The 69,407-nt window shown below is 35.0% G+C and overlaps 12 protein-coding genes and 1 long non-coding RNA gene across 14 annotated transcripts in view; 7 read left to right on the top strand and 6 right to left on the bottom strand.

The window, feature by feature from the left end:
- The window catches only part of LOC133696539 (glucan endo-1,3-beta-glucosidase-like), a 4,288-nt gene extending 720 nt beyond the window's left edge, over positions 1-3,568 (top strand). Inside the window, exons 2-4 of the mRNA XM_062118752.1 lie at positions 244-828; positions 1,363-1,691; positions 3,472-3,568. Of these exons, the coding sequence (XP_061974736.1) occupies positions 244-828; positions 1,363-1,691; positions 3,472-3,568 (1,011 nt within the window). The remainder of the gene's footprint in view (positions 1-243; positions 829-1,362; positions 1,692-3,471) is intronic.
- A 2,757-nt stretch (positions 3,569-6,325) lies between these two features.
- LOC133696174 (uncharacterized) lies at positions 6,326-7,383 on the top strand. The gene has a single exon (XM_062118277.1). It carries the CDS (start codon positions 6,493-6,495, stop codon positions 7,165-7,167), a length of 675 nt encoding a protein of 224 aa, XP_061974261.1. The 5' UTR covers positions 6,326-6,492; the 3' UTR covers positions 7,168-7,383.
- Positions 7,384-10,855: 3,472 nt separating this feature from the next.
- On the top strand, positions 10,856-14,877 carry LOC133697370 (uncharacterized). The gene is made up of 10 exons (XM_062119853.1): positions 10,856-11,319; positions 11,420-11,468; positions 12,095-12,201; positions 12,701-12,746; positions 13,165-13,299; positions 13,433-13,522; positions 13,646-13,777; positions 13,887-13,970; positions 14,125-14,189; positions 14,470-14,877. Exons 1-10 carry the CDS (start codon positions 11,207-11,209, stop codon positions 14,654-14,656), a joined length of 1,008 nt encoding a protein of 335 aa, XP_061975837.1. The 5' UTR covers positions 10,856-11,206; the 3' UTR covers positions 14,657-14,877.
- A 1,456-nt stretch (positions 14,878-16,333) lies between these two features.
- Positions 16,334-17,109, top strand: LOC133696535 (uncharacterized). The gene is made up of 4 exons (XM_062118750.1): positions 16,334-16,474; positions 16,598-16,716; positions 16,901-16,975; positions 17,067-17,109. The coding sequence occupies exons 1-4, from the start codon at positions 16,334-16,336 to the stop codon at positions 17,107-17,109; spliced, it is 378 nt and encodes a 125-aa protein (XP_061974734.1).
- A 539-nt stretch (positions 17,110-17,648) lies between these two features.
- Positions 17,649-18,585, bottom strand: LOC133696953 (uncharacterized). The gene is made up of 2 exons (XR_009842780.1): positions 18,120-18,585; positions 17,649-18,013 (listed from the first exon to the last, which is right to left on the bottom strand). It is a non-coding gene; the product is annotated as an uncharacterized LOC133696953 (long non-coding RNA).
- Positions 18,586-19,702: 1,117 nt separating this feature from the next.
- On the bottom strand, positions 19,703-22,411 carry LOC133697556 (actin-97-like). Of its 2 annotated transcripts, none has more exons than XM_062120194.1 (5): positions 22,254-22,411; positions 21,666-21,735; positions 20,989-21,382; positions 20,066-20,679; positions 19,703-19,961 (listed from the first exon to the last, which is right to left on the bottom strand). In XM_062120194.1, the coding sequence occupies exons 2-5, from the start codon at positions 21,723-21,725 to the stop codon at positions 19,896-19,898; spliced, it is 1,134 nt and encodes a 377-aa protein (XP_061976178.1). In that variant the 5' UTR covers positions 21,726-21,735; positions 22,254-22,411; the 3' UTR covers positions 19,703-19,895. The 2 variants fall into 2 exon arrangements, with proteins under 2 accessions (XP_061976178.1, XP_061976179.1); XM_062120195.1 differs by lacking the exon at positions 22,254-22,411 and adding an exon at positions 22,135-22,233.
- A 1,582-nt stretch (positions 22,412-23,993) lies between these two features.
- On the bottom strand, positions 23,994-27,260 carry LOC133697839 (very-long-chain enoyl-CoA reductase-like). The gene is made up of 4 exons (XM_062120646.1): positions 26,848-27,260; positions 26,686-26,725; positions 25,037-25,791; positions 23,994-24,367 (listed from the first exon to the last, which is right to left on the bottom strand). Exons 1-4 carry the CDS (start codon positions 26,914-26,916, stop codon positions 24,299-24,301), a joined length of 933 nt encoding a protein of 310 aa, XP_061976630.1. The 5' UTR covers positions 26,917-27,260; the 3' UTR covers positions 23,994-24,298.
- A 4,971-nt stretch (positions 27,261-32,231) lies between these two features.
- On the bottom strand, positions 32,232-33,844 carry LOC133696109 (KIN17-like protein). The gene is made up of 2 exons (XM_062118158.1): positions 33,731-33,844; positions 32,232-33,648 (listed from the first exon to the last, which is right to left on the bottom strand). Exon 2 carries the CDS (start codon positions 33,593-33,595, stop codon positions 32,393-32,395), a length of 1,203 nt encoding a protein of 400 aa, XP_061974142.1. The 5' UTR covers positions 33,596-33,648; positions 33,731-33,844; the 3' UTR covers positions 32,232-32,392.
- Positions 33,845-36,666: 2,822 nt separating this feature from the next.
- LOC133695906 (uncharacterized) lies at positions 36,667-38,407 on the top strand. The gene is made up of 2 exons (XM_062117880.1): positions 36,667-36,813; positions 37,400-38,407. Exon 2 carries the CDS (start codon positions 37,402-37,404, stop codon positions 38,152-38,154), a length of 753 nt encoding a protein of 250 aa, XP_061973864.1. The 5' UTR covers positions 36,667-36,813; positions 37,400-37,401; the 3' UTR covers positions 38,155-38,407.
- A 2,183-nt stretch (positions 38,408-40,590) lies between these two features.
- On the top strand, positions 40,591-42,439 carry LOC133695707 (uncharacterized). Its single transcript, XM_062117634.1, has 2 exons — positions 40,591-40,832; positions 41,438-42,439. Exon 2 carries the CDS (start codon positions 41,440-41,442, stop codon positions 42,193-42,195), a length of 756 nt encoding a protein of 251 aa, XP_061973618.1. The 5' UTR covers positions 40,591-40,832; positions 41,438-41,439; the 3' UTR covers positions 42,196-42,439.
- A 3,543-nt stretch (positions 42,440-45,982) lies between these two features.
- On the top strand, positions 45,983-47,793 carry LOC133695673 (protein VACUOLELESS GAMETOPHYTES-like). The gene is made up of 2 exons (XM_062117596.1): positions 45,983-46,144; positions 46,783-47,793. The coding sequence occupies exon 2, from the start codon at positions 46,785-46,787 to the stop codon at positions 47,535-47,537; it is 753 nt and encodes a 250-aa protein (XP_061973580.1). The 5' UTR covers positions 45,983-46,144; positions 46,783-46,784; the 3' UTR covers positions 47,538-47,793.
- Positions 47,794-50,818: 3,025 nt separating this feature from the next.
- LOC133696740 (CASP-like protein 4D1) lies at positions 50,819-52,337 on the bottom strand. Its single transcript, XM_062119015.1, has 3 exons — positions 52,048-52,337; positions 51,825-51,963; positions 50,819-51,225 (listed from the first exon to the last, which is right to left on the bottom strand). The coding sequence occupies exons 1-3, from the start codon at positions 52,242-52,244 to the stop codon at positions 51,028-51,030; spliced, it is 534 nt and encodes a 177-aa protein (XP_061974999.1). The 5' UTR covers positions 52,245-52,337; the 3' UTR covers positions 50,819-51,027.
- Positions 52,338-62,769: 10,432 nt separating this feature from the next.
- Positions 62,770-64,727, bottom strand: LOC133696171 (dof zinc finger protein DOF3.6-like). The gene is made up of 2 exons (XM_062118270.1): positions 64,395-64,727; positions 62,770-64,203 (listed from the first exon to the last, which is right to left on the bottom strand). Exons 1-2 carry the CDS (start codon positions 64,443-64,445, stop codon positions 63,241-63,243), a joined length of 1,014 nt encoding a protein of 337 aa, XP_061974254.1. The 5' UTR covers positions 64,446-64,727; the 3' UTR covers positions 62,770-63,240.
- Between the last annotated feature and the right edge of the window lie 4,680 nt (positions 64,728-69,407).

Genomic DNA, 69,407 nt, shown 5'->3' with positions numbered 1-69,407 from the left:
TATATATACCTTCAACTACAATACAAATCAAATAAGGTTTAATTATCACCAAGAAAGCCAAAATGTTCATTTTCACAAAATTGCTCCTAAAAATATATACATTAAAATATATTCATATTGAATTTTAGTTATTTTCAATTTCGTGTTGAGTGTATCCTCATTTATCCTTAAATATATCAAGAAACATCTCGATCTTAAAATTCGTATTTAAGTATTAATTTTTTTTGTATTTTAATTATGCAGGTGTCAACTCCTTACACCCTTGGGATCTTGCAAAATTCTGTGCAACCAAGTGCTGCCCGGATTAAGCCTGCCTATGGCAAAGTCGTATTTGCACCCATGCTCGAATTTCTACGTCAAACCAAGTCACCCCTTTTGGTTAACCCATACCCTTATTTTAGCTACTCTCCGAGCATGGAAGACTACATCCTTTTCAAGCCTAACCCTGGTATCCATGACGACAACACCAACATTACCTACACTAACATGTTCGTTGCAATGATGGATGCAGTTTATTCGGCAATAAAAGCAATGGGTTACGATGACTTGGACATTGTTGTGGCCGAGTCCGGTTGGCCCTCACTCGGCGACCCGAACCAGCCCATGTGTACGGTGGAGAACGCAGTGTTATATAATAAGAACATGATTAAGGTTGTTACTTCGGGGGAGGGGACTCCTTTGATGCCCAAACGGCAGTTCGAGACGTATGTTTTTGCATTGTTTAATGAGAATCTTAAGCCTGGAACAGCCGCGGAGAGGAATTGGGGCTTGTTTAGGCCAGATTTTAGCCCGGTTTATGATGTTGGCATTTTGAGCAATATTGGAAAGGTATGAAGTATATACGCCACCTTTTTGCTTCTTTATAGAAATCTTCTTTGCACCTTTTGGGTAGTGACTTTAATTTAACTATTTATATCTATGGATAATAAAAAAAAACACCAGATTTATTATAATTCTTATTGAGACATTGCTTTGATCACTTGCAAGATTAACATGGGTAGGAGATCGATCATTTGTGTATGAACATAACAAAAAATTGTGTATATATGAAACATAGTATTGACATTATGATAGGTAATCTAAAAATGTCATGTCATATTCGATAAAACTGGATTTTTTTTTCTTTTGAAGAAGTCTAAATAATATTCATCACTTGCTTTTCCCTTTGATCGGTCGACTCTCTCTTTGTTTCGCTTCTTTGCAGCTATCAGTATTCTTAATTCCTTCACTCCTTGTAAAAAAAAAAACTTGATTATATTTATGGAATCACACGTTAAGTTTAAGCAGATCCTCGCTATTTGCAAGTTATGCCATTACATTTTATTGATTCATTTTCGTCTTTTATTTACTTGCATTATACAGCCCACTGGTTCAAGCCCATCGCCTACAAAAAGCCCATTCAGTGGTCCAAGCACATCGCCTACAAAACGCCCAGCCACTGGTTCAAGCTCATCGCCTACAAAAAGCCCATCCACTGGTTCAAGCCCGTCCACTGACTCGAGCCCATCACCCACAATAAGCCCATCGACTGGCTCAAACCCAGCACCCACAACAAGCAAGACATGGAGTGAGCCCAAAGCGGACGCCAGTGACAAAGCATTACAAGCGAACAAAGACTATGTGTGCAGCCAGGGGGCGCATTGCAAGCCTATTCAAACTGGCGGTGCCTGTTTCAATCCAAACAATATCAGGTCCCATGCGGCATTGTTAATCCCGCTCATTATGATTTGGTTTGTATATATATAGACAAACATCAACATACTTGAATCTACTTTTAAAAGAAAATCAATTTAAAAATGTAGATTGAAGTAGCTAGGATCAATCATTTGGTCTTAAAACATTTACTGTTTTTTTTTAATACTTGCAATTTGATTGTAATATCAACTATCACATCTTCCATGTCACAAGAAAATAGTCAAATGATACTTCAATAACATGAATTCACCTTGTTATTCTTTCTTCCTCTAGTTTTGATTTGTTTAACATAAGAACTCTTATTCTATGAGGATCGTGGAGAACTAGAGGCCCAGTTGGGAGGGCAGCCACAATAGCCCAGCCTTTTTTATGCAGTTGTGCAACAAAGGCTGGAGCCTGCTCTGGACCGACCTGGGCTCTTTTAGTATAACATGGCCCTCACGTAGAAGCCATCTCCCGTTAGAGACGCCGACATGTCGTTTGCTTATCCTGTGGAGCTGATTTTCAGGTGTGGAATATATAATATTTCCTCTTCTGATTTTCAGAAGAGGAGCAACGCAACTTCTTGATTTGAGCTTGCACCCAAGCGGCTGATAAAACACTGACCGGCAACCCCTTTTAAGGAATATAGTTTATTATTCAGGTTGTAGGTTTTTTTTTTAGAAATTATTAGTTTGAATTTTATAAATCTCAGAACCACTAAAAATTTATATGGTCATTAATTTTAAAATTCATGAAATTACTCGAGGTACACACAAGTTAACTTAAATACTCACATTAAAAAAAAAAAAAAACACACACTGACCGACGAAAAAGAAAGATAAAAATATCAAGAAACCTTTTTACATTTATTCTGCCAATTTTTAACGTTACAAGGCGGGCTCACCTGGAAAAAAATCATGAGCTCTCGAGGATCAATCAAATCTCCGAATAATTGGTCCACTAGCTGTTGGACTATCTACTTTGCATCCGTTGAAATAGAGGGAGAAAAAACAGAGGCATCATTAACCTGATCCATGGGTACTTAATATGTTTACAGTAAAAGGTACACAAATTCGGAAAAGCATAATTTAGAAATTAAGTTTTCGGGGGAGGGAACATTATACCAATCATGGAAAACCAAACGTTCCATGAGAGAAACACCCAACCTATCCTGTTTTTTGTTCTAATTAATTATGTTTTTTCTGTATATCATATATGATTCATTGATGTCGATACTTGATACAATGATACCAGTATCGATATAATAATTTTTTTGATTATGATATTGCTCTCCCTTGATTGCGACCACGTCCAAAATTATAATGAAAGACAACCTTAAAATCTTTTTAAAGAAGCTGCCTGAGCTGTTTTTTATTTCCCCTAATTTTTCACCTTCTAGGTGCATGCATGATGATGATGGACTGGCATTATTATCAATAATCGTAATTACAATGCTTATCACAGCTTAAAACACGAAATTGATTGATCCGAAAAGAAAAGGGAAATAATCAATTTACGTGTATTCACTTCAAGTTAAATTAACTCATCGAGACACTATTAATTGCACTGCTTCGTCGCTATAACCATCCAAGCAATCATGAGATAAGCCAACTTGGAACTATATTTTTTTTATAATGCTCTTAGGTTCTGTCCGAATAAACGGAGTTTTCTAACTTGTACCAATCTTGTTAATTTGTCTTTGCGATACTTAAAATAAAAGAGAAAGCTTGTCCTTACAGGAGTGCAGTGGTGACATGTTTTTATTTTTAATCTCTACTTTGTGTTTTCATGCAGAGGTGATGGTGATTGCAGAAGGAAGGAACATCAGCTTCAAAATAAGAGTATGCCTACTCTCTCTTTTTTCGGGAATCGTAGTCGTTGCTTGTTTTGAGAATGACTTGTAAACCATTCAACTCTACCTATCCGCGACCGACACCCATTTGTTCAATTATTGATAGGTTTTGTATCAGTTAAGCCGATGTAGGTGTGATTTCATGCTTAGAGATGAACTTTCATGAATCTGAGCTAACTTTCTTGGGATTTAGGATCCCACTCGCCACCTACTTATATCTCAATTATGGTACATGCAATTGACGCAACGAAAGCTTAAAACTTGGGGCCCAAACAATGTATAGGAGATGGTACTAATTAGTTGATCCCTACAACTCCTGTCAATTGAACCTAGGACTCACATGTAGTCATAATTATACTCGACAAATCACAAAATAAAATAAAATAGTGTCTTAGTATTTGCTCAGAAAGGAAAGTGTCGTTACTGCCACAGAATTATGACTTTCATTGAAGGGATGAGAAATGAAAGCAATTGATCAATGATGAAACCCTGGCAGGTTTTTTTGGTTTGGCCCATGGGGTGATGGCCCTCGTTGCGAGAGTTATTGCTCTTAGCTGGTCTTCTCTCTCAGCACCTCTGGACTGGAATTTCTTTCCCATTAAATGATTAAAGGCAATGGTGCCTTTGGAAGGAAACAACTTTAATGGGAAGACATTTAATGGGCTGTCAATAATGAGGTGAGCGTCATCTCTCTATCCCTCTCAGAACATACAGAATCAAAGGCAACCACCTCCTTTTCAAAAAAAAATAGTTCATTTATTAAGCTTTTTCTCTGAACAACTTCCACCAAACAATTGTTAATGGGTCCAGTTACAGCCCATGGCTGATCCAACCACTGTTCCAGTTGCGGACTGGGGTTCTGTTGAGTGTAATTGACTGCAATACCAGTGTCTGTAAGCGTGTCTTTTATTGTATTCAGATAGCCACATATTGCCTAATGTTAGTTCAACATCCCGTGTTTATTAAAATCTTGCCCAAGGAGATAAAATTATAGTTAAAAAGTCAATAGAAGGATTAAACAAATTAATGGGTGTGATTCTGATTCTAGGAAACATATTATCTTCTTGATTAAGGGCTTTTTCCAGTTTGGAGTTGCCAATAATGTGGTCCTGCCCCTCTGTTAGTGAGCTTATGAACCCAGTTTGGGAATAATTTCCCCATGTATCTCTCCTAGCGGCACATGTTGCACTCATGAATCAGTACAAATGTTGGGTCTGGCAAAAGGGTTTTTGTGATCGATGTATTAAAAGAGTGTTTAAAAATATGGTAGCGGTTGTTTTTTAAATAATTTTTTATGCTGAAATGCATGTCAATGATATTTTTTTATTTTTAAAAAATCATTTTTAACATCAACACATCAAAACGATCCAAAAAAAAATTAAAATTTTTTAGGAACGCGGTTTGCACCACATTCCCAAACATGTTCTAAGTCTAAAAAGCTGTGAAAATCTCTATAAACATATCACGATAGAAAAGTGTTATCAATATACTTACTTTGCTATGTATATTACACGTTAAAGCTAAAATATATGGTGTTTTTATTATTTATAAAAATACTGTTTATCCTTTTATATTGTACTGTGAATTAAATAGTATAATTTTAATTTTTTTTTAATTTGGTACCTAATTAATTTTTTTTTGTAGAGGAAAATTCAATTAAAAAAAAAAAGACTGGAGTGAAAAAAAGTAGGTAATATAAGTAATAAATTGAGAATATCTGTTAAAAATTCAGTAGAGTCCCCCATCTTTTTTATCTATTATGTTATTGATCCATGAGCTTTTACAGAATTTAATTTTGATACCAAACATCATTTTACTTATTTTTAGTTCTTTTTTAGTTGGAGAAAAAAGAGGAGGTTGATGGATTCCGTTTTAGAAAGAGAAAGTATCAGTTTGTGAGGAATCTTACCACAAAAACGATCGTTTTTTATGTTAATTTGTGTCAAATTGTTCCATATGATAAGAAGCGTTAAGATTACGTGATTTGTTTTTTACTTTGAAAACACCTAAAAAAAATTTAAGCTTAAAAATTTGTTTATTAAACTCAATAGAGTTCATAATATAATTTGTTTTGGGACTGAGATCTGATCTAATCAGTCATTGTTTGAGTGGTTTTTGTGGAAAAAAAATTTATTATCTTGAAATTTTGTTAAAAGTCAAGTTATATTTTTATTATTTATTAAGATTGTATTTTGATTATTGAAATCAATCAATTTAATTTAAATTAACTTTCATATAATTTAATTTGAAACTTCAATCAGATAAAAAAAAATTAGGTTGCAAGATTTTAAAATTCACCCATTGAATTACGTTTAATAATACAATAAAACAAAATTCTTCATACTTTTAACAAATTTTTATATATTTAAAAAGCTAGTTCAACCCGCGGCGGACCACGTACGAATAATCTATTAATTACAAAAGCAATTGGCATTAGTCTTTTCGGAATTACGCGTACATTACTTATCCATTCCATACATTTATATGGGCAACCACATAGCACTTTCATGAGAAGCATCGTGTGGATAAAAGGTGCGCAAACAGCAAAAAGTAGAGCGAAAGAAGTGGCAGCATCATGATCAGAATTGTGTGATCAAAATACGAGGGCAGTCAACAGCTTTTTTTCCAGTGGCTCCCTCAGGAATTAAAATATAATAACACGCAATATCAGGATAATCAAACTTGAGTGAATACATACATGGAAAGTAAACCTAATTTTTAATGAAGGGATGGCATACATAACAAACACTGACAATGATAGCATAATATAAAGATGATATAATTTGTGGAAAGTGGTTACCCTCCTTTTGACTCTTAATAACGTTCCAAATACAAAAGAAAATCCAGGCAAGAGAAATTTCAGACTACATTACATATCTTGAAAAGCTATAGATTGGTTGGCCATCACAGACACCAAAAAAAAAAAAAGCGAAACCGCCTCCACCAAGAAATTCACGAACCTCATGGAAGAGAAGGAGAAGAAGAAACACAATAAGAAGCAAAAACACCAACACCCAAACCAGCAAACCAGCAAGCCATCATCAGATTTTTCTTTCAAGCCTAGTTCAGAAGTGAAGGGTCTTCGTTTTGGAGGCCAGTTCATTGTAAAATCCTTCACAATCCGGCGAGCAAGGCCTCTTGAGCTGCTAAAAGTCCTTTCCTATCCAGCAACAAACAAGAACAGCAACACCAGTAAGGCCGCTTTCCCTTCAACAACAGCTTTTCTGCCTACAAACTTCACTATATTAGCACACCAAGCTTGGCATACCTTAACACTTGGTCTTGGTACCAAGAAATCCAAAGTACTACTATTTGTCTTTGAATCCGAGTCCATGAAGCTGGCTGTTGACAGAATATGGCCACCAGAGATACCACTTGGAGAAGTGAACAAGAAACTTATAAGAGGCCTGAATGGATGTGAAATGGCAAGGTTTAAGTTTAGAAAAGGATGCATTACTTTTTATGTCTATGCAGTTAGACGTGTAGGCAACCTGGGATTCTCTTGTGCAGATGATTTAAAGATGATATTACAGTCTGTGGTCGCCCTCAATGATTTCTTGGATCACACTGCTATGCTTGCCATGCCTCATCAGAGAAGCATCAACTATGCATCACCCCAGGTCGCTATGGCTCACTAGGCATGCTTATTTTTGCTCCTGCTTTTTTTTATATAAAAAAATTAGTTTTAGGCCTTTTCTTTTGATGATTTTAGTACTTTTTTTCCTTAACGATGGGGGGATTGGTTTATTTGTGGGGGATCGCGTATGGGATTTTCTATTTGTTCTAATTAACAAAAGGAGTTTATTTTTAGTCTAAATAAATACTGAATAAATTCGAGTTTATTTGGTGGTGAATTCAATGTCTCAATCTGCAAGTTGATGTTGCAGTTTGACATGCAGTGGCATAGCTACCTGGCATATCAAAGCTCTTTCAAATGGAAGGAGTGCATTATTATACTCTTGTGACGAGTCTTGCACAATATTCATGGACAACTTATTATTTATTCATTTCCTTCTACCATTTCTGCTGTCTTTTTTCAAATTGCTGGTAACAATATAGCCAAGAAAATTATTCTAGAAGAATATTCCTTTTCAGGCAATAATCTACAGTATTTTAATTTTTGCTCGAGTGCTCCTTGACTGGCCTGTGCAAGTGTCCGAAGAAAATATTAGTGTGCTAATTTTGCACATAACGTCATACAAGAAGAACCTTTTAGATTTTGAAGAAAATCTTGACGTTATGTAAAATGCCAAAATGTGAAAGTAGTTAAATAATACCACTGGAATAGTAAGTTTTAACTCCAACGCCATTTGTAGGAGCTGTGTAACTTCGACATTTGAGCTCACGGATTGGATCTAAGTTCTAATAAATTGATCTTGAACACAATTTACGAGAAAAGAGTACTGTTTGAGTCCTGGAGGGGGGAAATTTTGGATTGAATGAGCCTGTCACGCTGCAGAGATGCTGATGGCGATTACAGGGTTAACTAAGGATTGGCACGATTCATCTCTATCCATGGCTCAATGCAGGGAGCTATGCAGTTACTAAAAATATGAAAGGATTGAGAAGATAATAAAAAGCTGAACCTAGCTAACACTGATCATTCGACAAACTCAAACCCATTTGTCATGTCAGTCATAATCTGGGTGTGTCATTTTACGATAACGTCAAAAATTTCTTCAAGATCTAAAAGGTTCTTATATGAGCATTATATAGCAAGTACTAAGAAAGGGTTAATTTACACAGTGACTGGAGAATTTGTTGTTTTATGGGCGTGATGATAAGGATACATGGTGATGATGGATGATACATATCAACTATATGTTGGGTCAATAAAAGAAAAAACAACCTCTGGGGCATGATAGAAAGCAAAACAGGGCGCAGGTTAAGGGCCAACCCCTCCACCTCTACAAAAGCATTATGGTCTACAAAAGTGGGGTAAGAGCAGAAAATGCTTTTCTTTATCACACTCCTTCTTACGGCTTTAATCATGCCATGGGAAGGCCCATCTGCAAACCCCCTTTTTCACAAGAATCATGGACATCCCTTTCCTTCTGCTCCAGAAAAAATAAGAGTGCAGCTTCGCAAGTGTATTTACAGTTTAATTACTCGTAGACAAGTGTGAGAGGATCGAGTACTGCATCAGAAGATGTGTCATAGGTACTCTCTGCTGTTTCATCACAAGTATCGCTGGGCGTCACATGGTATCTACAGAAATAAAAATGTCCTTGCAGTTTTTTTCTTCTTAGCTTCTATGGAACCAAGAACCTAGAGAAGAGCAGAATCAAATTAAAACAGGGTGGTGGTATATATTCAAAGATTTTCGGTGTACTTATGCTGGGGATGAATGAGATGGGATGGAATTGCATGTTCATACATCGTTCTTTCATCATCCGTTAGTGAAGTAAAAGCAATTTACAAAAGCTGGAGATGCCTGAAAATACATTATCGCTGGTAATGGTAAAAGGAGAAATTAAGTAAATAGTCCGATGCTACTGGTTTTTGTCTATTTTATTTTTTTAAAAAAATCTATTTAGATGAAGATATTATTACCACTTCTATGATTCAGAAATTTTATTTTATTTTATATTTTTTTAATGAAATAAAAAATAACTAATAAAATACTACTATTTATTTTTTAAATATCACAAAGTTTTTCACGGGAGATGCAAAGTGCTTTGTATTTGTTTTTTTTTTTTTTAAAAACCACAATCTCAAATGTGTTTAGCAAGACTTGCATCGGGTGTTCTATTATGGTTGATTTTCCAAGGGAGTGGCTGGTAGTTTTTATTTTTTGCCCAGCCACGTGGAAAAAAATGTTTAATTAATTAAATATTTTCTGTTTTTTCACCTAGTCTGCAACATTTCAAACTTAATTTTTATAGAATATAAAATAATATATTTTTTATTTATTTTACATGTAATTTTTTTATCACAATAATTTTAATCAAACATATATATATATATATTAAATAAATGACATCTAGAAATATTTTTTTAAAATTTATTTTTTTAAAAAAAATTTAACCTGAAAAAGCTATATCAACGCCGAAGACTAATCTAGTGGTTGCATAATTAGACCATCGGTGTGACATCTCTTCAGCCGAAAAAACACTAATCTAGGGTATTTGTGCCTCGGATCAATTATAGGGCTTGACTTATTGCTAAATACGTTGAAAAAGTTGTCGAAGAAATGATACACTGCTATTAACTTTACAAAATTGCACGTAAACAACACGATTGATTCCAAACATTTTGACTCCCGCTTCACCCTCCTTGAACATCGTGTCCTCGTTTATTTCAATTTTATGTGCTTGCTCAAGAGTATTTTAAAAATATTTAAATTTTTTTTATTTTTTTTTAAATTAATATTTTTTTAGTGTTTTTAAATTATTTTGATAAATTAATATCAAAAATAATTTTAAAAAATAAAAAATATATTATTTTAATATATTTTTAAATAAAAAATATTTTAAAAAGTAATCATATTCATACTTTCAAACACAATAAATTAACAACTTCCACTTTTTCAGTGTTATCATCTCTGTTTTTTTGGATTTGAAAAATGGTTTTAAAAATGAATAAATCAAGTAAATGGTTAAGTTAGAGCACACTTATTGCAAAATTGCACGTAAACAACACGATTGATTCCAAACATTTTGACTCCCGCTTCGCTCTCCTTGAACATCGTGTCCTCGTTTATTTCAATTTTATGTGCTTGCTCAAGACTAAAAGTTTTTATTTTTATATTTTAAAAATATTTAAATTTTTTATATATTTTTAAAATTAATATTTTTTTAGTGTTTTTAAATCATTTTGATAAGTTAATATCAAAAGTAATTTTAAAAAATAAAAAATATATTATTTTAATATATTTTTAAATAAAAAATACTTTAAAAAATAATCATATTCGTACTTTCAAACACAATAGATTAACAACTTCCACTTTTCCAGTGTTATCATCTCTGTTTTTTTGGATTTGAAAAATGGTTTTAAAAATGAATAAATCAAGTAAATGGTTAAGTTAGAGCACACTTATTGCAATAACAATTGTTTTTTTAAATTTTTTTTGTTTTAAAATATATTAAAATTATATATTTTTTAAATTTATTTTTAATATCAACACAATAAAATAATTAAAAAATATAAAAAAATTAATTTAAAATAAAAAAGTTATTTTCTTTACAAAAGCAACTTGGCACTGCAAAAACGGAACTTAAACCTTAAAAACGTGAAAAACTTGGTCTCTCGTATAAAACCAATATGCATTTTTGTTTTTTTAAAGCCCACCATATAATTTGATCAACATAGCCATCCGGTGGCAAAAGATTATGGAGTTTTGGGCCCCGGTATTCCCATCTCTTTCCGTCCAAGCTTCTGAAGGTGGGCTTCACAACAATAAGCGACGCCGCTGGGTTTTGCGAGTGATACTCAAAATACGAGCGCCACCGTGGGCTTGAACTCAGACCACAAGGTTCTTGCGCCGTCTGAGCTAGACAGACTTTGTGAACAACTTGCGATAAATTTTCTTAATTAACAATTTTTCTTTTTGTAACTGAGGAATGCGGAGTAAGGACGTGATGAAAATATGTTTGTCAAAGTAGTAGTGGAGGACTCAGAGAGAGAGAGAGAGAGAGAGAGAGAGAGAGAGAGCGGAGAAACAGTAGCTAAAAGAGAATGGGGTTGCTATGGACGATTGCAGAGGTCTTGGTAGCCTTAATTTTGATCGTGGCCTCGTTCTTGCTTACTGCAATCGTATCGGAAGCTTATAGAAGAAGACACAATAACACGTATCTCCTCTTCTCTTCTTTCAATTCTCTAATGAATCAAATCTGTTGTTTTTATGATATCAGATATAATCCGTGTTCATTGACTAATTTTTTTCTTTAGGCATGTTGATGATCATGCTATCTTCGAGGATCCGAATTCCTTGAAACAGGTAAAATCAAGATGCTTCATTGGCTTTCAAAAAGTTTAATTGTCGCTGTTTGTTTTGTTTTGCCTAATTTGGGGATTTGGTTGGGTAATTGGCAGGAAATTTTGGGTATTTGTTAGCCTTTTAGGTTTTTTAGTAGAGGAAGTACAGAAATAGAGGAGCCCAATGTTATTAACGAAATGCCACTTTAATGGTGAAGAAACAACAACCTTCACGGCGTGAATATTTTATCCTTTTGTTTGTTTGTTTGGATGTGCATTATATAATATGAATTGCTAATCGAGACCCGATGCTGCAGCTGTTTATCGAGGTGTCTAGATTGATTTTAACTCTACAATTGATGAATTGGGAAGCTTTTCTGGTTAGGTTACTTAAGAAAGAACCAACATATAACCCTTTTTACTCAAATCGAGTTGTGTGTTTTGGGTTCACTCGGCTTTGATTGTTCGCACTAACACTTAAATGTGAAATGTATCCTTGCAGAAAATGAGTTATTTTGAAGTGGAAGTAGTGGGATTGTTATAATTAGATTATTATTATATGTTGCTAGCATACGTGGAGTGCCATCTAATGAAATATGAACGAGATTTTTAGTGAATCTGACTATTTTTGAAACCATTTTGTTACAGGTTCCATGTCCTTGTATTCATGATCCGGCCGAGAAATATTTATCTTTGGTTATTCCTGCATTTAATGAAGAGTATAGACTTCCAGGAGCTCTTGATGAAACCATCAAGTAGGTTGAAGCAGATTAATTGTAGTGTAGTATAGTGGTCTTGTTTTTTAATTTTGGAGCCTGTACTGAGCAAGAAGAAGAGGCTCTGAATATTATAGCATTTTAGGTGCATTGCATTTCCACTCAAAAGAGGAGATTGCTTATTCTTTCTCATTTCCTGATATGCAAAATTCAAGGAATAAAAATGATAGAGTCAGACAAAGACAATCATTAAATAGGAACTTGGTGATAAGGAAACTCAATTGTATACATGTACCTGCATGAGCAATATGCTCTTGTTGGTTGGCAACTTGGGCATGCAAAAGAGTGTTCATTTTTTTTCCTCAATCCATTGTGTGCGCATCTTGTTTTGCTGCATGGTATGATAGAAAATGAGGATTGGAGATGGGGAATATTGTTTCCTGGTAGAGATCTCATAAAGTAGTTTATTGGATTGATAACTATCTGCAATAGAATTAAACTATAAGATTATAATGTTATTTATGTTTTCACTCTGTAGTTATCTTCAACAGCGTGCAGCAAAGGACAAGTCATTTACTTATGAGGTACCTTTGATTCTTAACTCTGCTGGTTTATCTGACTTATTTCACAGCTAGTGATCAATGATAGTGTATAACATACAGTTGTGAGAATCATCAAACGAATGAGATTTTTCTGATAGTGGTTTCAGGATTTTTTGGTGAAAGTAGCAGTACTGTAATTGGAAACGAAAGAAAAGAGAATCTTACCAAGCATCCCATCAAGATGTTAACTTTTATCCCTTTCATCTAAATTTTTTAAAAAGTACTAATTAGGCTGAAAACCTTTTGTTGAGTGCTGTTCTACACCTACACCAAATTTGAGCACTATATAGTGATTGGTGTTCTGCCATGTGTTATTGCTGTTATGAACTACTGAGGATGTGTTATGTTCCTAGCATTTTCTTTAGCTCTACAGTGTCTGAATAGATAAGTTTCTGGACAGGTGGTGATTGTTGATGATGGAAGTGCTGATGCGACAAAACGAGTTGCTTTTGACTTTGTAAAGAAATACACAGTGGACAATGTAAGGGTTATCCTTCTTGGTAGAAATCATGGCAAAGGAGAGGCGATTAGAAAAGTGAGTATAATCTAAGCTGTTCTTTGATTCAGCTATGTAAGCTTTAATGCTGTTGGTTGGCCCATGTTTTCTCCCGTGTTCATAACAACAACTCATTGAAGCTTGTTACCTATGTGAAAGCATTGTACAACAGGGCATGCTTCATTCACGTGGTGAACTTCTTTTAATGCTGGATGCTGATGGGGCAACCAAGGTTACTGACTTAGAGAAACTAGAAAATCAGGTTCGTTTTAGCAGTTGCTTTTTCTAGTGGGTAAAACCTTGCAAATTTCTTTTTTTTAAGAAAAAGAAGTAGTTCAGCTATTGTGAAACTTCACTTCAGACTATCTAATGTTTTACCTATCAGATCCATGCAGTTGCTAGAAAGGAGTTCTGTTTAGGGGAGTCAGCAGCTAGTGATTCAAGTTTTAGAATATCTGATATTCCACTTGCTGCCTTTGGTTCCCGTGCTCACCTTGAGGAGAAGGCTTTGGCTACAGTTCAGTCTTATTGATGCTTCTTACTAATTCACATGTTTCTTGATTTTTCGCTTCAGAATCCTTATTTTATAATTGCCTTTAGTTGATCTGCTTGCCTTCATGTCTCAGAGGAAGTGGTACCGCAATTTTCTTATGAAAGGCTTTCATCTTGTGGTTCTCTTGACTGCTGGTTCTGGAATTCGTGACACACAGGTAATTTTCTGCAGTATTTACTCATGCCGGCATATGTGGTTGTTAGTTTGACACTAGCAGGCTTTTTGTTTTTTTTGTCAAAGCTTGAAGATCATATACAGTAATGCTGTAAATATGCCTTCTTTTTCTTGATGTGGTCTTTCATGCATTCCAGTGTGGTTTTAAGATGTTCACCAGGGCTGCTGCCAGAAAGCTTTTCACAAACATCCGGCTGAAGAGGCAAGTATAAACTCTTAAAAAGATATCGAGTAATTGTATCTTTTCTGCTCCTATCTTCTAAAAATCATTAGAAGAAAACAAAGGTATACTGATATTTATATTCCCACATGTTACTTGTTGCTCCTTGCTCTATCAAACTATCACCCTATGTGGGTACTATAAAATCTAATGAATTCTGATTTAACCTTTTTTCTTCTTTCTTTGCTACTCTGCTTGCTTTTTATACTTTGGCTCTGAATCTCTTAACAGGGACTGACACGTCAACATGTACTTTGTGCAGATGGTGCTTCGATGTTGAGTTGATTTTCCTATGCAAATGGTTTGGTATCCCGATGATTGAGATTTCTGTAAACTGGTCTGAAATTCCGGGATCCAAGGTGAATCTTTTAAGCATTCCCAACATGCTCTGGGAGCTAGCACTTATGTCCGTGGGATATAGAACTAGAATGTGGAAAATTAGCAGCTGAGACTTTTCTTTGGATTTTATTTTTGACAACTTTTGCGATCTTCGGGCGTACTTGGCTCTAGAGTGATTCTGGCACTTGATTAGTCAAGCTTAGGGTATTAAAACCATGGAATACGCTGTTGCAATGAACATGATTCTAACTCTGCGGTTTCAATCTGTAATGCTATTTGTGGAGCACATCTTTTCGTTCCATTTAAAGAACATGATATTATTGTTTCAGAACTTAGAATCATATGATCAAATTATGCAGTTCATTCAATCATATGAAACTGGGGGATGTTAGTAGGGCCCCTTTCATTTTTATATAAGTTGGCACACATTAAGCATTACGTTTTTGCAGATTGTAGACAATTCTGTAATGAATGACACGACGCTCCCTTATTCTTGTCGCTGCTCTTGTCTAGAGGATGAGATTTTAATTTTGTTCTTAGTGTTACGATCCAGAATCTTATTGCAAGCTTTGCTCTTATTCAAACGAATCACGATTGTGAAATCCCAGACGACTAATGGGACACTAGAACAACCTAGAGCCAGAGTAGCTCTGTTTTTTTCTTTTGTGCCCCATGCATTAGCATGAGGTTGGAGGTTTGAGTGGGGTGGCTGTAGCTTGATGCGGTGGTACGTGTAGTAGTTGCTAGAAAAAGAAGTGTGTTGAAGAGAGTGAGGATGATATTTTTAATCAAACCTCCACCATAAAATACTTTCATTTTTCTCAACGTCTTTTTGTTATTTCATTACCAGTGACAAAGTTAATCAACAAGAGCCATCTTTCATCGCTAGATTAATAAAAACACCATAACCAAACGATCCAAATCTCCTTCAACTGCCGCATTATCAGAACAAAAATTCAGTCATCAAAACCAAAATCAACACCGGCCAGAAATTGATATTGAATTCATCAGCAAACACTATCTTTCCTAACCTGAATGGGCCAAGAAAATAAAAGGCACACGGAAAAAAAATTTGATTCTGGCCTTTTAATTTCTGCTTGCATCATTCTTTTTTTCTAATGGTGGCAAATTATTATTCATCACCTGAAGATGTAAAACCTGAAACGGGTTACGATGTGGTGAAAGTCTGAAAAGCAAAGGCTAAGGTCATAGATTTTGTGTGCTCCAGTTCCTGATAATTAATCTTGACGATGACATGTTTGGGGGTTTGAGAAAGAGAATCAGGATCAAAGAAAAGCCAAACCTGCACGCTCCATGTTGACAAGGCTAATAACTGGGCTGAACCATGAAAAGAACAAATAAATATATACAGGCCTGGCTCGGTCTGATATCTAATTTCAAGTCTGATAGGAGGCCCATTCATTAGGGTGGTTTGGGCGTGAGTGGCCACAAATTGCAAAGCCCAAGTCTGTCCAAAATCCTCAGTCAGGCTTTCTACTTCCTCTATCTTTAAATATTCACTTACATTTCATGTCTTTTCCCTCTCATTGCATACGCAAACATGCACTTTTAAAGAGTAGTTGGTGTTTGTTGCTGTTGATGGAGCAGTCGCATGTATTACGTACACAACTGAGAATTCCTGGAGAAAATCCAAAGTGCAATATTCTATTCATGGATGTCAAAGAACATGGCTATGCTTCTAAACAAAAGCAGCAAGATGGGTACACAACTGAGAATTCCGGGAGAAAATCCAAAGTGAAATATTCCATTCATGGATGTCAAAGAACATGGCTATGCTTCTAAACAAAAGCAGCAAGATGGGTAGCCCTCTTCTCTATGAATTCAAGAGGCAAGCTTCCTTCTTCTTCAAAGAGAAAATCAAGACTGCTCGTTTGGCGCTAACTGATGTTACGCCAACAGAACTAACTGTACGTTAATATTCCATATCATTTGTGTTAATTTATACCATTTTGATGCCATACAATTATTTATTAACTCTTTTATTTGTTCAAATTGTCTTGAATCTGTTGCGTTTTTCGCCATAAAGTTAGACAGAAAAGATCACAAATGGAGATCTTTGGGCTCCGGATACATGCACCATGGGTGTTATTTCACGGGCTGCCTTCGAGGTTTATGATTACTGGAGAATTGTGGACATTCTACACAAGAGGTTTATATTTTGTCTATTGGGATTCGATTAATCTATTTGTCCTCCTATTGTCCTATGAAACTTATATTATGCTGAAGGATTTAAGTTCCTTCTTGGCTGCCAATTCAGGTTGATGAAATTGGGGAGTCTCTTGGAAGACTCAGATTCTATTGGAACACCTGCTAATAACACATGGACCTCTAAGAGTTGCTGAAGAGTTTCAGTGTGATAAAGATGCCATTAAGGAGATGGTTAGCTTCCAGTTTGTCCATGAGAAAGGGTCGGTGTAGTTTCTAATTAACAAATTAATCAATGTACAATTTTATGGGATGTAGCCTCCAATTTTTATACCTTTTTGGTTTCACTTGCAGGTTCAATTGGGGATCGAGAGTTATAAAGGGCAAGCGCTCGTAAGTTAACACGAGAGATTCAGGGGTTTGGTAGCTTCTCCCAACGATCCTCTTCAGCCGATGAAAGCCTTAAAGCATCAGACCTCAGAACATGGTTGAGGTGTAACTCAAACTATAGCCATCAACACAATCATGCAGAAGATGACGAGTTCATGGACTCAAACGATAACTTTTTTTCGAGGAAACAATCCAAATCCACGAGGATACCAGCCAGCTAGTACTGGAAAATCCAGTGAAGATTTGCAGGGAGGGATATACTGCAGAAGATCATCCATTCTGCGACAATCTTCATCATACCACAGTATCCCTTCTCTCTACCTCGGAGTGAACTTCCCAAACTGTTTTCTTTCTTTCCTTTTTCTAATGGTTTTGGAAGGATGTGAAAGGAGGAGATTGTGGAGATATGTGAATTAGGCAGAGTGTGTTTATCCTTGTAAATGCAGTGTAGCTTAGATGGCAAGGTGTTGTGTCATTTTCTGTGCGGGTTATACAAAAAATACAGCTCTTATCTTGATGCTTGATAAGAGTTAGCATTCACATATATTGAAAAGAAGCTAAAAACTTGATATCTCAAAAAACATAATAACATGGCACCCCCAATATATTCCCAAGTATTTTTACTAGGCCAATCATCATTGTAAAGAGGAGCAAATCAAACCTAAAAAAAACCCCACATTTCCTTGGACCGCCCAAGTGATCAGTGTTCTTAATTAAACAGACGGCATATTTAGCAAAACACAGAAAACGTAAAAGAATATAAATGTCTTGTAGAATTCAAAAGTTTGTTCACATCCCTACCGTGAAATTCAGACACCTGTATTGTGTGGAAAAAAGCGAAGAAATACTCACTTTTTTCCAGTCTCTTTCTCCTTGGCAGCAGCATTAACACTTTCGACTGGAGGCAGAGTCTACAAAAATAAAAATTAGAAGACTCGAGTTAGACATTTTATCGAACAGGTTGTGAGCAAAGAAAATGTAAGATGCAAAGAGAGAAATGAAGAAGAATATTGTTACAAGGTTGGGTTTGTAGATGCTGTGGACAACTGAAGCGCCAGCAAGAAGCGAAACGATGGCAACAACGGAGGACCACCCAAGTGAAGGAGTGCCCGTGGGCTGCTTTCCAGCTCCGAATTTTTTACTCATTCTTGATTTCAGAAACAACCAATGGATTCTTGGACAGCAGGTCCCAACTTCTTCTGTGAAGTTCTAAGAAGATGGATCATGGTTTGGGCTACTACTTGGACTTGAGGATGAATTGAATTCGGCCCAATCATAGGTCAGAGCTCCCTCTCTGTGTCCCCCGAGTTTTCCCGGCGTCATGTCCAAACTGAAAACTCGGATCCCAGAAATAAAGACTCGGCTAAAATGTCAAAGAATATTTGTTAAGATGCATAAATCATTCCTACAAAATTTATGAAGTAGATATATTGTGTTTTTGAGAGATTAAAACATGTACTAGTTACTTTTAAAATTTTGAAACTTCAAATATTAGTGAGCGAGTAAAATGATTAGTTTTTAAAAGAACATTGCTATATATATAAACAAATTAATTTCACTTTGACTTTATTTATTTATTTATTCTTGAGCAATCATTTAATCTTTACAAGACTCATGATTCACCATTTATCTTAACCACGTATGTTTAAGGAAAAAACTAGTGGTTACTCTTAGAACATTCGTTAAGGAGCAGTTCTATTTTTACTATTAATTAGTGAGATTTGAATTTCAATTTAATCACTATAAATTAACCATGTATACATTGCCAGCCGTTGGATTTTTATTTGATCAGATCAAATGTCTGAAATTCAATGTTATATAATTATCCCCGTATTTAACTAAAAAAATCAAGAAATAACTAATTTCTTAACAAGTATCCTTAAAACATTTATATTCATGAAAAGTTTAGCCCATATTTTTTGTAATATCAAAAATATATTAACTTTACTTTCTAGATTTACTTCATAGAAATCATCAATTTGAGTTTCATAAATTTTATATTATTAAAAATTTATATAACCATTAATTTTAAAATTTATAAAATTAATCAAGTTATAAATAAATAAAATTGCACAACTATATTTTATATATAAGTCAATACATTGGACAGTATTCCCTGACACTCACTGGCCAAATCCAAGCCCGGAAATAAATTGGTCCCTTTTTTTAAAATAGAGACAGTACACAATCTATTTTCTGCACGGCAGCAGTATATACTATATGGTAATGGTTTTTTCTTAGTGTTGATATGACATGCGGCGATACTGGTCACACTTGTAAAGCAAACGCCAGACGGATTTCATAGGTTTTTTTAACTGTTATAGTAATTGTTTTTTTATTTAAAAATTATTAAAAATTAAAAATTTTTATTTTTATTTTTCTAATTGCCAAATTTATCCTTACAATTTTGAAGGAAGGTGACTGTACTTGTAAGTTGGATCGCTATTGATGTCAGGCTATTAATGAGATTCGGTTCCATGTTGTTTCTACACGTGGGATATTGTTGTAATTGACTCCTCAAATAACTCATGCAAATTAGGCAAGGAAGCCCCCTAAACCCATTAACAAAATTAAGGGTTTTAGGGTGCAAAAGATCAACATTTTAACAGTCAAAACATCTAGGAATATTAATAATGAAAGAATTGGACCGTTCTGGCAATCAACTTCTCGCCTTTTCAAAATCATCACTGCAACATGAGAATAAACATAGATGGATAACAAAGCTAGAATGAAAAGGATGGCAAGCTGCAGTTTTTTTTTCTTTTTTCTTGGACAATCCCATGCTTTAAGCATTTAGAAGCATTTCCGATGCACAATTGATGGTCCAGACTCATCATACTCTGCCTTAGCAATCCACATCTGCAATCAAAGAATCAAGCAAGAAAACATTCCAGTCAGAAATCAATGTCAAATTAAGCTTATAGAAAGAACCATTCATGTATACATCATAGATTTCAACTAACCTGCTGGAAGGTGCTAAGGGATGCCAAGATAGAGCCACCGATCCAGACACTGTATTTCCTTTCTGGTGGTGCAACCACCTTGATTTTCATGCTGCTTGGGGCTAGTGCTGAGATTTCCTTGCTCATTCTGTCAGCAATTCCTGGGAACATAGTTGAACCACCACTGAGAACAATGTTACCATACAAGTCTTTCCTGATATCGACATCACATTTCATGATGGAGTTGTATGTGGTCTCGTGGATGCCCGCAGCTTCCATTCCGATCATTGAAGGTTGGAAGAGGACCTCTGGGCAACGGAATCGCTCAGCACCAATGGTGATAACCTGCCCATCAGGCAACTCATAGCTCTTCTCAACTGTTGAGCTAGTTTTGGAGGTCTCTAGCTCTTGCTCGTAGTCAAGAGCAATGTAAGCTAGCTTTTCCTTCATGTCCCTCACAATTTCCCGTTCAGCTGTGGTTGTGAAAGAATAACCACGCTCAGTGAGGATCTTCATCAAGGAATCAGTGAGGTCACGACCAGCCAGGTCAAGACGAAGGATGGCATGTGGAAGGGCATACCCCTCGTATATGGGGACTGTATGGCTGACACCATCACCAGAGTCCAACACAATACCTGCACGGCAAAACCACAATCATCAAATAAGGTATCATGGAACAAAAAACATGCCTTCAAAAGAAAACAGGGGACCAACAAGCTCAAGATTTCAAAAAGAAATTGACCATGCCAACAAAAACAAATGGAAAACATCCACCTGTCTAAACACAACTGAGGAAAAACAAAAGGAAAGGAGACGAAATAGCAAGGACAACAGATTCATTTTTAGCCCTCTTCAAAATAATCTGTAATGGAAAATTTGGCAAATAATCTACATTTTCAATTTGAGCCCTCTTTAAGTCTCAATCAAATCACTTAAAACCTTACCAGTTGTACGACCACTGGCATACAAGGACAAAACAGCCTGAATGGCGACATACATAGCAGGAGTGTTGAAGGTCTCAAACATGATCTGAGTCATCTTCTCACGATTAGCCTTGGGGTTTAAAGGAGCCTCCGTTAAGAGCACTGGGTGCTCTTCTGGGGCAACACGAAGCTCGTTGTAGAAGGTATGATGCCAGATCTTTTCCATGTCATCCCAGTTGCTCACAATACCATGCTCAATTGGGTACTTCAAAGTTAAGATACCTCTCTTGGACTGCGCCTCATCACCAACATATGCATCTTTTTGGCCCATGCCAACCATCACACCAGTGTGACGAGGACGGCCAACAATACTGGGAAACACAGCTCGTGGAGCATCATCTCCAGCAAAGCCAGCCTAAAAGCAAATATTGAAATCAGTTTCTCCCAGAAACAATGCACAAAAACAAAGAAAGAAACTAGTTTAGAAAATTAAATCTGTTTAAAGCAGATTTCTTCATAACAGAAAAAACTACCATAAGAAAACATCTTCCTACCGAAAGCAAGTAACACTAGAAAGAAGTCTAATAAAATTCCCAACAACTTGGAGCTTATTTTCTAGATCATGCTAAAAACAAAGTTTCAAATAATCTCTGCCAAACGTACACTTTCTACAAACACAATATAGTCGAATCACATACCTTGACCATTCCAGTTCCATTATCGCAAACGAGTGGCTGAATATCCTCGGCTTCTGCCATCTTCTAATGCCTGCAACACCAAACGGCAATCAATTGCATGCTAAATCAATTGATTAAACAGATAAATCGCATCCAAATCAAAATGCATCGAAGCATTTGTGAATATCTGCAAATAAATGATTAAAGAGAACAGGCAAATCTCGCGAAATTACGTTCTTCTTTAACGCAACATACCGATTGCATGCTAAATTAAAACACAGACATCCACTAAAAAACGCGAACGCAACAACTCCAATTCCAACATTATGATTCTAATGTGTTTTACGTTCTTCGTCGCTAATTTCCCAATTTTCTTTCAGATTTTAGACAAAAAAAAAAGTAAAATGATCACAAAATCAGATCCAAACAGACGATCAAAATCAAAGGAACAAAAAGAAATGATTTCTCAGCATGAGTCGCAGCACATTACAAGATCCCCAGCTTTATGAAGCAAAATGCAAAATAAAAAACAGCACAGATCGAGGCTGCTAAATAACAGATCGAGAAGAGAGAACAGCGATTGATCGAAAAGAGGAGGAAGAAATGGACCTTGTTAAAGGAGAGGAAGGATTTTGAGAGAGACAGAGAAAGCTAGACGACGCCCAGCACACAAACACAATAAAATGTTTTTGAGGTGGGTTGCCTAGCCTTCTTCTCTTTTTGAATGAGAAAGGAAGAAGCTCAAAATATATGCAAAGCGACATGCGTTGTGGGCCGCTGGATTCTTTTATTTTTATTTTGTGGGCACAACTTACAGAGGGGAACGCGTCATGCGCTCTTTTTTTTTTTTTTTTTTTTTTTTTAATCTTCCCTAATCTAATCCTATTCCTGTCTGTCTGGAGTTATTATTTCTTGCTCGATCCAGCTCCTTCCGGTTTTCAAGTCATTTTCTTTTTGTTGCTCCTCCGCCTGTTTTCTTTATTTTAGCCTCCTCTTTTTTCTTTTTCTTTTTTCTTTTTCTTACCGGGAGTACACTACCTTAATTTTATTTCTATATGGGGATTTTATTGTAAGATCGATAGTGACAGGCAAATTGACCTAAATTTTGTCGGGGTCTGAGCCACGTCAACTATAATCGAATTTTTTAGCACTGATATCGTGCTGCAAAGATATCTCTTTCAATATTACAAAGGAGATGATTGATTAGTGCTCATCCATTTACCCTTTTTTAAGTTTTTTTCAATCCTGTCAGTACAGTCCCCATTATTTGAGCATGTTAGAGTTGGACATGTGCATTTCTGCTACTACTTTTCCCTTCACGAGTAAAAAGGTTGGAAATTTCCCTTGATTATGAAATGGCAAGCCATGATTCATGGAAGAATCAAAGATTTGTGTTGGATAAATAATTTAGTCCAGCGTTTACTTTTTGCTAAAATGGTCATTCCAAGCTAGCTGGAGCTACCTTTTCCAGCACATAATAGTTGGAGTGCGCTTCAATGGCTCGGACGGACCCTTTCTCTTTTACATGGACAATGCTGCCAGTCGAAGCATATGAATCACAAGGGTGGGTGCGTTTTGGGACAAAAAAGCTGGAAATTCTGAATCTCTTGAGTATAAACACCTTATATTCCCTCCCAGCAAGGTGCATACTGTATAGGCATTAGAATGTCACCAGTAGCAATGATGATTTGGTTATAGATCTAGAAACCAAAAACCAATGGTCATCGTATGCTAAGTATCAATAATCATATCCACCAGAACTCTGAGCATTACATAAACATCAACTAACCCGAATGCAATACAAAGGGATCGAATGAATTTGCATATAAAAGATGTAGTTTTGGCACATCAATTCGCAGTTTTCTCATGAATATGCAGCGGCATTAGACATCTGCTAGATAAATTAGGCGATTAACACATTGCCTGTCGTATGCAGGCTTCTCTTGTGGATCATAAAATGGCTTCCTCTTGGCAAAATAAATCGCATCTCCTATACTGGCGTCTCCTCTAATATGATCTGGATAATAAATTCCCGCCCACCACTCAAAAACTGCCGTGGCCTTAATTGGCATAGAAAGCAGGAGAGGACATCAGCCCTCCATTGTCATGGCTTATACTCTGCATGCTTTGAAAATTTGTATTTAATGAACTGTAGTTCAATGTCTACATCAAGACCATGAAGTTGGGTTTCATAATGCGGCACCTAGCAATGGTCAGTGTGCAAAAATATCACTTATCAGCCAACCTAACCCATATTGCAAGTTGAAGACATGGGCCATGGGTTTATGCAAGATCCATGGAATAATACATCCCACTTTGAATGGACAAAAAAAGGAGCTAAAGAAGTACTAAACTCATAACCAAGCCACCATTTCAACAAGTGAACTAAACCAACACGATTAAGTAAATCTATTCCAGATAATTCAAGACAGGAACAGAAATAAAGGCTTGTAGAGAGAAGAATCCCCATGCCAAGTGTCTCCGTTAATTTATGTTGTCTACAATAAAAGACTTAAAGATCTTCGAGAATTCAATGAGAACGTGTGCTCCACTTTCTATTGGACAGGGGCACAGTCACCAGAAATATGAGATTCCTGACACGGAATCAGATGATGCACCAAAGCAGCTGGCTAGTGGCTGAGATACCAGCTATTCTACAGGAATGGGGGCAGTATAACCCATCGGCGTGGATATCTGGGTCTTCCGTCCTTTCCATCAAATAGCTGCAGAGGGCAGGATGGGGTGTAAGTAACAAAAAACGAATGCCAAAAACAGGAACGAAAGGAAACCGCTTTTATATTTAGTTGTTTTGAGATGAGTTGATCCATGACATAAAACCATGCCAAGACAAGACAAGGAAGCAGAAAAAAGGTCGAGTTGTTGTGCATGTGTTTCCTTCATGCCCAAAATCTCACTTCCAACTATCTAGTCTTGATAAAAGAAATTGTCTTTCTAGTAATATGAAGATTATAAATTTTCCAGGGAAAGACGAAACATTGTGATGCAGATCCGATTAAAAAAACTCAGCAACTAGTGAACACCTTATCTTGATGAAAGTGATAGGATCAGAAAATTTGAATCAGTTAAATCCATCTCAATTCTGATAGGCTTCAAATCCAAATCTGCACGCAGGCCCACCCACAATACATACCTAAAAAGATATGCATGTATTTACAGGTGCACATTATAAGTGTGATTATATGCGCATACAGAAACTAGTAATCTGATGTTGTCTATATCGAACCATCTTTTATAACCTATAAGATCTTACTGCCACAACAACCCAAGGTTGGCCTATGTGCAGGGAAAGAGTAATGATTTTTAACAATTTGTGTATAAAATGCAAGAATATATATGAAGCTACTCGTTCAACCAAAATTACAGAAAGTTACCTTCTTCAATCTCCGATGCTTTGCAAGGGCCCAGTTGGTCATGATGGAAGTGGCAACCACAAGAAAAAAGTAGCCTGAAACAGTCTGTGTTGCAACGTTGAAACCTAACCACTGATAAATCTCTGTTGTGTAATTTGCACATGTCACAATATTGAAGAGAAACCCACTTGGAATTTGATAGCCACCATTCCCACCTGGACGGCGAAGATTCCTCAGCAACATATGGCAATACAAGTTTGCGAGTTGACAAACCAAACCAAATCCAAATCCAATCTTCATTTGAAGATCACTAACTGGGGTGTAAAGGGGATGGTTCACATAGTATGCGATAAAGGAACCAAAGGTCCAATAATAAGCACAATTTCGAAACACATTGGAGAGTGGCGAGGTTGCATGGCTAAATCGGTGCACAAAAAATGTTTCCATGATGCGTTTGAAATAGTGGAAGCACCAGTAGTACAATGCATATGTCTGAACTGGGTGGATGATTCGCTTCCCCTTGTAGCCAAAAAACTCGTAGACTGGGAAGTAGTAAAAAACAGGATAGAGCACCAAAGGACCCAAGTATTCACAGAAAAAGAGAGTGCGGTAGGAAACTTGGGGACCCAGGTCCTTGAAAACAACAGTTAAGTTGCCCAAATTCCCATCACAGTATTCTTTGAGGTTCTTCTTGTAGCTAAGGACAACGGGCCTTTCCTTTGATCCCGGTGGAAGAGGTAGGGTCAGCCGCTGTCTTGAAGGATAGAATTTTTTGGCTGTTGATGTAAGACATGAAGAAAGGTTATTGAAATAAAACTGCATCTGATGCTCCAACTACACACACAAACTCTCTTCTTTACATATGGTTCCTTGGTAAGGAAAGTAGGGGCTCGAGTAAAAAAGAAAATAGACATAAATTTGAAATTTGGCAACAAAAAATTCAAAGTTCAGAGCCAATCTCATGCTTTGAAGATCTCTTATTCACGATTTTAAAGAACATATGCAATTGATATATTTGCAACTCTGATCTTGCGAGTTTCATCGTAATGATGTGTGAAACATAAAATCAAATAACTTTCAGAAGCTTTTTGCATGAAAGAAACTACTCAATATAAAACCCAACATGATTTGATGACTTGGATAATAAAAATGAGTGGTGAGCCTACTGTACAAAGAAAGTAAATAAATAATTAAGCAAACTCAAATCCAAAGACAGAATCTTCTTCAAATACATACCGCAAGTCTAGTTTTTCAGCTATTAAGTTAGTATATTTGATAAGTTGCTGTTAGAAAGAACATATATTCGCACCCTAAGCAAAATCTACAAACTCTTAACACAACCATAAAGCAGAAAAAAGCAGCATGCCAATTCCAAAAATCGAAATTGCAACAGAGGAGCAAAGATCTCAGGCAATGCATCACAATTCATGCTCTTCTACAGCCAAACCATACCCGGGACATGAAATCAGAGAGAGAGAGAGAGAGAGAGAGAGAAGACTTTGAATTCTGTTGGATTTCCTATCTAATCAAAATTTGTAAATTAAATTATAATAAGAGTTTCGCTTCTTCACCTCCAATTCAAACTCACACCGTACTAAGGTCCCGATAGTAATTTAACACCAAAGATTCGATCTTTTTGCAAAATGAGAGAAGCAAAATAAGGAACTTACTTCGCTTATGAATAGCCTCTTGCAGATCAGCCACTGTAGCCTACAAAGCAACCAAAAGAGACAAACTTGCAAATCAAAACCCACAGTTCTTTATCCTCGATTTTCCTATCAACCAAACATACTGGTAATAAATACAAGACATAAAATGTGCAATAAGCATACCGAATCACTGAGCTCAAGGCCCCCTTTAATGACCTCTCTACCACTGCGAGAAACTACAGTCACCTTCATTTTGAAGATCAAATGAGAGAGACCCAGTTCACCAAAAGAAAAAGAAAAAAAAAGCAAACCCTGTGAATTTGAAAGGATTCTCTTCAAGATTCAGACAGAACAAGAAGCTTAGAACTGAAGCTGCGTATGAGACTTGGTACTCCGATCTCTCCGTAAAACAAAATATAGAAATGGCAGTGTAAGCAAGTATTAAAGGAGTTTGGTTGGGGCAGGAGAGCTAACCATGTGGATTGATGAACTGCACACCCTCCCTAATTGATGATGCATGTAGATTCCTATCAGGAATTGGTTTGTTGTTGGGGGTTATTGATTGTGGGCCAGTTTTGAATGTTGATCGTCCCCGTTCTTGCCATCTCAGCTTTTAAGTAATCCGACGGTGGATTTTTATAATAACGTTGTTCACCAATTTTTAACGCCCTTTTCTTCGTAGTTGTCGGATCAAGGACTGACCTCCTGAAAAAAAAAAAAAAAAACAAATCGTGTAATTGGAGAGGTTATTCATTTTTAGTAAATTAGTTTAAATAAGTTATCAATTAAAAAAAAATAGATTGAGTTTCACCACGCCAATTGAATCATCACAAACCAAAGCTGATTTATCTAAGTTTTATGTCATCAATATTTTTTTATTTGATTTAATTTAACAAATCAAGCACGAATCACAAATTTTCTAAATCGTAAAAGCTAGTACTGTATCTTTTTTTATGCAGCTCAAAGATATCATTAAAAAAAAGTTAATTTAAATACTTAGCTTACAATTTTATATTTTATTTGAAAGCATGTTAGAAATTATTTTTTATTTTTGATATTAATATATTAAAAAATATTAATTTAATTATATTTTTGAGCTGTCTCTCTCCTTTTAATTCTTTCGTCGTTTTCATCATTTGTCGCTGTGCTGCCGTCTTTGCTGATGAAACAAGATTTCATTGTTGTATTTTTATTAAAACGCTGAATCAACAAAAATTTATGGTTATAAATTTTTTATAACACAAATATATTTTGGTAAAAATGTGTTGTTCTGACACTAGAGAGACCAACCATAATTAGATTTGGTAGTGTAATATATTACAGGCACGACAAATCTGATATTAGCAAGACTTAAGATATAATTTAATACCATTAATTTTATAAATTTTTATATAAAAATTTAATTAAACAAGTTTATATTACACTGGATCATTAAATATATTAAAGTCTTTTATGATCAGTCATGTAATCATCTTTTAACTATATAAAAATAAGTGGAATATAGCTCATAACACAGTTCATAATATCACAGATATAAAATTACACTTCAATCTCCCATCTCCACTAAAAACAATACTTATAAATTATAAATACATCATGAGACCTTTAGAACAAGGATTTACAATTTCATTCTCTATTATGCATATATTTTAAGAGCATTTATCTCTATAATATTATTATATTATTTTTTTCTAAAAAATTATTTTTTTAAGCATCATAAAACTTTTATTTTTATTAAAAAAAAATCTTTTACAAGTATTAATCATAAATCATATTAGTCTAACCAAATACTAAATATAAGCTATTGGTCACCTCACCTTGATTAGAGATAATAAATGACTTGATTAGAGATAATAAACGAGACTGCTAGAATTAAATAATTAAATCTTGTTTATAGAAAAGTTGAATTCTTAAAAATTCATCATTTCCAACAGATTTTTCAGCTAAAAAACAAACCAAGCTTATACTTCATCTTCTTTAGTACTTTAGATGATCAATAGGTGTATGGATTCTCACTTGATAGCAAAATCCAAGTCAGAAACACTTTGAGAATTGTAGAAAACATGACAATATTCATATCTTTGTTACCCTTTTCTTTTCATCTGGTTTTAATGACAAAATCTGAAGAGTATAAACAACATCTTTATACACCGAAAGAAAACTTATTAAAGAATAGAGATGGAGAGAGATCGATAAATTACGGCATAAGGGAAATATTATGAAGAAGACATCAGCTGAGAATTAGCACTTTTACAGTGTAAAGTGTAAACCCTTCAGGCACTACCGTTTTCATTCTCTTCGTTAATTAGCCATGGCAGAGGGAAGACCGCACATGTGTGTGTTTATATATATATATATATATATATATATATATATATATATATATATATAGTTATGTCCCGTTTATAATTTTAAAACCCAGATTATCTTGGCAATTTTAGTATGTCTTTAGAAATATCGGTCAATCTGTATTTTTAAAAAATTCAAAAATTTTTTCTTACTAAAAATTAATTTTTTTATATGTTTTGAATCGTTTTAATGCGCTAATCTCAAAAATAATTTTTTAAAAACAAAAAAATTATTATTTTGATATATTTTAATATAAAAAATATTTTAAAAAATAACTGTAATCACACTCCTAAATATGCTATTATAAGAACCATGGAGCGATTGAGGTTTTTTTTTTTAAAAAAGAAATTTACCAAACCTAACCTAATAGAAAACGAATTAACTTGTATCCTGGTGAAGAAACAATTGATTTTTTCTGGAATATTTTTTTCTTCAAAACACAGTCATTTTAATTTATATATTTTTTTTAAAAAATCAATTCAGATTAATTTTCTTAACCCATGACCTGCCACGTCTACCCGTGTCAGATTTTATAACGAATTACTTGGATATTTTCTTATTTGCTATTTTGCTCGAATATTTATTAATTACAGTTTAGCGGGCGTTCGCTGGTGTTGGCTGGAAAAGCATTTAAAGTAGTGGTCCCAATCGCTCAAAGCAATTGACTAGTAACTGACTTGATATGTTCAGCCGAATTGACATATTTCTTCACACATGTCTGTAGAAATGTTCTGCTAATAACAAACTACTAACCACTGCCAAACCTCAGTGTAAATATCTCCGACAGTCAAGTAAGAGTAGCAGCACAGATGCTCAGCCCACTCGGGAGAGACAAGAGCTCTTTCTTTTTCATGGAACAACTTTAAATCAAGTCAGATTGCAGACATTTTTTATAAAAACCTTTTCCTATTGTACGAAAGGGAGAGTCAAGAATGGCTAAAATGTTAGAGAGGCATTAATGGTGTAACAAGATGACAACGAATACAGAACATGAAACAGCAGCTATAATTCCTTTTCCAAGCACTTGATGGTGCAGCCAGGATTACAACAAATACACAACATGAAGCAGCAGCGGTATTTCCTTCACCCCTTCAAGAATTCAGCATTTTGCGCAGCAGGTGCAGCGTAGCTGGTGATTAAACGAAATGCACTTAATCACTGTTTTCGTTCACAGAGTGAGCATCGGTGGCGAGGGGCATTAATAGATGAGAAATCCGAACTGTTGCCTCTCATCAGTTGCAAAGGGAGTTCATAGATGAGAAATCTACAATAAGTCACCTGCTTAAGAAAGTGTGAATATTTCGAGTCATGGAAACTCGTAACGAGCTATATGGCCTGACTGCCTATATCGATTTTATGTTGGATTCCCAGTAAGATGAGAATTCAACATGTTGATAATTGATACATGACCTAACACGAGAATATTCAAATGAAATTATTATCTGTTACCATAGAAATTCCTGAGGTATTTCTTTACCTGGTAGCCAATTTCACATGCCCAGGACCTAAGTTGGAGAAGAAAAAATGAGTTGAACAGGGGTTTCATGGAAGATCTTCCACTGTAAAATCGCACGGGTAAACAGTCCACGTCTGAAAAACAACTTAGGACCAAAGATAAAATGGAATTCAAATGGCATTGCTTCAGCTTCTTAATGAATAGTTTCCACTAGTGAGTTTACAGTCAACGCAATTTACTTGGAAAACCTAGAGAAGACTATCCCGTTATTTTCTTCTTTGGGTTTTGCTTCTTTAGGATATCATTCTCAACTGTTGCTTGACGATCCATGTAAAATGGGAAAACCTTCAGATGATTCACCTCTTTCTTTATTTCTGCTTGTTTCTCTATTAAAAAATACTACTTAGGAACCTGACTAGTGGGAAATAGTAGAGCTGCGTGTTGTCAGCCAAGCATCATAATTCTTGAGGTCAAGGCGTTAGAAATCAATCGATAAGCATACACAATTTTTTTTTTCAAATTTGGGCCCCTGAACTCCAATGCAACCACGAAAGTAAAATATGCATAAAACTCACCAGGCAAGTCTGCATGTACCCTCATGCTCTGTTTTGAGCACTCTTCCATCACAAAACTCCGTTCTATATCTGCTACTAGGCACAAAACTTCTCTGCATTCACTCCTAGCAACCTCGCCTCGCACTGGACCCTCTCTCCAATCAGCAGAACCACAACTCAAGCTCTTTTTGATCAATAGCTTCACTCATGTACCTTTTCGGACATTTTCGTCACTACACATATCTGCTTGCAGTACCATTCTGCTGCTAATCTCATCACCTCAGCAACAATATCTTTAGGCAACTAACAGTCCTTCTGATTGCTCCACTCCTAAGTCTTCTCGTTCTACATCAACTTCTCCAACCACAATTACCCGCTCTTTGCACGATTTTAGAGGAGCTGAGGGATCAGTGCTCATCCACTAAATCTTTTAAATATTTAAATCTCTGAAGTTGCCCATATGCATCTGCATTGCAATTTTTCCCATCCCTAGTATAGTATTGGGACGTAGAGCCATATAGTGACCCAATAAACCAAACATTCTTTTAATGATGAATGGTAAACATACGAGAGAGCAAAGAAAAGGGCCGTACCACATTTCCAGCCATGATAGTTGTCGAGCACTAAACATTTCTTCTCACATATGTACAACGCTGTTAATCGAGAAACAAAAAATCATAAGGATGAGATTCAGAACAAAAGGGTAGGAGATTCTGAGTTTGAAGACCTAATACCCTCCGAATGAGTTGTGAGCATCAAATTGCAATGATTATGTTGTTAGGATCAAGAAATCTATGTCAAACATTCAGAAAAAAACGATGATCACGTCAATTGGGCCCCTGAAATTTCAAGGGAGTGAATAAGATCACAAAAAAAAATAAAAAAAATAGATGGATTAAACAATCAAAGCGCATGGCTGCCTGATGCTTGGAATCATCTGCAGCGCACTGTGAATAAAAGGGATAACTCCTTTGATGACCTCTTTACCACAGCTAGAAACTGCAATCACCTCCATTTTGGAGATCAAATGAAAGAGACCAAATTCATGTATAGAAAGCATAAACTTTAAATTTTAAACAATTCTCTGCAAAATTCAGGGACAGCAGAAAAACATAAACTTCATGGGGAATTTCTGGACCAAAATCTCAAACAGATATAGTAATGACAGTAGAAATCACATAGCCATAAAGAATGCGAGTAAGATTGGGTTTGGGGAGAATGTGAACTCTAAATAAAAGCTTGCAGATAAACAACTTTCCAAAGTCATTAATTAACCATGGAAAGATACATTACATGTTCCACGAGATCAATAAATCGAAAACTACAAGAGCAATTCCACAACTCAATTAAAAAATTTGAACAAAATTCACTACGCAAGTTTGCAAATATCCTCATATTCAACAGCCTTAAGCACTCTCCCATCATAAATTCCCTTCTCTATCTGCACCTTGGCACAAAACTTCTCTGTATCCACTCCCAACAACCTGGCATTGGAACCTCTATACGCCCCATTCACTATTTTCACTAAACCCCCAATCTGCGGGATCACAGTCTCGAGCTCTTCCTGATCGACCCTCAACTTATGCTTACTCTCAAGCATCTCAATTTCAGCAACATACTTATCAATCACTTTCCTCACTACCCCTTTCTGCTTATAATACCCTTTATCTGCCAAAGCCTTACTCATTACCTTAACAATAATCCCTTCGAACAACCAATAATCCTTCCTGTTACTCCTTTCCTTCGCCTTCTCTTCCTCTTTCATCAACTCCTCCAATGCTGATTTCCCACTTTTACCTCCATTGCTACTTTCCTTACTTCTCCCCATCTTCCTCTCCTTATCCTCAGCTTCCTCAAAAACCAGTCTAGAACTAGAACTCTCCCCTCTATCTTTCCCAACATTATTACTCTTCAAACCAAGCGCGAAACCAACCTTCACACCACTGTCCAATTTCAACTCCTTTGCCGGCCGCACTTCACCATTATCCACATCACCACTCTCCACACCGTCATTGTTAACAGACAACTCTCCAGCCTTCTCAATCTGCTTCTTAATCTCCCTCTCCTGCTTCTCCTCCTCGGCTAAATCCGCTCTAACTCTCTTATTCTTCATGTTCTCCTTAAAAATCGTCTCTGAATCCCTATCAATATAAGTAATGAACCACCCTTTGGGCGTTTCCTCAACTTTACACTTGCCAGTTCTCCCCAGATACTTGACAAATTCCGTCAACGTCGCCCACTGCGTCGAGTTCATATGAATATGATGCCTATCATGAATATACTCATTATAAACCACGGTCGCCGCGACACGAGAAAACCTATGGCTCCGTTTCATCATGTCAAGGAATTCTTTTTCGAATTCTTCAGAGTAGCCGTCGATGATTCTGTTAGGGTTTTGACCGAAGACTTGCATTTGCCGCTGGTGGCTCTCGCTCATACAGTGGCACTTGAATCCGTTCTCGTCTCGACATTGTTTCTGACACATTTGACAGTACCATCGGAGTTTTTGAAGACCTTTCGCTTTGATTCGATTCGCGATTGCTTTCGGTGTGAGGAAATCGTTCTTACCCATTTTTTAGGGTTTGATAAATTAAATTGGATTTGGAATTGGAATTAGAGAATTACCTGGAAATTTAATAAAAAAATAATAAAACACAAATTAGTTTTTCTTCTAGAAGAAAACTAAAATTAAAATTAAGCAATTTACCTCCAAATCTAAAAGCGAGCAATACTGGGGGGCAAGAAGAAGAAGCAAGGCTGATAAAAAGAAACCGACCGGGCTTAGGATTTTGAGAACGCGGAAGTTAACTCGCATGCCTGCGCGTCTGTTTAAAAAAGGCTAATTTGTCAAAAGATCCCTGAGCGTTTGATCAAACCCAAGTTAACCCCTGATTTCTCATTTGTTTTATTTTGGTCCCTTATACATGAGGTCAAAAATCCCTGATTTAATGTTATTTTGGCTTGTTTTGTCTCGCGTGTACTGGAATTTGTTGTATTTGAACTGGGGCTTGTACAAAAGAGCCTCTACCGCATATACTGAAGATGCCTACTGCATGTTTGACTATAAGGATCAATATTTGCTCCTTGTATTGATTGAGAAAACTCATTTTTCTTTACCCTTATGCCTTGTTATATATAGAAAGCCTTCTGTGTCGAGTTTCTGTGCTTGGGATTCGATTAATAATTCTTGGTCTTGCTGGAATCTTGTTCCTCTGTTTATCCAAATCTTCTTTTCTGTTAGCAAATTTTGTTCGTTTAGTTACTCGTTAAAAAAAATTGTTAAATTGTAATTACGTTCTCAGTTATTTTATATATATAAACAAGTTTGCAGAGGCAATGGACAAGATAGTGATGGTTATGGAGGATGATAGGGAGATTTGAACGCGACTTGATGAGCACCGTGACAAATAATAGAAATAAAGATTTAAATGTATCGGTGATTTGTTTGATGATTCCGTTCCACGAGGAATTTTGAGGCCCGAATTGAGTTGAGATGGTGGCAGAGTGAGTTGAGGTGATGGTGATAGGTGGTGAAGATGGTGTTCGGTTGTGTTGACAGCAGTGAATTACTCCACCATTGAAATATTTTCTGAAGCTACAAAGAGAGGCAACGGGGAACTAGTTTCACTTTTCAGGAGGACATTATAGTTATAGTTGATGGTGCTTGATTAAGATAACAATAATGATGAGACCACAGCCTCGGTTGGGCTGCCAGCGAGCCCAACTGGATCTCCCTCCTATCTGTTTTCTAGTTACCTATTTTTTTTCTTTTTCTTTTTTACTGTTATTTATATGTTTTTAGCCTTTCTATCTTAAAATATTTGTATGTTAAATTATTTTCAGAACTTAATTCAATATTTGAAAATATTAGGTTGATGTGATTTTTTAATATAATATTAAATATTTGTTAACCAAGTAGTGATGATCTCAAATATTCTAACTTTTTCATTCTAATCAATAAAAATTAAATATAAAATATTTTATGTTTATATAAATTTATAATCCAAAAAAATTAAGTTATTAAATAAAATATTAAAAATAATTTTATATTATTTTCTAACATATATTATCTCTCTCTCTCTCTCGTCCATGAAATCTTTCACCAATAAATTACAGCTCCACAAATTTATTTTATTTACTCGGGGCCTTGATGAATACTTCATTGAATAGATCTCGTGGCATCAGAAAATATTCGAGAAATATAGGGCTCTGGAAGACAATAGACATGCTCGGGGTTGATTCCTAAGCTAGCTGTGTGGTTCGTGATCTTTTCTCAAAAAAGGCAAATCTGTAATGACGGGCGCGACACGGTGTTGCATGTTAAAAAGAGGCAAATGTGCGAGTAGTGTTTAGGGAATATATTATTGGTGTTGTTTTGTCTGCTAATTACATAGGCACAGCTACGTCAATCTAATGACATAAGCCCGTGCCGTGAACGAGATCTCGATTGAAACCATCCACGCCATCATTTCAGCAAAAGTATAAAACTGTAAAAAAAATACGAGTTCCTGCAGCATTTTTTAGTTACACAAAACCTTGATGAGAATAAATTGTATATACAATTATTTTTTAATGATTTTCCTTCTATTTAACCTCTTAGTGAATAATGATAACACAAGGAACCAGCCTAACTGTCAAAGAACCATCTCACCTAAAAACTTAAGCTTTTAGGTAAGGTCCCAAGATATGATTTATATTATTCTCTAACACACCCCCTCAAGTGAAAGCTCTTTGGACTTGAAACTTGTACAGGCTCACATTACCTTGTGCTTATTTTTTATCAAATAAATAGGGATGGTAAGATTCGAACTCGTGACCGCTTGGTCATCAAGGCTCTGATACCATGTCAAAGAACCATCTCACCTAAAAGCTTAAACTTTTAGGTAAGGTTCCAAGATATGATTTATATTATTCTCTAACACTAACCTCCAAAAGAAACCCATTCAATTTTTAAAAAAATATGTAATTCTTGCATGCCCAGACCCTCTTGATCTATTTCCACATGCAATGGGCTTCCGTTGCATCAATGATCATATATTTACATGTGGGTTGACATGCATAATAATTCTCTTAAATTCAGAATTTTTACAAGATATAGTTTATAAGTTAGTTCACCCATCCTAGTTATATTTTATGAATAGGCAATAAAATAATTAATTAAATTACACACAACTAGCAATCCAAGGTCATTCTTGCTATTTCATTAATATTTTACTTGTTTGAATAAACATCCTAGCGTAATGGAATAGATCAACGCCAATGTGGTCATATATTAGGCTGGCCCATCTCCTTGTGATCAGGTAAAATACAGGGAAGGAACCTTTAATAAACACCCGACATTGCTGTGCACGCGTGCGCGGTTCGATTTTTTAGTGAAATATGAATTTCAGCTGTGTTAAAAAGCAACCACATAAAAAGGAATCAAAACTTAAATTTATAAGTGTTAATTAATCTGAAAATTGAATTAATGTAATAAAAATTTGATTGACCAAAAAACACGCAATTAATATACTCGAGCTCGATATAATTTCTCAGTAGCTACGTACCCCACCAAAAAAAAAAACCACCCTCCATTTCCAGGATGTTTCCTTTCTAGGTCGGTTAAATACCTATCTATATAAACCACATGCATTAAGAGGAGGCTCTTCACTTCGAACCAAAAGCCAAACAGCTCCTATATACATACATAAACGCACATCATCTTAACTGGGTATCAAAGAGGTGCTCGTGCTTTATAAAGCCTGCCGCGGGAGCCAAGACTGATTCAGAGATCCTAGCGGGAACATTTCGGTAAGATAATATTTTATCTGCTTGGTAATTCATGTGTGTTTTTTTAATATATTTTTATGTACTTCTCATTTAGTGAAATCAATTCATGTATGGTTCTTGTTTTATACAACGTCTGGTTTAATGGTTTCGCACTGTGCATATCCCTGATTCCACCCCCACTTCCCCCTTTCTTTTCCCGAGGATAACATCTCCGAAAAAGGCATACATGTCAGGTGTCTGATGATCACAAGATGAGTATCATGTGTTAGCATACTCTCAAATACACGCATACGCTCTCTTAATTCATAAACAATATCTTTGTCATTGAATGGGTGAACTACGTCCTTTTTTCTTTGTTTCTCCTCTTTTCATTTCAATCTGGAAACAATTTCTCTTATAAATATAGCTTAATTTCGGATAAAAACATAATATATTATTTGGTGATCAATTCTTCTCTTTTTGCGGTTTGGGTCTATTGAATTTCACACAACACCAACACTATACGTGTTTATATGATTTCAATATGTGAAAATGGTGTGGTTACATGTTTTATTACGCACTTGCTTGAGATTAACTGAGCAAGTTTATAATTGTTTTGCTTCAACAGATATGGGATTAACCAAGATTAAACATTCCAGTCATAGCGAACATTTTCTGTTGTTGAAGTATCCACGAGAGCCTTATGAATGTAACGGATGCAAAGGACTGGGGCTCGGCCCATGCTACGAATGCGAGCACGAAGACTGCAGCTTCTATCTTCACGAGGAATGCGCAAATGCTTCTCCATCTGCCTTCCATTCATTTTCGAAGTGCAGCTTGAGATTTCACTCCAGAGCCCCGCAAGAGGATGAAAGATTCTGTGATGCTTGTGGACAAGATGTATTAGGGTTCGTGTACCAGTGCAAACATAAGAAGCCACATGATTACCATCCCAGCTGTTTAAGGCTCCAGCGTAGCTTAACAGCTGAAGATGGCACGAGGTTACACCTGAGGGAGAAGCTGCCATCGAAATGCTTAAACTGTGGAAGTAAGGAAATTTCGAACGGAATCAAAGGCTGGTCCTATGTTTCTTCCTGTGGTCAATATTGTTACCATGTAGCTTGTGTGAAGGACATGATCTTGAAGAAGTGGAAGAAGGGTTATTTCCTTCAAGATGGCAACGTGAATGAGACGGACAATTACCTAACACTTCAAAGTGCCATCCCAAGTAGAGAACTAGAACTCTCAAGTGGGAAAAGCTCAAGCAAGGCCAGGAATATATGGAGAAAGGCAAAGAAAGCTATTATGCTTATTATTTCTGCTTTGTTTGGAGATCCTACGACTCTGATTTCAGTGCTTGTTCAACAGTTGCTCTCCGATTAAAGCGTAATACAGGCCTCGTCGATGATTTTTCTTTCGTTTATAGCTAGATTCTTGTAATTAATGTTTGTTTGAGTACCAATACTATCTAATGTATCTTTTTTTTTCGTGTATATTTTTTCTCTGTGTATAGGTTTGTCCTGTAGATTGTGTTTCTCAAACGGATCTGAAAATTAATATTGTAATTAAGTATCCATGTAAGATTTCAAGGAAAGGCTAGCTAAGCATGCCATGTATAATATTGTTTTTCAGTGGACATGTAACTATGCCTGATTCAAAAACATGCATACAAGTCTACTTAATCTGTCATGAATGTCTCTTTCGAAAACATTTTGTTATAGTTATGTCGAATGGATTACTAACCAAAATCAACATAAAATTAATATATAAGGTCTCACTTGCTTATAAAAAACTATTTCGCTCTTCTCTTTGTGATATACCTTGATTTAAAACTATCTCTGTGCATGAAATTTCCCCACATTTGCATCCTCTCTCTTTGCGTCACAAGGCAGCACGTACGGTATAGATGATAGGCCGGCCAGTTTCCCTCAGTAAGATTTTCACACCACACCTATGATCTATTTGCAAACAAAATTAAACGATTTTAGAAATAAACGTTTAATTATTAATGTAGTTAATAAAATAATACTCCACTCTTTGAAAATATTTAATCGAATCAATCTTGATTGCATGCCGTTCATGAGAAAATCGACAGTAGTACTGCTACATAAAATTATAAATATCACCATGTATTTGCGGTGCACAAGAGACCTGCAAATCAATAATCAAGCATATTATTATTATATAATTTGTTCATCAAGTGGTGCCCTGCAATATTATAGTGATTTTCCTTGTAATTTATGCTTTCCAAATATGGGTAGGATTAAGTATGTATCGAATATTCCATCTGACATGGGTAGAAATGCTTAGAGTTGTTATGCAACACAACACAACCGGCTTTTTTTAAATAAAAAATATGAAACTCATTAAACTAAAATAAAAAAACTTCTACTTCTAGATCAAAAGTCAACTAATATATAAGAAGATTCTTTGGAAATATAGATAGAAACGGACATGCATGTCGTATTAAGGGCCGGTGCTCTAAAAATATACAATGAAAAATTGACTTAAAACTAAATATTTAGGATTTAGATTCAAAATATAAAAACTATTTTACAAGTGTACGTACAAACAATTGATACACTCTCTTTCGATAGTCCACCAATAAATAACGCTATCACTTCGATCTCTTACTCGGTATTTCTTTTTACAAATAGGAGATTTGAAAGCTAATTTTTTAGTGATTTGTGTAAAACATTTATTGAACACAAAAGTCTATGAAAGAATAGAATAATACAAGAAACAATAAAAAAAATCAAAAGATAACCTTACACTAAGAAAAATATCAGACCACATAAATACTGTAGAAAAAAAACATTGGATTTAGTAATACAATTATTAGATACGAGATTATTGCAGACAAAATGGACAGTTAAGGAAAAACCGAAGCCAATCTTAGTCACAACAGGCTTTACTTAATCACTTAATTCTATCGTCTGATGTGGTATATATCATCACATGATTTGACCATCCGAAATTCCTGGATGGAGGCAAATCAGCTTGCATTGAATTGCGTATGTAAGCCTGCTTCCCAACCCTCCAAATCGTGGCTCACCAGTCAATACTTGCTTTATATATAAGCTAATTTACCCCCCCAAGGCATGGCTTCCCTGTGATTGATATTTAGTTGAGTGCAACGTCCAGCAATAAGAAGACAAGCAAGGTTTTTTCCTTGAAAAATAACAATTGAAAACTATGACTCGTCCTTTCGTACAAGTGTAAAGTGCAGAAAAAGTGCTTTTTTCTTCAGTTATTACACACTTGCGTGTTAGTTGACATGGATAATAGTTTTCAGATCACTCATTTTAATACTGTTCTAGCTAGAACACATTTAATTTCAGAGTTCTTATAAGATCTCGGGTATAAATTAGCTAGCCCATCCTAAATATATTTTATGAATAGGCAATTAAATAATTAATTAAATGACACACAACTAGCAATACAGGTCATTCTTTCCCTTTCATTAATATTTTACTTGTTTGAATAAACATCTTAGCGTAATGGAATAGATCAACGCCAATGTCGTAATATATTAGGCTGGCCCATCTCCTTATGAAGTAAAATACAAGGAAGGAACCTTTAATAAACACACTACATTGCTGTGCACGCGTGCGCGGTTCGATTTTTTAGTGAAGTACTATAAATTTCAGCTGTGTTTGTGTTAAAAAGCAATCAAATAAAATGGAATCAATAAAACTTAAATTTATAAATGTTAATTACTCTGTAAATTGAATTAATGTAATAAAAATCTGATTGACCAAAAAACACGCAATATACTCAAGCTCAATATAACTTCTCAGTAGCTACGTACCCCACCAAAAAAAAAACCACCCTCCATTTCCAGGATGTTTCCTTTCTAGGTCGGTTAAATACCTATCTATATAAACCACATGCATTAAGAGGAGGCTCTTCACTTCGAACCAAAAGCCAAACAGCTCCATATATATATATGCATACCTAAACGCACATCATCTTAATTGGGTATCAAAGAGGTGCTCGTGGTTTATAAAGCCTGCCGTGGGAGCCAAGACTAATTCAGAGATCCTAGCGGAAACATTTCGGTAAGATAATATTTTATCTGCATGGTATTTATTTATTACGATTAATAATTCATGTGTGTTTTTTTAATATATTTTTATGTACTTCTCATTTAGTGAAATCAATTCATGTATGGTTCTTGTTTTATTCAACGAGTGGTTTAATGGTTTCGCACTCTGCATCCCTGATTCCACCCCCGCTTCCCCCTTTCTTTTCCCGAGGATAACATCGCCAAAAAAAGGCATAGATGTCAGATTTCTGATGATCACAAGATAAGTATCATGTGTTAGCATACTCTCAAATACACGCATACGCTCTCTTAATTCATAAACAATATCTTTGTCGTTGAATGGGTGAACTACGTCCTTTTTTCTTTGTTTCTCCTCTTTTCATTTCAATCTGGAAACAATTTCTCTTATAAATATAGCTTAATTTCGGATAAAAACATAATATATTATTTGGTGATCAATTCTTCTCTTTTTGCGGTTTGGGTCTATTGAATTTCTCACAACACCAACACTATACGTGTTTATATGATTTCAATATGTGAAAATGGTGTGGTTACATGTTTTATTACGCACTTGCTTGAGATTAACTGAGCAAGTTTATAATTGTTTTGCTTCAACAGATATGGGATTAACCAAGATTAAACATTCCAGTCATAGCGAACATTTTCTGTTGTTGAAGTATCCACGAGAGCCTTATGAATGTAACGGATGCAAAGGACTGGGGCTCGGCCCATGCTACGAATGCGAGCACGAAGACTGCAGCTTCTATCTTCACGAGGAATGCGCAAATGCTTCTCCATCTGCCTTCCATTCATTTTCGAAGTGCAGCTTGAGATTTCACTCCAGAGCCCCGCAAGAGGGTGGAAGATTCTGTGATGCTTGTGGACAAGATGTATTAGGGTTCGTTTACCAGTGCAGACATAAGAAGCCACACGATTACCATCCCAGCTGTTTAAAGCTCCAGCGTAGCTTAACAGCTGATGATGGCACGAGGTTACACCTGAGGGAGAAGCTGCCATCGAAATGCTTAAACTGTGGAAGTAGGGAAACTTCGAACGGAATCAAAGGCTGGTCCTATGTTTCTTCCTGTGGTCAATATTGTTACCATGTAGCTTGTGTGAAGGGCATGATCTTGAAGAAGTGGAAGAAGGGTTATTTCCTTCAAGATGGCAACGTGAATGAGACGGACAATTACCTAGCACTTCAAAGTGCCATCCCAAGTAGAGAACTAGAACTCCCAGGTAAGAAAAGTTCAAGCAAGGCCACGAAAACATGGATCACAAAGGCAAAGAAAGCTATTATGCTTATTATTTCTGCTTTGTTTGGAGATCCTACGACTCTGATTTCGGTGCTTGTTCAACAGTTGCTCTCCGATTAAAGCGTAATACAGGCCTTATCGATGATTTTTCTTTCTTTTTTAGCTAGAATCTTGTAATTGATGCTTGTTTGAGCACCTATATATCTTTGTTTTCGTGTATATTGTTTCTCTGTGTATATGTTTGTCCTGTAGATTGTCTTTCTCAAACGGATCTGAAAATTAATATTGTAATTAAGTATCTATGTAAGATTTCAAGGAAAGGCTAGCTAAGCATGCCATGTATAATGTTGTTTTTCAGTGGACATGTAACTATGCCAGATTCAAAAACATGCATACAAGTCTACTTAATCTGCCATGAATGTCTCTTTCGAAAACATTTTGTTATAGTTATGTCGAATGGATTCCTAACCACAATCAACATAAAACTAATATACAAGGTCTCACTTGCTTATATAAAACTATTTCGCTCTTCTCTTTGTGATATACCTTGATTTAAAACTATCTCTGTGCATGAAATTTCCCCACATTTGCATCCTCTCTCTTTGCGTCACAAGGCAGCTAGCACGTACAGTATAAACGAGAGGCCGGCCAGTTTCCCACAGTGAGATATTCTCGCCACACCTATGATCCATTTACAAACAAAAGTAAACGATTTTAGAAAATAAACGTTTAATTATTAATGTAGTTAATCAAATAATACTCCACTCTTTGAAAATATTTAATCAAATCAATCTTGATTGTATGCCGTTCATGAGAGAATCGAGAGTACTACTGCTTAAAATTATTGATAGCATCATGTATTTGCGGTGCACAAGAGACCTGCAAATCAATAATCAAGCTTATTATTATATAATTTGTTTATCAACTGTTTCCCTGCAATAGAAAAGGAATATTATAGTGATTTTCCTTGTAATTTATGCTTTCCAAATAGGGTAGGATTAAGTATGTATCGAATATTCCATCTGACATGGGTAGAAATGCCTAGAGTTGTTGTGCAATAACTGTCCATGCACGCATATTCAAGTCACGACCGACTTTGTTTTTAATAAAAAATACGAAACTTATTAAACTAAAAAATAAAAAAACTTCTACTTTAAGAAGATTCTTTGAAAATATAGATAGAAACGGGCATACATGTCGTATTAAGTTGACTAAATCTCTCGATTACTGTAAAAAAATCATGTTGAGGGCTTGTACTCTAAAAATATTATATGAAAAATTTACTTAAAGCTAAATATTTAGAATTTAGATTCAAAATATGAAAACTATTTTTCAAGTGTACTAACAATTGATACACTCTCTTTCGATAGACCACCAATAAACAACGTTTTTACTTTGATCTCTTACTTGCTATTTGTGTGAAACATTTATTGGAAACAAAAGTCTATGAATGAATAGAATAATATAATTATTATATACGAGATTATTGCATGTATGTTTATTTTAGTGTTTTAAAAGTATTTTAAAAAAATATTTTTTTTATTTTAAAATATTTTTTTAATGTTTTTAAAATAATTTGATATGTTGATGCAAAAAATTATTTTAAAAATAAAAAATATTATTTTAATATATTTTTAAATAAAAAATACTTTTAAAAAATAATTATTTCCACAATCACCCGCTATTCATATCAGTCGTTATTTAATTACTTAATTCTGTCATCTGATGTGGTATCATCACATGATATGACCATCCGAAATTCCTGGACGGAGGCAAATCAGCTTGAAATGAATGGCGTATGTAAGCCTGCCTCCCAACCCTCCAACTCGTGGCTCACGAGTCAGTACTTGCTTTATATGGAAGCTAATTTACCCCACAAGGCACGGCTTCCCTGTGATTGATATTTATAATTCAACATGGGCATCTTTTCGATACATACATTATCTCTGTATTTCCTTGTTGATTCCATGTCCGGTCCATGTCCATGTCCATGTCCGGTCCATGTCCATGTCCATGTCCATGTTCAGCATCATCGATCGTTGCATTTTAAAAATAAAATAAAATGGTTTCCTATATATATATTTCAATTATGACGACTGAAAGTTGAGAATCTTTGAATATGTCATTATGTTGGTTTGTAGGGCCATTAATTTTCAACCATGATGACACGTCTATTAAGACATTACGGGAGGAACTATGCGCTAATAGAGGAAACTTCCATCTCCCCTGATTTGAAATTCAGCTGGATGCATGCCACGTCCAGCAAGAACAAGACAAGTGGTACTTGAGGGTCTAACTACTATGGTTAACTGTGTGACTTGTTCCGTTTCTATCCCGGGTTCGACTCTTTATGTGCATGCTTGTCACCCCCGCTATGCCTAACCTGTCCCTGGGCTTGCAGGATGTCTAGTGGGCCGTGGGGAATAGTCGTGGTACTCGCAAGCTAGCCCGGACACCCCACGTGAATAAAAAAAAAAAAGACAAGCAAGGTTTTTTTTACTTGAAAAATAACAATTGAAAAATGTGACTCCTCCTTTCATACAAGTGTAAATTGCAGAGAAAGTGCCTTCTTTTTATATTTCCTACTCGTATATTTGAAAGAAAAATGTCACCAAATTTCCTTTCGGTGCTATTGCTAAGAAACTGAGGCAGTGGTCAGATTTTCTTTGATTTTTTTATTATTTCTTTTTCTTTGCACAGAAGGAAGACAATAGTTGAGATATTTATATAGTGATTGAGGTTGTGATGGTGATTAGTTTTTAAAATGTTTTTTTATTTATAAATATATTGAAATATTATTTTTTATTTTTTAAAATTTACTTTAAACCAAATTAATTGGGAATGAAGCCCAACAACTAAACAGCCCATTGTAAGATTCGAGTGGTTAGAAGGACACCAGACTACAACTTATTTAACTCAGCCCACATAACAAAAACTCGAAAACTCTATGGACCCGCGGAATCTTTGGTAGATCTCAAGGCTGTGAAAACAAGACGAACTTTTTGGTGTTCTAATTCAATGGTCTAATCAGTGGATGAGAAGTTTTGCTATATTCTTTAATCGGGGGTTAAATTGGGCTTGGGATTTTAAGAACGCGGAAGATAACTCGCATACCTCCGCGTCTGTTTAAAAAAGGCTAATTTGTCAAAAGATCCCCGAGAGTTTGATCAAGCCTAATTTAACCCCCGATTTCTCATTTGTTTTATTTTTGTCCCTTATGAAAGAGGTCAAAAATCCCAGATTTAAATGTTATTTTGGCTCGTTTTGTCTCGCGTGTACTGGAATTTGTTGTATTTGAACGGGGGCTTGTATAAAAGAGCCTCTACCGCATATACTGAAGATGCCTACTGCATGTTTGACAAATTGTCTACAAGGATCAAAGGATAACCTTAAACTAAGAAAAATATCAGACCAAATAAATACTGTAAAAAAAAAAAAACACTAGATTTAGTAATACAATTATTAGATACGAGAGTATTGCAGACAAAATGGACCAAAAAAGGAAAAAGAAAAGAAGGCAGTTAAGGAAAAACCGAAGCCAATCTTAGTCGCAACAGGCGTTATTTAATTACTTAATTCTATCATCTGATGTGGTATCATCACATGATTTGACCATCCGAAGTTACTGGACGGAGGCAAATCAGCTTGAAATGAATTGCGTATGTAAGCCTGCCTCCCGACCCTCCAACTCGCGGCTCACGAGTCAGTACTTGCGTTATATGTAAGCTAATTTACCCCCCAAGGCACGGCTTCCCTGTGATAAAAATTTGATTGACCAAAAAACACGCAATATACACGAGCTCAATACAATTTCTCAGTAGCTACGATCCACCCCACCAAAAAAAACCACCGGCCCCTCCATTGATATTTCCTTTCTATGTCGGTTAATTACCTCTATATATAAGAGGAGGCTCTTCACTTCGAAGTTCGAACCAAAAGCCAAACTGCTCCTATATACATACATAAACACACATCGTCTTAATTGGGTATCAAAGAGGTGCTCGTGGTTTATAAAGCCTGCCGTGGGAGCCAAGACTAATTCATCAGAGATCCTAGCGGGAACATTTCGGTAAGATAATATTTTATCTGCTTGGTATTTATTTATTTATTTATTACGATTAATAATTCATGTGTGTTTTTTTAATATATATTTATGTACTTCGCATTTAGTGAAATCAATTCATGTATGATTCTTTGTTTTATTCAACGAGTGGTTTAATGATTTCGCACTCTGCATCCCTAATTTAACCCCGGCTGGCGGCTCCCCCCTTTCTTTTCCCGAGGATAACATCTCCGAAAAAGGCATACATGCCAGGTGTCTGGTGATCACAAGATGAATATCATGTGTTAGCATACTCTCAAATACACTCATACACACTCACTCTCTTAATTCATAAACAATATCTTTGTCGTTGAATGGGTAGACTACGTACTTTTCTTTCTTTCTCCTCTAGTCATTTCAATCTGGAAACAATTTCTCTTGTAAATATAGCTTAATTTCGGATAAAAACATAATATATTATTTGGTCAATTCTTCTCTTTTTTCGGTTTGGGTCTATTGAATTTCACACAACAGTACTGTACGTGTTTATAATTTTCCTGGGGAAGGAAGATTTCAATATCTGATCAAAATGGTGTGGTTACATGTTTTATTACGCACTTGCTTGAGATTAATTGAGCAAGTTTATTATTGTTTTGCTTCAACAGATATGGGATTAACCAAGATTAAACATTCCAGTCATAGCGAACATTTTCTCTTGTTGAAGTATCCACAAGAGCTTTATCAATGTAACGGATGCAGAGTACTGGGGCTTGGCCCATGCTACGAATGCGAGCACGAAGACTGCAGCTTCTATCTTCACGAGGAATGCGCAAATGCTACTCCATCTGCCTGCCATTCATTTTCGAAGTGCAGCTTGAGATTTCACTCCAGAGCCCCGCAGGGGGATGAAAGATCCTGTGATGCTTGTGGACAAGATGTATTAGGGTTCGTGTACCAGTGTAATAAGATTGACCCACACGATTACCATCCCAGCTGTTTAAAGCTCCAGCGTACGTTAACAGCTGATGATGGCACGAGGTTACACCTGAGGGAGAAGCTGCCATCGAAATGCTTAAACTGTGGAAGTAGGGAAACTTCGAACGGAATCAAAGGCTGGTCCTATGTTTCTTCCTGTGGTCAATATTGTTACCATGTAGCTTGTGTGAAGGACATGATCTTGAAGAAGTGGAAGAAGGGTTATTTCCTTCAAGATGGCAACGTGAATGAGACGGATAATTACCTAGCACTTCAAAGTGCCATCCCAAGTGGAGAACTAGAACTCTCAAGTGGGAAAAGCTCAAGCAAGGCCAGGAATATATGGAGAAAGGCAAAGAAAGCTATTATGCTTATTATTTATGCTTTGTTTGGAGATCCTACGACTCTGATTTCATTGCTTGTTCAACAGTTGCTCTCCGATTAAAGCGTAATACAGGCCTCGTCGATGATTTTTCTTTCGTTTATAGCTAGATTCTTGTAATTAATGTTTGTTTGAGTACCAATACTATCTAATGTATCTTTTTTTTTTCGTGTATATTTTTTCTCTGTGTATAGGTTTGTCCTGTAGATTGTGTTTCTCAAACGGATCTGAAAATTGATATTGTAATTAAGTATCTATGTAAGATTTCAAGGAAAGGCTAGCTAAGCATGCCATGTATAATATTGTTTTTCAGTGGACATGTAACTATGTCTACTTAATCTGTCATGAATGTCTCTTTCGAAAACATTTTGTTATAGTTATGTCGAATGGATTACTAACCAAAATCAACATAAAATTAATATATAAGGTCTCACTTGCTTATACAAAACTATTTCGCTCTTCTCTTTGTGATATACCTTGATTTAAAACTATCTCTGTGCATGAAATTTCCCCACATTTGCATCCTCTCTCTTTGCGTCACAAGGCAGCACGTACAATATATAGGATAGGCCGGCCAGTTTCCCACAGTAAGATTTTCACACCACACCTATGATCCATTTGCAAACATAAGTAAACGATTTTAGAAAATAAACGTTTAATTATTAATGTAGTTAATCAAATAAAACTCCACGCTTTGAAAATATTTAATCAAATCAATCTTGATTGCATGCCGTTCATGAGAGAATCGATAGTACTACTGCTTAAAATTAATTATAAATATCATCACGTATTTGCGGTGCACAAGAGACCTGTAAATCAATAATCAAGCTTATTATTATATAATTTGTTTATCAAGCGTTGCCCTGCAATAGAAAGTAAGTATCGAATATTCCATCTGACATGGGTAAAAGTGCCTCGAGTTGTTATGCAACACTGTCCATGCACGCATCAAGTCACAACCGACTCTTTATTTAATAAAAAAATACGAAACTTATTAAACTAGAAATTAAAAAAAAAAAAAACTTCTACTTTAAGAAGATTCTTTGAAAATATAGATAGAAACGCGCATACATGTCGTATTAAGTTGACTAATAAATCTCTCGATGATGCTTAACATATTCCCATGGACAGCGTTGCCTCTCAACCCTCCAACTCGTGGCTCACCAGTCAGGACTTGCGTTATATGTAAGCTAATTTACTCCCTAAGGCACGGCTTCCCTGTGATTGATATTTATCTCTGTATTTCTTTGTTGATTATATGTTAGGTCCATGCCCATGTCCATGGGAATGTTAAGCATCATCGTTACATTATCAACCCAAATTATATAAAAAAAATGGTTTCCTATATATATTTCAATTATGACGACTTGAGAATCTTTGAACATGTTGGTTGTAGATTAATTTTCAACCATGATGACACGTCTATTAAAACATTACCATAAGAAACTATACCCTTCATATTTCAATATTTGTTTTTATGTTTCAAAAATATTTAAATTTTATTTTAAATTAATATTTATAGATTATTTTAATATGATGATAACAAAAATAATTTTTAAAATTTTTAAAAATATTGTTTTAATATATATTAAATACAAATTATTTTAAAAACTGATCACAACTTCGAGCACCTGAAATTCATTTGGGTGCCACGTTCAGCAATAACAACGCAAGCAAGATTTTAATAGTTGAGATATTTATGTAGGGATTGATATATTTACGCAGGGACAGAAGGGAAGACAATATATATATATACATATATTTCAATTATGACGACTGAAAGTTGAGAATTGTTGAATATGGCGTGCCACGTCCAGCAAGAAGAAGACAAGCAAGGTTTTTTTACTTGAAAAATAACAATTGAAAAATGTGACTCCTCCTTTCATTCAAGTGTAAATTGCAGAGAAAGTGCCTTTTTTCCTACTCGTATATTTGAAAGAAAAATGTCACCAAATTTCCTATCGGTGCTATTGCTAAGAAAATGAGGAAGTGGTCAGATTTTCTTTGATTTTTTTTTATTTCTTTTTCTTTGAACAGAAGGAAGACAATAGTTGAGATATTTAAACAGTGATTGAGATTCTGACAGTGATTAATTTTTAAAATATATTTTATTTATAAATATATTAAAATAATATTTTTTTAAAAAAAATTTATTCTAACCTAAGCTAATTGGGAATGAAGCCCAACAACTAAATAGCCCATTGTAAGATTCGAGTGGTTAGAAGGACACCAGACTACAGCTTATCTAACTCAGCCCACATGATAAAAACTCGAAAACTCTATGGACCCGTGGAATCTTCGGTAGATCTCAAGGCTGTGGAAACAAGATGAACACTTTGGTGCTCTAATTCAATGGTCTAGTCTGTGGATGAGGAGTTTTGCCATATTTTTTAATTTTTTAGTTTAAAAAACTCTAATAAATTTTTGAACATATTGATATAGGGAATCCATTTTTAAAATCATATTAGAAAAGAATTACTCTTAATTAATGTGTAAATTAATTTAAAAATATTTTATCACTCAAAATCTTAGTTCATATTGTAATTAATGAGTAGCTTCTCGTTAATTATAAACCAATTCGTTCTTTCCAATAAAAGAATCCACACACACACAGGTGGGCTCATGAAATTTACTAGTGGACTGTTTAGGGGTATTTTTAAATTTTATAATTTCATCAATATTGAGCCAAGTTATTCTGTGGTGCCAGTAGCTATATATTTTTTCTCTTCTTAATAATTATGCAGATGTCATTTATTTAAACAAACAAAAAGGAGAATGAAATTTGGAAAATGCCAGAGCCATAAAAATTCATCAAGAACTCAAGAAACACCACATGTGTATGTATATATTGAAAAATGAAAAAAAAAATAAAAAATCAAGAGGCGCCGGATTTGTCGTTTTTACTTTCCTTCGGTATATATTTTAACCCAAAACGAGTGTACATGTAATATGCAATATTTGTACTGTCTACATCTCGTATATGCTGAAAAATCTGAAGTCTATTGGATGTAAAAACTAGCGCTTTGATAGATCAAGACACCGACCAGTAAGCGGGGATAACATGAAAATATTCTTTGAATAAATGGATGCCAAGTGTGTGTTATTTCGAGTGCCCATTTTTACAGAAACGGATGTTATTGCAGAGAAAACAGGGCGAGTGATGGGCTTGGTTTTCAGCCACACAACCAAGGCTGGGTTTCCGGACCTAGTCTAGACCCAGTCTGGAGCAGCCACATGGCTAGGTTTTCCAGCTGTCTGGGCCTGAGCTTAATAATTATTAGTAGCTAGAATGACAAATTGTTCCGAAGTTTATGTGCTCAATTCTTCTATAAAAAAACCAGACATTAACATAACATTGATTCAGTAAACTGTTTAATAAAGTGAGACTCTCGCCCCCGAAACTACATACTTTAAATTAGCCAGAAGGAAACGAGGACAACATATATTACATTGTTGATAAACAAATTCCAAACGAGAACGCGAACGATGATTTCTGAGGACTTGAACGGAAAATCAAAACACACTATAAACACGAATCTAGGCGCTGATACAATTAAACTTTCTTTGGGAGTGCGTATGATGAGAAAACGGATAATATAGCCGTGCACACAAATCCGAGGAGGAGGAGACTAGCGGATGCATAACCTTTGTTGAAAAACTTATCACCTCCTAGCCCTGCCAATTGCGTCTTCAATTCTTTTGTCGCTCCAAATGCCGCAGCAGCACCCGTGGCTAGTATGTATGATACAACCTGCCCAAACACAAAACAAAAGTGTCCAGCCATCATCCGGGAAAAAAAATCCAACTAAGAAATGTACATATCAAAAGAGAATTATTTCAGGTGTCAGGCCAGATCTAGCCCTGAGGCTTGATTCCACCGGCAGGATTCTCTCTCATCAGAATTCAGAGGCTAGTCTGGGCTGCGACTTCCTGGATCTTATGCACTAATAAACGGGCCAGTATTGGTTTAGGAGAATCAACTTTTATTTTATTTTATTTTATTTTACCAACGTCACCTTGTTGATTTTATATGAAAACCGTAAACAATCTTGTGTTTCTCAAAAAGTAAATATTACAAGCAATTTGTCTATTCTAACATCTTTAAAAGCCCCAATTAACGTGGAATCCTAGAATAAATCGGTAGTGAAAAATCATTCTCAAAATTCTCTTCTGAATAAATTAGAGGATGAATGTATGGGAGGACAACGGCCGGGCTAGACCATATTATCATAGGAGACTCCCCGATAATCATTTAATTCATATAATCTCTATCCATCCCTTTTCAAGTTAATTTAAACCTGGAAATCTTCCAATAAAATCGAGAGATCGATCATGATCTAAACGTTGTACCTTATCACCATAGAAATCAAACACAAGGTTGCCGTCACCACTTGTCTGGGCGCCGTTCCTTTTGGAAATATGGTTTAAAGTGAGAACAATTTGCAAAATTGTGTACGCTAATCCAAACGCAATTGCCGCCAGCATGTATCTGCGATTTATAGAGAGTAAGAGATATTTAGAATCACTAAGAAATCCAGGGGAAAAAAGCCAAGAGGAAGATAACCTGTATTACCGATAAGAATAAAAATCCTTGGAGCGGACTTTAAACTCGTCGATGCCTATTTCAATGGTGCCAGTATTGGTGGTCATGATGACAAGTGATACCATAAGGAAAGCAAAAGTGAGGACCCTCAAAAATAGAGCGGTCATTCGAGAAACCATGGATGGTGCTGGGGGGGCAGCCATGGATGGTGGTTGGGGGGCGGTCATCTCTCGTTTACTGCAAACTTAATGCTAGCTATAGTATTAATTTCAGTATTTAGCCAATGAAGAAGATGGTGCAATCGATGCTCAACATTCATCTCGATTTATAACCAAGTTGATAGAGGCTAGAGCCACTACAGGGCCATGATTCCATCGTTTACTTTGACTTTAGCATCACCTAGTATACCCAGCTGGTCAACGAGCCCAAGTAGTCAACAAAAACATGAGTTTACTTGCGCGCGGAATTCGGAATGTATTTAGCTGGCATCGTAACATGCTTGGTTCAATGACCCAAAACAAAACGTAGAAAAGAAGCTCTCCGTTTCCACTAATTGTTTTCATTTTTCCATTCCGCGTATCCACGACTTAGGAGAACATCACCACCATTTTCCAATCCTTCAATGAAATAGAATCTCATATATAATTAATTTAGACGTCTTAAAAAACTTGTGAAACATCAATAGTTTATATAGTATAGTTTTTTTTTCCGGTTGAGAATTAATAATTCGTTGGACAACATGATGATTTATCATTACAGTGGGATTTATTGGATGCATGGTTGCAACCAAGTTGATATGTCATTCGGGTGACTCGAGATTGAAATTAGATTGAATTTTAATAAAAGTTAAAAAAAAATAACTTGATATGACTTGATAAAAAAAACTTAAATTGATACATGAATCTATTAGTCTAGAAAAAACCAGTTAAAATTTATCAATAATTTTTTTTTTAAAAAAAATAATATCATTTTTTAGTTTTTTATAAAACAAAAAAAAAAGATTGAGTTAGCTCAATAACTTTTAACTGTACAATTGTTCAAATCAATTTTAAATTCCCGTAGGAACAATGATCTTGAACTTAACCTACAACATGCGGATTAATTAAAACAATATCTAAATTGATCACTTTTTTTATTTTGGTTGGTTTATAACGGTGCAAACTTTCATTTCCAACTTAATGTCATGTGATCATGACCAAGTATTGTCAACTATCTCTAGTAATTTGGGTGTAGGTTTATACTATAAAATCTGGTTTCATGCGTGTTCGTCCGATGATATCAAAGCAAAGGTTGTGGGCTGTCACCACATCAGAATCGCGTGCTATCAGTATAAGGTTAATTAAAATATAAATAGATTAAGCACAAGTTGTCCTGATGTCTTCTCGTTTTAGAATTTACCTCTAACTTAGAATCGCTTGCAAATATTTTGGCGAGTTTTGTACTTAATCCCGTCGATAAAATAATTATAGATAAATTATTAATGTAAATATAAAAAAAAATGTATCAATAAAATTGTTAAATCTAAGTAATGCTCAAAACTGTACGAGATATTGCTCTTGAGAGATAAGTCGTCCACTTGTTGTTTACCATGGATTGCTGGCCTGGCCTGAAGCAAACATGGGAAAGACAAGACTTTTTCACGCTGTTTTTTTTTCTTGACAAATTAGCGAGGATATGTATCATGTAAAAATAAGCATAACGATGATTTCTTGGGGGTGTTACTATCTACTTTCAACCAGGAATTAAATTTCAACCCGACTCAGCAAATTAACTTGAGATTTAGTTGTTTCATGGCTAAAACCGAGCTGAATTTATAAAAATATAAAGGTAATTAAAAACCCGGCTGGCTTAATTAGTTGACCAGGCAAGATCCAGTCAAAATCCGGTTACAACCCGTTAACTATTTTTTTATTTTTTACCAAAACAAAGTCGTTTTGATTTATAAAAAAAATTAATGTTAACCTGATTAAAACCTGGTGATCCAATCAAAACCCAATTAACCATTAAACCACGTTTAAAAACAATAGTAGAAATTATGGTTGTCATGTACAATTCAGCAAATAACTAAAAAATCCATGTAATATGAGTTATAGTATGATATTTGTTTTTTTGTCTTAACGTTGATATGACCGAGTTTTTATCGAGTTATGCAAAACATTAAAAACTTAACTAAAAAATCAATTAATTTGCTTTAAATCATTATATTTTATGTGGTTCAATAAAAAATAAAATATAAATTTTAGTACCGAGTTAACCACGTGATAAGTTTAACATATGACATGAACAAATAAAATGTGGTAGATGTTTTAATATTCTATTCAAGCCATAACTTCACTGTCGCCCTGGGCCCTTCCTGGCTAAACGATGGGCCGTTTGGTATTACTTCTTCAACAACCTCAAGCCATTTCAAGTTTTCAACTCTCTAATTGTTGCTCCCTGTATTTTCAGGAATGAGGCTTATACTTACTAATAATTTTAGAATTTATGAAATTAATAGAAGTATATATTTAGATATTCACGTTAATAAAAAAAAAAATTCAACTCTCTCTGATTGCATGATACATAAATTGTATGCAAAAATATGCGGTCCCATTAGTCTCTTATACATGCATGTACCATTATGTGTTTTTTATTTTGTTTTTTATGAGAGCGTTACAGTTTAATCAGGATTTATGACAAAAATGAAACTCGAACTTGGAATTTCAACCCCCCTTCAGTAAAAACTACCGTCCGTCTATAAATTTAATAGTAAGAAGTGTTGTTTTGGAGCATATATATAGTTTACTATAAAATGATAAATATTTTTATTATTTTTTTAATGATTAAGTTTGTCACGGGACTCGCAGCTTTAGTGTATCAGATTTATTTTTTTTGTTAATTGAAATTTATACAAACCTCCACAACAGGATTAATCTATTCAAGAAAATCCTCTTTTCCATGACTCTTCTTGATTCAAATTATTGATGATTTAGTAATCATTCAACCTTTCATAGCTCATGGATTGCTGATTCCCCCGCGCTTCAGTCAAGCATAAAACTTCTCACCATCGTTTTTCTTGGGGAAAAAAAAAAAGGAGGCCCGATTAAAGGAGATCCATATGCACCCATCAAATTCAGACTTTTTTTGTTCGTTCAAAAACAAAACCCAGTTTGGTGGGCTGAATTGGGCCCAAACGGCATGGTTAATTTCCTCCCGTGAGTGCTCTCTCCGGTCACTCCTACGCAATCTTGAGCAATTGCTTTAGCTACGTGAACGCATTAAATCAGCCTTCGTTCTGTTCCATGGAAACTTAAGATTCTCCACGAACAGTCGTCCAATTAATAGGATAGGATGGGTCAAAAGTAGATGATAGAACAGAAAACGTGAGAGAATTTTAGCTTCTCCGAGTTGCTTAGGGTGCTGCCATTTGCACCTTTTATCTTGAAGAATGTGATGAGCTTCGGTACAATCTAAAGCCGGCCTCAAATTGATTAAACAGGCCTTCTCTTTAGCATGGAACCAGTGTCTTTTGCCTGTCAAATATGATTTCAGGACCACTTTTCTGTATCCCCACAACCTCACTACGGTTAATTTAAGCTTCTAGCCAGGACTCCTCCCATTGATCTTGCCGCCGGTTAAACATTTTCGATTCACGGGGACCCATTCACCCAAGATTCCCATGATGCACACCACTAGTCCATGTCATGATATCCTAATGGGCCTACTAGTTGGAACCTAACCGAGTGCAATTCACCTAAATGTTTGATCATACTGAAAAAATGAAGGAAAAAAAATTCACACCCGAACAGATGTAAAACGATCTCAACATATATAGGGTGGCAATAAAAAATAGACCACATAAAATGTAAATATATCTTATAATCAAGAGATTAAACTGTGAATTTAATAACTTAGATTGAATAACAATAACTCCTTTTGTTTATTTATTACCATCAAAGCCTGGTATTTTCAGATATGATTTTCGGATATGATTCTCTATTCGAATGAGAGTTTTGTAAATGTTTGATATTTTATTTTATTATTTAAATGAGATTGATGTCCATTGACAATGTTGGGAGACTAAAATCTTTCGTTAATGGAGCATGATAATGCAATTCTTTTCTCCATTGATCTATATGGTAGGAAGAGATTTGTCTACGTTCATGATTAATTTGAAAGAAACATGCCATTTTTCTTTTAAAAAAAAAAGTTTTGAAAGTTCATAAATCTCTATTTTTCATTCATGAAAAGATAAAAAATTGCCTTGAAAGACATTAATGATTCATCAAATCTATGAAGAATTTAATTTAACATATTTTTTATAACAAGGTTAATTAAGGGAGTAATTCACATTTTATAAACGTGATATATATATATATATATATATATATATATATATATATATATATATATATATATATATATATATATATATATATCACAACAACAACATCAACATATAAACTGAATAGGTCATTTTCTTATAGCTCAAATCAACAACCTTTGCTATTAGTATACTAATTGCGGTTGATGAGTGAAGATCCATACTTTAGTTTCAAGTAACATTAACTTTGGTCGGAAGTATCATTTACATTGACATTAAGACGACTTTAAGGACAACTGACATGACATGGCTGTAGCTAATAGTCAAAACAGGGAAGGTCTCGTTGAAAAAAGGTTATGTCTGTCAATTGCCCTATATCATTATCAATTAATCATGTAATCACCTCAATCAAAGGTAGAAATTTGATGAGTAATAGCACCAATAAAGCTCATAAATCCTCTCAAAGTTGTTATAAGTCTCGAGTCTCGACTCACGAGAACCGAGAGAGAATGGCACTTGACCAGTTCCCATTTTTTCGTTTTTCCGCCACCAATTCTGGCAACGAGTAGCTCAAGAGTTGGGCTAGATTAAAGAGGCGATCGCGTTTCTTTTTTCTTTCTCAAATCCAAATAAAAATAGTGCAAGATGATGATATATCCAGACTACTTTTAGGACTAAAGTGAGTGGGACGTCGACGTGATATGAATTTAAACAGAGGCAAATAATCAAGTAATTAAGACCCCAATGTTGTAGCCACATAAGAAAGAGTTAAGGAGTACTTCTATCAGCCAGGGAGTGCTCCGACCGACCTCTTTAATGGCAATACACTTTCTGAGCAAGCTCTTTTGAACCAATGCTTTTTAGGAACAGACAATTACACATAATATATCCACAATTTTGCCTCATAATTAATTACCAGAGACGACAACTCTTGATCTGATCTTTTGAGAGAGATAATGACAACAACCAAAACCATATAATTGGCTTTTCATTGGTGTAATCCTCGGTCAAACCTTGTAGGCCAAAAAAGCATCCCCATGCACTACAAATAATTACAGTGTAAGATGTTTGCTTGATTAGCAGCATCGAATTTTCATATAATCTAGCACTAAGGTCCACAATCACTTGTCAGCTAGCTAGGATAGCATGAATGGGAATTCTAAGCAAGAGCTTTCAGTAAAGCCAAGATACACATGCATTATAACTTAAGCACTAAGATAGTTAATTATGAGCATCTATATATATAAAAAGGGTAAATATCTGGTGGCTGAATATCTTCGAAGAAAACTTGAGCCATCCTTGCTCATAAAGGCCTGGACTATAATATGTAAATGAGACATGACTGCTAATGAAAGAGTAGTATTCCTGTATGAATCGCATGATATATAGCAATGGCCGTGTCCTCCATGTATAACCTTCTGAACATTGCCCTAGTATATGTTTGTGCAAGTGCTGCTTAATCTAATATCTTTCACCTTTTCGTTTTTCTTTTCTACACCAGTCCAAGATTTTAAAAAAAGATAACCACCAATTTTAATCATTTTTATTTTAAAACTACCTTGCTAGCATATTTTTTTTAGTATTTAAAATTAATTAGTTTCGACTTTAATGCTTGTAATACTAGAATAGTATAGAATCTTTCCGTTACATGCGGATAAAGATAGATTCAAACAGAAAAAATCAGTATTATTTAATTATTTTTCACCTAATTGAAATATTGAATTCGTGAAGCATTTAACAACTTAGGGAATACGCCACCAAGAAAAGGAAACATTTGATGGTGGAGTCTCTTTTAAGTTTGGCTGTAACGATCCTTGGATTTCTTAATTTTGTGAAATCTTATGACCAACTGAATACTATTTTGTAATTATAAGCATAAATAAAATCAGTATTATCTCTTAAAAGAATAATAAATTGACAAAGGGACGTGTTTTTTATATAATGGTGCATATACTCTGTGATATTAATTATTGTTTTTTACTTGTATATGCTTCTACATGGGATCTCCTTTCTTGTGTTGCCCTCCGAGCATATATAATATCCCCGCCAGCACAATTTCAAAGGGCATTTGGGATTTTTTTCGTGGGGATGTTCTCCTATACTAGTGAAGATAATTACAGATCATGAGGGTGTAGTTAACTAGAAGTGTAAGAAAAAAAAATGTGTCTGGCATTGAGGGAAAACAGAGAGAGTCCTTGTTCGGGAGATTGGTCAACTATGTGGTTCTATATCTATGTGTTTTCTCTCCATATATATGAAGACATGTATGCTTGCATAATTATTGCAGGATGCAAAATATATATATATATATATATATATATATATATATATATATATATATATATATTAGAATCATTACAAAGCTGTGTTTGAATGAAAAGTAGTGCTTCTCCACGCAAAATTCCAATAACTTTTATGTGGTAGATGATGCAAGGGAGAGCAAAGAGTATAAACATTCACCAATGAGATCTTTAGCCCCGAACACGAACAAAACTATGTCAATTAGGTTAAGATTAACTATCTAGGTGGTGCATGGGTCTAGTGGTAAGAATTTGAGACCAAGAGATTAGCTCTCTTTGTGGTTTCAGGTTCGAGCCCCGTGGTTGCTCATATGTTGGTCACTGGAGGTTTACATGGTCGTTAACTTCAGGACCTGAGGAATTAGTTGAGGTGCGCACAAATTAACCCGGACACCCATTTTAAACTAAAAAAAAATAATAATTAGATGAATAAGAAATAAGATACACTTGTTCCTACACGTGCCTTAATTAATCACTAAACCATGTCTCGTCTTTGTAATTAACTTTCATTCCTAGCTAGCTTCCCCACTCCCATGGTTCATAAAGTTTACGACACAGTACTGCTGCTGGTATTGGTCAATGACGTAGGTGCTCATAAACATACTAAATAAGAGATAGGTATATGATTTTTCCCCCCCCGATTGTTGACGTGCTGCCTCTAGCTAATCATAAGTTCACGAATCGAATCAGCAGACAAAAACCCAAGAACAATAGTCATCAGAGATTGTTTCTCAGTCAAAATCCACTTCGAATATTCACCTTTTCATTCTTCTACTTATTGGAGATATTGTTTTTAATTTCTCTCGAGGAAAAACCAAACTTCGGAGAAAATCTTGGAGGAATGTTTTGATTTTTCACATAAATTAATCTTTTTGATTCCATGATCAGAGTTTCCATGGGAAACTAAACAAAAGTAGCTTAATTTCCGTTAAAAGAATAAATAAAAGTGACTTGTTATTTTTCATCTTCATCACAAATCAACCAAAAAATAAATTAATTCTAATTTCCATATATAATTCTAAAAAAGATTAAAGTGCTCTCCCTTGATGTTTCTTTGTCCATATTCCATAAAAAAATTAGCTAGCACGATTTTAGTAGTTTAAGCTTGTGTTAGCTCGCCACAGAGATCGATTAACAACATATACGATAATTCATCATGGCCTAGATTAGTCATAGTTCTACATAATATTGAATAAGAATTTTGCAAATTTCTAAACAGTTTATATAAACAAAAGTATGTTTTACTTGTTGATTTTTTCAATAATTAGCTCATAAGTTTACGAATCTTATAATCAAAAGTATACCATTATTAACATAAGCCCACATGATTTTTCAACATAATAAAAGACATTTAAGTTATTTTTATTAGTACATTCGTACTTTCATAATTCTTAAAAAGAGTACATAATAATATATAAATTAACATAAGAAAAATAGAAAAGAGTTCGTATGTGGGTCCAGCGTCATCGCAATAATCCATGGTATATTGCCAGGCTAAAGGAAGCAAAAGATTATGAGCAACTTGAGCGTGACAAAAATAGGCAATGCTGACGACACTCTACAGTCCTATTTTTCAAAACTTCTCTCCTTTTCAGACAAATAAAAATTTCAAGTATTTTTTTAATTGTATTTTTATTTTAAAATAATATTTTTTAAATTTTTCCATGATTTTAATATGTTAATGTTAAAAATAAAAAAATTATTTTAATATTTTTTTAATTAAAATATACTTTTAAAAAATACTATATACCGTAATATATATATATAAAAGTTGTTCATAAATTGAATTTCTTTGTTTATCATCATCATTATTTTTACAGTAGCAAGAACATATATATAGGACTTTACAGCTTGGAATGTCTATGCTTCCTTTTGTTTTTTCCGAGGTGAATGTCAATGGGTTATTTAAATATTTGTTTGAGAAAAAAAATCTAATTACTTAAGTTATTCTTTCACTTTATATATAATTTGAAAAATAAAAAAACTTGGCACTCTCTTCATTTTGCCATTCTTTTTTTTTTTGTCTTAAAAAAAAAGCAACCTCTGATTAATTTCCAAACCGAGAATGACCAAGAATCTAACAAATTGCATGATCGAGCACATGGGGAAGAACGTGAGGAGTGAAAGACTGGAATCTCAGAGACTCATGAGGGAGAGGGAAAGAGAGATTTAAAGAAGTAAAAAACAATGCATCTCAAAAGCGAAAGCTGCCATGGAAACAGAGAGAGCATCCTCACGCCTAAACTATAACATTACATGTGGCATCAACAAAAACGTTAAGACAACATGCCGTTGCTTGGATTTCCGAGCTCCTTCTTCAAATCTTCTTCTCCTTGTTTCTTTCTTTTCTATGTTTTCTTTTTCTTCTTTTATTTTATCACCTACACCCTCACCTAGTCACATTTCTATCGACAATTTTCGGATCACTCTCGTCATTCATCAAAATCCCTCACAACCAACCGACCACAAAAAACCCCATATCCACAATCACTGTTTCAATCTCATGAGAGAGGGGGGGAGAGAGAGAGAGAGATTTGCTTTTTTAACAGATTAGAAATAGCTTTATTCCTTTATGGTAAATAGCCTTGGTTTTTGGGAAAGCAGATCTAAATCCCAGATTCCAATATTCCCTTATACTAAGATTCAAACCCAACAAAGATTTTCAATAATGACGATCATAATCCCCATAAAACACGGTTGAGATTACAGACATTATGTTTTTCTTTTTATAATATTGGTCAGAGAACAAAAAAATCAAACAAAAGTTGAAGAAGTTCTAGCAGTTTTTGTACATTCTTGCATAACTTTTGACTCTGTCTAGAGACTAGAGACTAGAGACTGTAGTCTTACGTTAGTTTTTCGCAAACAAAATCCAAGAATCCTATACTAGATCATGGGGTGTCTATGCGTGGATTTGAGTGGAATTTTGGCGTTTCTTTCTTTAGCTCCTTCTTGTCCATATATATCTATCTCTAGCACTCTCAGTTTCTAACAAGCACGGATACAACAAATAAGTACTTCTCAATTGGTCAATCACCCATAATTGTATAATCATTTTCAGTCTCCACACAAAACAAACAAATAAGTACGTCCAAAACCTTCCAAAACGATATTCTTCTTTACCACTCTCTCTTCTCAACACTCACTCCGTCACTTTTGTGTCAAAATCTAAAGAAGTTGAGGGCACAAAGCTTAATGCGCTCAACAACGATTTTTCTTGGGCATGTGAAAAATAACTTGTCCCAGGTTATAATTCCTAAGACTTTATGAGGGCAAAGAGACATTTAGGAATTTGAAGTTGGGGAAATGGATGATTAAGGGAACTGAGGTTACCGGGAAATTAATGAATGACTCACTTCAAGTTCGATGATACGAGGTACTAAGAAAAAAGAAAGAAAGAAAGAAGTCTTTACGACTAAGAAAGATCAAGGAAGAGTCAGGGAACCATTCAATCCAATCCAAGAGTTTAGAGAAGTTTCTACCAAACGATTTTATATTACTAAAACAATTTTAATTTAAGATTTGCACAAACTCATCACTATCTGGTCTGTATTCAATTTAAAATAGAAAAAAGAATGGAATGGTAGCTAGATTCAAGACTCATGATTCTTAATTTGATCAATGAAGCTTTGATAACATGGTAGGAAGCACTTGATTTTTATATCTCTCCAAACACAAACTGTATAACATAACCATCAAGAACTCGCCAGAAAAGGGAGATTGCTAGCTCACTGTACTGTTAACCTTAAAAGGCCAAGAAGACCATAAACATTGTCTCATTAGTGTACGTGGTTGTTCTCTTTCTAGTATTATCAGCATAACGGGCACAAGAAAGAGAGTTGCAGACTTGCAGGGTATGGAGACCTGTGTACATTTCATGAAAATAGTGAGGCTCGTCAAACTCTGAAGCTACTTTCACTTAACAAGAATAAAGGCCGAATTCCTTCGCTAGAGTGGTTCGTTTTAGCATTAAAGACAGGTTCGATAAAAGCAAACTCAATCACGAGGACAAGGATGCATGAATTTAATGCAAATGATAAAGATCATCATGATATAATTAGACAATGTACACATTGTTCTTCCAAATTTTGGGGATGATGCTAAAGAAAGAAGAAAAAATAACTTTCACAGATTGAAAGAAGAAGCAAATTGTGCAAACAAAGAAGTGTTTTTTTCACATATCATATCAACGAAAATCGATCCCTGAGTACACTGCGCTGCTTATATTGATAAGCCAATTATAATAATTTAAGCCATTCATGTCAGATATCCAACTCCATGAAAACATATACCCTACTTTTGTAACATAATCCCATAGAATAGAATACAAGGAAAAAAATTGCTAACAGAAAAATAAACTTCAAGACTAGAAGCCCTACCATTTCTAATTAAGTTCTTTAATTCAGTAGATCATGAATAGACAAGTTCTTTGATCCATCCTTCACGTCGATCAGCATAAAGATTCTAGGGATTGGAACTTGCAGAGTTAGGATAATTGGTTGAAACTTGAAACACCTCTTTTTTCTTGGAGTTAATTACTGATAGCTTTAGTGAACCTGTAGTAGTACAATAGAAAACACCAAGATTGGGTGGAGTTTTGGATAGAAAAACAGATCAAAATCATAATAGATGGCTTGTAGAAGAAGAAGTGAAACCCGGAAGATCAGTCCATGCATTATTCCCACCCCAGTATTGATCGTTTCCTGAAATTCCCAAAAAATTTCTTGATAAATTCAACCCTTGATTCCCTTCCATTTTGACCGAAGCTAGCTGAGTAACCCCAGTACTGTCCAATGGCCTAGACCGAATCTGACCAGCATAATTTGATGGTCCAATCCCTCCACCCTCAAATGAGTACAATCCACTTGATGGTTCCAAATTAGATAAGAAAGGATATTGCTGAACTTGATGTTGCACTTGCTGCAATCTCCACTGCTCAACAAGTCCACTGGATAAAACAGATCCGCCAACACTATTTGAACTAGTACTATTTTCCATCTGAAATTCAACACCACCACCTCCACCAGCTGTTGCCCCAACTGAAGGCAGGATTCCACCAAAATTTAACCCAATATCTGGGGAATTATAGTCGCCAAGATGATGTAAAGGTGGAAAAATTGGTAACAGTGGTGGTGGAGTGGTCATGTTCCCTGTAATATCAGTAGTGCCACCATTAGAAGAAAGCCCACCACTTGAGCTAGACCCAGCTTTAACTGGAGATTTTGATCTACCACTTCCTTTGCTCCTTTTGTTCCTTCTACAGCCACCGCCAACCGGCACGTTCCTTAGTGCACCTCCTCTAGTCCAATATCGCCTGCAAGTCTTGCAAAAGTGGCGAGGCTGGGTGAGGCTATAATTATTGAAGTAACAGAATTTGGTATTTGTTGATTCACATCTTGGACATTTAAGGGCCATCTCAGGTAGTGGAATCTTGGCCAGCCTGGCTCGATCAGTCATCGATCCAGGCCTGATTGAGCCAGCTGTGGTGCCACCACCATCGCCACCACCTGTAGGTGGTCCTGACGGCGGTGGAAGTTGAGGGTTTTCATTCCCAGCTCCAGCAGGAGGTTGATTATTATGTTGCTGCAAAATCAAAAGCAAAAAAAAACAAAAGAAAGAAATCAAATATTTAGTATATTCAAGAGGAGATAAATAAAATAAAAATAAAAAAAAGTGAAGGATAGGAATATTATTTATCTTTTGAATTGCTTTTTTGGAGAGGAAGCTAGCTATCTAGTCGCAAGTAGAGAGAAAATAAGAGGGGGGAAAACTACCTGCTGCCAGTTGGGTGGATCTAGATAGACCGGAATGGATGAGAAGACCATGGTGCTTGAGCTTTAATTCTCTCTTTTGTAAAGTTTGATAGGGTTTTTTGGGGTGGGAGATATGGTGGAGAATCACATCAAGAGAAGAGAGTTGCAGACAGAAAGAGAAGGAGATGGAAAGATAAAGGAGGCGTCTGTGTGTTTATTTATTTTCTTCTTTAAACCATCTTCCTCCTCAAAATTCTTTCTTTTTGTTTTATTAAATTTCTTAAAGCTTAGGGTTTGAGAGGAATGAAATGAATAGTTTTCGTATCTTAACCCGTAAGCTTCTTTCGTTTTTAATTTCCAGTGTCCCCCAGACCTCTTATATAAAGTGATTAGTGGCCATGCAGAGAGCAGTGAAGTTTAATATTTTATATTATTTTATTTAAATATTAAGAGAATTAAAAAGCTAAGAAAAGCAAGTCTTGGTAAGGGCATCCTTGGTGGAACTGTCACTGTCGAATGTACCTTTTTTTCCTGCGTCTGTCCCCTGTTTTTTTTTTTTTTCCTTACTGTTATTTTTGCATGACAATTTTGTGACAGTTTGTTTTTTTTTTAATTGTTTCTTTACGTAGATTAGTGTTATAATAAAGAGTTATACATATATACATATATATACATATATATATATATATAGAATATTGGTACTTATCAAATAGGAGTATCTGGTTATTTAAGTTATAAAAAAATTGTTGATTTGAATATTCTACTAAATAATGTTCTCGAAAATATCTGAGGATCTCGATCGATCCATTTTCAAGTAATTCACTCAAAAAATTCTTCTGGCATTTATGGAAACTTCAAAAGGAAATTCACTTTTTTTAATTAGAATTTAATTTCAGGTCAATTAGTTGGCTACAAAAACCTCAATTACAAATTATTCTTGCCGTGAAATTGAAAGTTTAAAAAAGGGAAAAATTACGAGATAGCATTATATATAGGGTCACATCACTGCCCGCTTAAGGGACCGTAAATTCTTTTTTTATTTTTTTCTAGTATAAAAAATTAAAAAAAATGAATTGTGTATATATAGCGAAATTGAAGGTAGGATCAATGATACACAGAACACTATTAATAGTCGGATGGCTATAAATGTATACAGCTTTATGACCATGCGTTATTGTTTTTGAAGATTCGTGACTTTGTGTTTTCGTTAAATGAGTAATTGTTTTTAATAAAAAAATAACTTTTCTATTTGCTAATTAGTCCTCCCATTTTGAATGTAATAAAGAATATATTTCAAACTTGATAGAACCACATAATTTTATCAACTAAATAATTTGTTTATGTTGTTTACATTTAGACACCGTATAAGGATAACAGGTCTATATTTTTTTTGAATTTTTTGTTAAAAAAAATATATATTTGTTAATATCCAGAATTTTTTTATTTTTATCGTTAATTTATGCATGATTTTTAAAGTCACGATCACTTTATATGAGCTCTAAATTCATTAACAAACATAATAGCCACGGGTGTTTGAAAATTTAGTATTAGTTGTGGATTAAATTGTTTTTTTATTTGGAAATATATTAAAATAATATTTTTTATTTTTTCAAAATTATTTTTAATATAAACACATCAAAATTATTTGAAAATATAAAAATTAAATTAATTTTAAATAAAAAAATTAATTTTTAAAAAATAATAATTTCAACTCCATCTTCAAACACACAATATATAAGGAATTTTTAAAATTAGAAAATTTCATGGAAAATTAATGGAAGTCTCGGACCAATACATATCAATGGAAACATCAGAATCCACATGCAGGTGTTTGTCAGTGGATAAAACCACGTACGACAGAGGGGTGATAATTTTTAAAGAAAATAATGTTATTGGAAAGTAATTTAATTTAAAAATTAGAAGTTTTCATCGAAGACTCATGGAAGTCTTGGGCCAATTTATCTCACAGAGATCAATAGATGCACCACAATGAATTCACATACAGATGCTCATCTCAAATTCTAAGGCCCTGGTCAAAAAATTCAAAATCCGCTATGTTTTAATTACCAGTAGTATTTATCAATGGCAAAAGTTTTTTTTTTAGGGAAAAGAAAGATTTCAAGCAATATCAACTGAATTTTTGCATCGAGTTCATTAATTAGTTTGGGAATTTTAGTGTGGATTTAGTGATGATCAGCACTAGGCTTCACTGAATCAATTAATTGCAAAAAAAAAAAAACATAGCAAAATGGAAAGGGAGTAGCAAGGAGTGTATGCATCTCGATCAAACTAGTCAAAAACTACTTTAAGTCAAAAAAAATTGCCAATCAAAGATATCACCAAGGCGCCAATCAAGTACTTTTATAAACTCTTGAGGCCGGATGGATTGGAATATATTCCTTTTGGAACGACAGGACAGGTTTTGCTTTACTATTGATAGCCAATGCAGCAATCATAAGCCCTAAAATTAATTTTCCTTGGGTTAGGTTATCTTCACTATGTAGGTTAAGGAAAGGGTGGTAGTGGTGGTAGTGGCGCCCAAGCCGCCGGTTGTGGGCTGAAGAGACTAGTCGCCATCAGATGCTCACGGTCGGGACATCATTGCTTTTCGCTCGTGCCACGTAGGATCCTCACCGGGTCCTACAGCACCTTCTTGTCTATATTAGCCTACCAAGAATGTGCATGCCCCAATCTCTCCGTGAGCTAACTCTGCGTACGTATATGATATGATATATATGCTCACATTTTACAGCTATAAATCTCTATCTGGGTCGGTGAAAAAGGTGGTCTCGCCAAAGGGTCCCCGCATGAAGCATGAGGCCAAGATCATTTATGTTGAAGTTTTCGTGGACTAAGACGTTGCATCATCATCACACATATATATAAAAATGGCACATCATTTCGTAGATGGAATTTCATCCTCTGATATCCCACACGAATGTATTGGTACCAATACCATGAATTGGTATATACATGATTCGATGCCTTATTATATTTATCGTGAAACTGTTGACTACTTGTTGTCTGGTTTTTTTCCCCCGCTAAATAAAAGTTATTTCGAAAACGTAGTCAACAAAAACATGTAAATGGATCATGTAATCTAAAGATATAAAGCCGATCCTCCCCTCCTTCTCTCTCTAAAAAAACAAAAACCTAGTTTTTTCAAAAAAAAACAAAAACCATGGAGTTGATCATATTAGATTACCTATTTTCTTTTCTTTTAATTTTGTTTCTATAGATTTAGGTCTTGGATTTATATCGATAGTGATCGTATTTCCTTCTTTTAAATAAAGATTTGGTGATTGTTTTCTAACTAGATGAGAAAAATTAATACTGATCAATGATTTTAAATCTCTCATCAATAAGGCCTCATAGTGAGACTCATTCCACCGTTAATATTAATGATGGTTCAAACTTATTTGTGTGCATGAGATCGATGCAATCGCTTCCTACTTATAATTTCTTTTCTTTTCTTTTCTTTTTCTGAAACTGCAATTTATAATTTAAGAAAAAAAAATCAAATTAAATTAAGAAACTAACGTGGTTAATTTATTCATGGAATGTGGTGTACCATTATGACGACTTTGATGAATCGATCCCGTGGTGCGTGAATGTACTTGGATTCATGACTGATTGGCTGTGCGATGTTAGATTTGTCAAAACTCATATCATGACCATTTTGATTTCAAATGTGGTCCAAAATAAGAGGAGAAGAAGAAAAGGGATTGGTTAAATGGTTGCATTATTATGCATGGACAATGTCCTTACAATCGCTTTTCCCTTCAATCGTACACACATCCTGCATCTCTGAATAATCATGCGAGGGCTGGCTATGCCCCCATGCGGAGGTGGAAAGATGGCACCGAGTTGAAGAAACTTTACCTGCATTCATGTAATGTGTAGCTAGCAAATTGCTACATATCACATTCTTTCTCTATACATTAGCATGCACACATCACTTTCATCCATATATATTCGAGAAACTAGAGATCTTTTCCTTATCAAGCTACGATATTGCAGTAAAGCATATGAAAGAGCTTAGCGTAATACTTGACGCATGCGCGTAGACCACAATAGGGAGTGCGAGTGTGATTTCATACAGTGACCCGAACGTAAATGGTAATGCGCGACTGATGATGAGTAGAAAGGCACTATGATGCAAGCCAGAAGTGGCATCAAACCATAAAAACAACTAATTAATATATAGAAAGTTTGGCTGGTTGAGTTGTGCTCCTGTAGTCTTCTTGGGTGGTATCAACGTAAATCTGCAGAATTTTCTTCTAGTTGATCGGTATTGGTGTCTGCTTTTGATGAGGTCTTGCACTTTAGAAGCAGTGGCATGGGTTTTGATTGTAATATACTGTGATTTTGATTTTAATCCTGCTTGGTGCGATTCTCCTGTTGCCTACTCATAGGCGTTCCCTATACTCTTTAATTTGCTTATATAAAAAATAAAAAATAAAAATAAATCTGCCTGAGTATATATTATGTGTTTTTACTTTCAAAAATGATTAATTTACGAACAAGTTTAGCATCCTAAGTTTTCATAATTACAACGTGTATTTATATATATGAAATTATAATTCATTATTAGTATGGCATTATTCTTTTACTTTTTGACAATTTGGTAGCGTAACTTATCATTATAAAAGCACTTGCCATTATTTTACTTCTCAAGTTTTGTAAGGAGTAATTCTGCTTATAATTAAGTACGGATGGATGTTGAATATTAAAACTCGACAGTCTATCCTCATTGTGTAATCATAGCTCATCGACGAGCCTTTTAATAAACGAAAAATCAATTTATATTAAAGATTGAAAATTAAATGGCTCTCTCTCTCTCTCTCTGCCGTACGTGAGATGGAATTAGATACCACTCTTAAGTGAAGAGATATGGACTCGATGCCAGACAAGCTTGTATCCCATATTTACTTTATCTGGCTGGCAAAAAAATAATGGACACCAGAGAGAGAGAGAGTTATATATATATATATATATATATATATATATATATATATATATATATATATATAT

This window comes from Populus nigra, chromosome 6 (assembly GCF_951802175.1).
Source record: "Populus nigra chromosome 6, ddPopNigr1.1, whole genome shotgun sequence".
Taxonomy (NCBI): Eukaryota; Viridiplantae; Streptophyta; class Magnoliopsida; order Malpighiales; family Salicaceae; genus Populus; species Populus nigra.
This window is presented reverse-complemented; position numbering and strand designations above follow the sequence as displayed.

Bases quoted from the DNA above. Each gene is read 5' to 3' on its own strand.
- LOC133696535 (XM_062118750.1), top strand. From the start codon at position 16,334: ATGGCTATGCTTCTAAACAAAAGCAGCAAGATGGGTAGCCCTCTTCTC. The intron at 16,717-16,900 runs GTTTATATTTTG...TGGACCTCTAAG, and splicing joins GTGGACATTCTACACAAGAG to AGTTGCTGAAGAGTTTCAGT. The intron at 16,976-17,066 runs GTCGGTGTAGTT...TTTCACTTGCAG, and splicing joins CAGTTTGTCCATGAGAAAGG to GTTCAATTGGGGATCGAGAG.
- LOC133697839 (XM_062120646.1), bottom strand. From the start codon at position 26,916: ATGAAGGTGACTGTAGTTTCTCGCAGTGGTAGAGAGGTCATTAAAGGG. The intron at 26,726-26,847 runs GTATGCTTATTG...GTTGCTTTGTAG, and splicing joins GCCTTGAGCTCAGTGATTCG to GCTACAGTGGCTGATCTGCA. The intron at 24,368-25,036 runs GTAACTTTCTGT...TGCCCTCTGCAG, and splicing joins AGCATCGGAGATTGAAGAAG to CTATTTGATGGAAAGGACGG.
- LOC133696109 (XM_062118158.1), bottom strand. From the start codon at position 33,595: ATGGGTAAGAACGATTTCCTCACACCGAAAGCAATCGCGAATCGAATC.
- LOC133696171 (XM_062118270.1), bottom strand. From the start codon at position 64,445: ATGGTCTTCTCATCCATTCCGGTCTATCTAGATCCACCCAACTGGCAG. The intron at 64,204-64,394 runs GTAGTTTTCCCC...TTGATTTTGCAG, and splicing joins ATCCACCCAACTGGCAGCAG to CAACATAATAATCAACCTCC.
- LOC133696740 (XM_062119015.1), bottom strand. From the start codon at position 52,244: ATGACCGCCCCCCAACCACCATCCATGGCTGCCCCCCCAGCACCATCC. The intron at 51,964-52,047 runs GTAATACAGGTT...TATAAATCGCAG, and splicing joins AAGGATTTTTATTCTTATCG to ATACATGCTGGCGGCAATTG. The intron at 51,226-51,824 runs GTACAACGTTTA...GTGTTTGGGCAG, and splicing joins TTGATTTCTATGGTGATAAG to GTTGTATCATACATACTAGC.
- LOC133695707 (XM_062117634.1), top strand. From the start codon at position 41,440: ATGGGATTAACCAAGATTAAACATTCCAGTCATAGCGAACATTTTCTG.
- LOC133696174 (XM_062118277.1), top strand. From the start codon at position 6,493: ATGGAAGAGAAGGAGAAGAAGAAACACAATAAGAAGCAAAAACACCAA.
- LOC133697556 (XM_062120194.1), bottom strand. From the start codon at position 21,725: ATGGCAGAAGCCGAGGATATTCAGCCACTCGTTTGCGATAATGGAACT. The intron at 21,383-21,665 runs GTATGTGATTCG...ATTTGCTTTTAG, and splicing joins ATGGAACTGGAATGGTCAAG to GCTGGCTTTGCTGGAGATGA. The intron at 19,962-20,065 runs GTTAGTTGAAAT...CTTTGATTGCAG, and splicing joins CCCTTAGCACCTTCCAGCAG to ATGTGGATTGCTAAGGCAGA.
- LOC133695673 (XM_062117596.1), top strand. From the start codon at position 46,785: ATGGGATTAACCAAGATTAAACATTCCAGTCATAGCGAACATTTTCTC.
- LOC133697370 (XM_062119853.1), top strand. From the start codon at position 11,207: ATGGGGTTGCTATGGACGATTGCAGAGGTCTTGGTAGCCTTAATTTTG. The intron at 11,320-11,419 runs GTATCTCCTCTT...TTTTTTCTTTAG, and splicing joins AGAAGAAGACACAATAACAC to GCATGTTGATGATCATGCTA. The intron at 11,469-12,094 runs GTAAAATCAAGA...ATTTTGTTACAG, and splicing joins ATCCGAATTCCTTGAAACAG to GTTCCATGTCCTTGTATTCA.
- LOC133695906 (XM_062117880.1), top strand. From the start codon at position 37,402: ATGGGATTAACCAAGATTAAACATTCCAGTCATAGCGAACATTTTCTG.